This window comes from Salvia splendens, chromosome 2 (genome assembly GCF_004379255.2).
Source record: "Salvia splendens isolate huo1 chromosome 2, SspV2, whole genome shotgun sequence".
NCBI classification, from domain to species: Eukaryota; Viridiplantae; Streptophyta; class Magnoliopsida; order Lamiales; family Lamiaceae; genus Salvia; species Salvia splendens.
Window position 1 is genome coordinate 3,499,515 of NC_056033.1, and position 70,542 is coordinate 3,570,056.

General features: G+C 38.1%; 7 protein-coding genes across 14 annotated transcripts; 4 read left to right on the top strand and 3 right to left on the bottom strand.

The window, feature by feature from the left end:
• The first annotated feature begins 317 nt into the window (after positions 1–317).
• LOC121784091 (protein NETWORKED 1A-like) lies at positions 318–7,373 on the top strand. 7 transcript variants are annotated; one of them, XM_042182274.1, is made up of 5 exons: positions 318–575; positions 1,370–1,438; positions 1,519–1,688; positions 1,900–5,900; positions 6,032–7,373. In XM_042182274.1, the coding sequence occupies exons 3-5, from the start codon at positions 1,586–1,588 to the stop codon at positions 7,211–7,213; spliced, it is 5,286 nt and encodes a 1,761-aa protein (XP_042038208.1). In that variant the 5' UTR covers positions 318–575; positions 1,370–1,438; positions 1,519–1,585; the 3' UTR covers positions 7,214–7,373. The 7 variants fall into 7 exon arrangements, with proteins under 7 accessions (XP_042038208.1, XP_042038229.1, XP_042038204.1 ...); XM_042182295.1 differs by having other exon boundaries at positions 1,540–1,688; XM_042182270.1 differs by having other exon boundaries at positions 1,370–1,434.
• Positions 7,374–7,752: 379 nt separating this feature from the next.
• LOC121770413 (leucine-rich repeat extensin-like protein 6) lies at positions 7,753–9,136 on the bottom strand. Its single transcript, XM_042167146.1, has one exon. It carries the CDS (start codon positions 9,087–9,089, stop codon positions 7,929–7,931), a length of 1,161 nt encoding a protein of 386 aa, XP_042023080.1. The 5' UTR covers positions 9,090–9,136; the 3' UTR covers positions 7,753–7,928.
• A 6,440-nt stretch (positions 9,137–15,576) lies between these two features.
• On the top strand, positions 15,577–19,424 carry LOC121759525 (serine/threonine-protein phosphatase 5-like). The gene is made up of 8 exons (XM_042155142.1): positions 15,577–15,821; positions 16,651–16,744; positions 16,840–16,890; positions 16,968–17,141; positions 17,469–17,648; positions 17,744–17,863; positions 18,465–18,598; positions 19,014–19,424. The coding sequence occupies exons 1-8, from the start codon at positions 15,676–15,678 to the stop codon at positions 19,075–19,077; spliced, it is 963 nt and encodes a 320-aa protein (XP_042011076.1). The 5' UTR covers positions 15,577–15,675; the 3' UTR covers positions 19,078–19,424.
• A 709-nt stretch (positions 19,425–20,133) lies between these two features.
• Positions 20,134–23,346, bottom strand: LOC121759532 (sulfate transporter 3.1-like). The gene is made up of 12 exons (XM_042155153.1): positions 22,879–23,346; positions 22,594–22,801; positions 22,350–22,521; positions 22,204–22,269; positions 22,008–22,121; positions 21,799–21,921; positions 21,589–21,715; positions 21,211–21,497; positions 20,943–21,133; positions 20,774–20,859; positions 20,624–20,700; positions 20,134–20,542 (listed from the first exon to the last, which is right to left on the bottom strand). The coding sequence occupies exons 1-12, from the start codon at positions 23,201–23,203 to the stop codon at positions 20,354–20,356; spliced, it is 1,965 nt and encodes a 654-aa protein (XP_042011087.1). The 5' UTR covers positions 23,204–23,346; the 3' UTR covers positions 20,134–20,353.
• A 12,678-nt stretch (positions 23,347–36,024) lies between these two features.
• LOC121760633 (protein IQ-DOMAIN 19-like) lies at positions 36,025–38,464 on the top strand. Its single transcript, XM_042156275.1, has 4 exons — positions 36,025–36,516; positions 36,662–36,904; positions 37,555–38,118; positions 38,203–38,464. The coding sequence occupies exons 1-4, from the start codon at positions 36,223–36,225 to the stop codon at positions 38,221–38,223; spliced, it is 1,122 nt and encodes a 373-aa protein (XP_042012209.1). The 5' UTR covers positions 36,025–36,222; the 3' UTR covers positions 38,224–38,464.
• Positions 38,465–40,696: 2,232 nt separating this feature from the next.
• LOC121759545 (delta and Notch-like epidermal growth factor-related receptor) lies at positions 40,697–42,543 on the top strand. Of its 2 annotated transcripts, none has more exons than XM_042155177.1 (6): positions 40,697–40,865; positions 41,328–41,486; positions 41,760–41,837; positions 41,914–42,039; positions 42,112–42,222; positions 42,293–42,543. In XM_042155177.1, exons 1-6 carry the CDS (start codon positions 40,760–40,762, stop codon positions 42,370–42,372), a joined length of 660 nt encoding a protein of 219 aa, XP_042011111.1. In that variant the 5' UTR covers positions 40,697–40,759; the 3' UTR covers positions 42,373–42,543. The 2 variants fall into 2 exon arrangements, with proteins under 2 accessions (XP_042011111.1, XP_042011119.1); XM_042155185.1 differs by having other exon boundaries at positions 40,699–40,865; positions 42,296–42,543.
• A 69-nt stretch (positions 42,544–42,612) lies between these two features.
• Positions 42,613–43,812, bottom strand: LOC121759541 (protein SLOW GREEN 1, chloroplastic-like). The gene has a single exon (XM_042155164.1). It carries the CDS (start codon positions 43,753–43,755, stop codon positions 42,766–42,768), a length of 990 nt encoding a protein of 329 aa, XP_042011098.1. The 5' UTR covers positions 43,756–43,812; the 3' UTR covers positions 42,613–42,765.
• Between the last annotated feature and the right edge of the window lie 26,730 nt (positions 43,813–70,542).

Genomic DNA, 70,542 nt, shown 5'->3' on the forward strand with positions numbered 1-70,542 from the left:
CTAGCGCACCGCCTAGCGCCGGCGCTCGGCTAGGCGGTGCGCTAGGCGCTATTGTGGATGCTCTTACTAAATCATCGCATTGCTAATTGATCTGAAACCAGTTTAAATTGTTTTATCTTCCAAGAATGAAATATACTGCTTTAACCAATTGGAAAATTTTGAGGCCGACAATATATTCTAAGAAAAAGAAATAATGAATATATCCGTTATCAAAATCATATGTAGCGCTAACTTTTCGCATTTCTTTTTTAATGTATACATACACTGTATCTGTATGTAAAGCTTTATAGCAAGTGAGAGGCTTTAAAAAGTTTTATCACCACTGTCCTTTAACAGAATTCCTTCACACTTGACAAAAAACCAAAGACTGATAATGCTAATGACCCTTCAAAGATAAAGTGAGAGAAAGGAGACGCAGAGAGAGAGAGAGAGAGAGAGAGAGAGAGAGAGAGCAAAGTTGCAGAAGTTGGTGAGAGAGATAGAGAGAGAGAAGATAAGCAATGGGGTGAATGTGAAATCTTGCGGCTGGGGTGTGATTGTCGTGACAACAGCTGCTGTTCAAGTTTCTTAATTTTGTGAGTTTTCGTTGTAAAAATTTGATCTTTGTTTTATTTTGTATCAAGATTAGTTGAAAGATTCAATCTTGGAGTTTTCTGAGAGCCCCATTTTCATGAAGGGCCTGATACTGTACCCGTTTGATTGGCTGCTCTAATTTTTTATTTTTTTTAATTAAATGCTTTGTGTTAGTTTTGTTACCATAATAAATCATGTGTCTTAGTTTAGGAAGTTGTTGATCTGTATTGTCAGGGATGACTGGTGTCTATTTACAGTAACGATGAAGCTCATTGCCATGAAAAAGCCATTTGCTTTGTCAAAACATTTCCTCAAATTGAGTTTGAGTTCAACATATTTTGTTTCTAAAATTGCATATTTTCCTTCTGTGATTAACTGTTTCTTTCATTGCACTTTATCTTTGTAGCTTGGTTGCTTGTTCATGGATATCAGTTGTTTTGTGTGTTCCAAAAGCATATTTTTGTTGATGAAACATCCAAATTTGCAGCCCTTGGTTATACATAAGATTTCTTAGAAAGTTTTTGCTATTAAGACTTCACTTTTATTACGGAATTCTCAGTTGTTTTTTGACATTTGTTGCTGAGGAAATGGTTTGAAGTTATTGGTGTTATTAGGTATATATCCTTTCTACTAGAATTTATGATTAATTTTCTGATTCACTGGTTGTGGGAAGATCAACGAGTGGATTGTAAATTATTTTGCTTTATGGGATCTCTATATGAATGAAGTCTACACCTGTAGTTTGCTTTTATGCATGTGAGGTCTAAAATTTGTCGTATTTAATTCTTTGGCTCAGGATTTCTTCCACAAATTTTGCTTATAGGTAACTATAGTGAACTGCATCTACCAATTCCTGATCAAGTAGGTAATCCAGATCCCCTTGCATCTTGGATGTTATACGAAAATTGTCGTTTTTTTTACAGTCAGTCATTTTTGGGATTGCAGAGCCTAACACATAAGGAGCAGATTTTTTTAGGGTGAACTAGAGCATTACTTGCTCTCTGCTGCAGTTATGGCAGCCTTATCACATTCAGAATCGAGGCGGTTATATTCTTGGTGGTGGGATAGCCACAACAGCCCTAAGAACTCTAAATGGCTCCAAGACAATCTAACAGGTGCATTTTTTTTTGTTATGCATCTTTGTGAATAGATTTACTATTCTAGATTTCAGTGTTTGTGTATGTTTCATGTAAATTTCTATATCTGCATGTGCAATTGCGTCTTGTTTCTTCTATTGATATACTCAGTACCTCATTAAATTGATGGTTTTGGTAGCTGTTTTTCTTCTCTTGTATTTCTATTGATCTATGTTTTATGATGTATCAGATATTGATTCCAAAGTCAAATTTATGATCAAGCTACTCGAAGAGGATGCTGACTCGTTTGCAAGAAGGGCTGAGATGTACTACAAGAAACGGCCTGAGTTGATGAAGCTAGTTGAGGAATTCTATAGGGCTTATCGTGCACTAGCTGAAAGGTACAATCACGCAACAGGGGAGCTGCGCCATGCCCATCGGACCCTAGCAAAGGCATTTCCTGACCAAGTACCTGTTGATCTGATCGAGGATTCCCCTTCAAAACCTCCTGGCACACCTGAAACAAGAATAGCCCGTGCATTGTTTGGCACGGACGACATGCACGAGCTTAAAGAGGATCGACAAATGGGTGACGAAGAAGATTTGAAATATATTGAGCAAAGCACAACTTTCAATGATCAAGTGCTGAAACTTTCAAATGAGAATCAACATCTCAAAGATGTTGTTGCGAAGGAGACTGGAAGAGCTGGAGAAGCTGAGAGTGAAGTTGAGAACTTGAGACGGGCCCTTGCTGATATCCGAGCTGAAAAGGAGAGTGTTCTCATCCAGTATCAAAAGTGTCTAGCAGAGCTATCCAGTGCCGAGAGGGAGCTCAACAATGCCAAGGATGACTCTGTCGAGCTCAATGAGAAAGCTAGCAGAGCTGAGATAGAAGTCCAGACGCTGAAGGAAGCTCTTGTTCAGTTAGAGGTCGAGAAGAATGCTGGACTCATTAAACACCTGATGTACTTAGAAAAGATAACAAATTTGGAAGAGAATAGCAGGGAACTGGGAGACAAAATCTGTAGATTAGAGCGTGAAAATGAAGAAGATTATAATCAATGTCTGGAAAAGATATCAATTCTCGAGAATCTGATCACCATTCTTGAGAACGAGGCTCGACTGCTCAAGAAACAAGCTGAGACAGCTGAAAACCAAGTCTCTGAGCTTCAGCAGTCCCTTGCAGATCTCAACAAGGAGAAAGAAGATTCTGCACTGCGCTACAAAAGCTGCTTAGAGACGATTTCCAAGCTCGAGAGGGACTTGATGAGTGCGAAAGAGGAAGTCAAGCGCCTCAACAATGATGTTTTGATTGGAAATCTGAAGCTCAGGACTGCTGAAGACAAGTATATCCTGTTGGAGATGTCAAATCTTTCACTGCAAACTGAGGCAGAGAAACTGGAAAAGAAGATTGCTGCCAAGGATGAAGAGCTATCCCGTAAGCAGGAGGAGTTGGAGAATCTCCAAACATGTTTGCAAGATGAACACTCACGTCGTGCAAGTGTCGAGGCCACTCTTCAGGACCTGCATTCTCAATCTCGAGACGATCAGAGGGCTCTGAGGCAGGAGCTGGAGAATGTGCTTTGCACTCTCAAGGACTTGGAAGCAAGGAAACTGGGACTTGAAGAAGAGATTTGTCAGGTTCGGGAAGAAAATCAAAGCCTGAGTGAAGCAAAATCATATTCGATTGAGAATATGCAGAACGAAATCCTTACCTTGAGGGAGATCAAGGAGAGACTTGAGAAGGAAGTTTCACGCCACACCGACCTAAGTAATTCTTTCAAGCAGGAGATAATGAGCCTGGAAGAGGAAATTGAGGGGCTGAATAGGAGATACCAGGCTTTAATTGAACAAGTTGAAGCAGCAGGTCTGAGCCAGAAGTGTGTGGTGAGTTCGATAAAGAGCTTGCAGAATGAGAACTCAATGCTGAGAGAGATAAATGAAGAGGCAAACGATGAGAGACAACTCCTGTCAGATAAGCTGAAGAGCATGCAAGAACTTCTGGATAAAAAGGTGGTCCTAGAAAGCTCCCTCTCGCGCTTGCAGAGTGAGCTGGAGAGCTCAAAGGACACGGTTAAAGCATTGCAAGAATCTTCCCGGTTTCTCCTAGGAGAAAAGGCTGCATTTGTGTCTGAGAAAGCTTCTCTACTGTCTCAGCTGAAGTCTATGACGGATAATATGCACAACCTACTGGAGAGAAATGCGGTCCTTGAGAATACCCTCTGCAATGCAAGAGTAGAACTCGAAGGTTTGAGGGAGAAATCCAAGGGATTGGAAGAGTTGTGTGATTTGCTTAAGAATGAAAGATCACATCTTTTGGAGGAAAGGAGTAGCTTGGCGACTAGGTTGGCAAACGTCGAGAGTAGACTAGAAACCTTGGAGAAAAGATATACGGGGCTGGAAGACAAGTGTATGAGCCTGGAGAGAGAAAAGGAGGGTGTGCATTGTCAAGTCGAAGAACTCAAAATTTCATTGTTTATGGAGAAGCAAGAACGAAGTTCCTCCCAGCTCCAGAGCAATACCAGATTGGCTGGACTTGAAGACCAAATTCGTTTCCTGAAGCAAGAAAATGGCTGGAAGAAGAAGGAATACGAGGAGGAACTCGAGAAATCACTAAAAGCTCAGTTTGAGATATCTATCTTGCACAAATTCATGAAAGATATGGAAGAGAAGAATTGCTCCCTCATCATTGAGTGTCAGAAACATGTTGAGGCGTCCAAACTGGCTGAGAAATTGATCTCGGAGCTGGAGAATGAGAGCCTCGAACAACAAGCGGAAGCTGAAGTCTTGTTGGATGAAATCGAGAGGCTGAGATTGAACATATACCAGGTGTTCAGGGCGCTTGAAGCTGACTCGGACTGTCATCCCGAGGATAAGATTGAGGGTGCCGTCCAACATATTCTAGGAGCTATCGAAGATAAGAAATGTTCCATCTTGAGCCATGAGAATGAAAAGGAGCTGCTCTTGGTCGAGAACTCAGTTCTCCTGACTCTCCTCGAGCAGTTGGAGTGCAAGGGGATGGAATTCGAGTTGCAGAGGAAGACATTGCAACAGGAGTTCAAAACAATGGGCACTATGGCTAAAACTGAAAAGGACAAACTCCAAGAACTGAATGCGATTTTAAAATCCGATGTAAGTGAGAGCCGCCAGCATGCTGCCATACTTGAAGCTGAATTGGAGAGTCTTACTATTAAGCAAGCTGATTTGCATAAATCCTATGATGCTTTGGAGGAGGCATACTTGCAAGTGAATCGAGATAATACAAACTTACTTAACAAGTTTTCTGATCTAAAGGAGGAGAAATATAAGGTAGATCAGCATAACAATGCTGCTCTACTTGAGTGGCTAGCAACAGCTAATGAATCAGTTGTGTTTAGGAGCTTTGTTGAGGAGAAGGCTTCGCAAGTAAAGCTACTTCTCAGTGATCTGAATAGACAGCATGATATCAGTTGTGGCCTTGAAAGAAAGATGTCTGCATTGGTAGAGAAGCTAGAGCTGCAAAACGCAGAAAACGAACTCTTGAAAGACACTGTTCGTAAATTGGAAGGAGAGATGCAAGGGATGAGAGAACACAATGTTGAGATGAAGAAGGAGATTCTTAGTGGTAAACATAGTTTGCTTCAAACAGAGGGAAAGCTCTTGGATGCAGAAAAGAAGCTTCAAACTGTTGAAACTTTCAACCTACAATTGTGCAGAACGGTGGATGAGCTGATGACTGATGTCCAAGAGTCGGCGCAGATGAAGGAGACTCTCGAGAATGACATCACCCAGCTGTCTGAAGCTAATTCAGCCCTGAGGGAGGAAATGGAGAGCCTAATGGTGATGAAGATGAACTTTGAGAGCGAGCTTTCACAACTCCGTGAGCAGATGGAAGAGAACACCATTAGAGAACAGGCTTTGTGTTCAGATCTCAAGGAGAAGAGCCACGAGTTTGAACTCTGGGAAGCAGAAGCAACTGCATTTTATTTTGACTTTCAGATCTCTTCTATCCATGAAGTTCTGTTCAAGAACAAAGTGCAGGAGCTTAGTGGAGTATGCAGGAAACTTAAGAATGAGAATGCTTCAAAAACATCTGAGATGGAGCAAATGAAAGGGCAGATTAGCTCGATGGAGAATGAGATAAGCGGGTTGAAATCACAGCTGTATGCATACAATCCAGTTATAGCTGCTCTAAAAGAGGATATAATGCTTCTTGAGCACAATGCACTTCTTCAGATGAAGCTGAAAGCATCCCGTAGCCATGAGACAGAGGTATCGATCTCTTTCTCTCTTTTTCACGTTAGTAGATCAATTCATTTATGTTTTTTATACTACATTTCATGTAATTGTGGTGAAAAAATCTTGATTTCATGCTTGTTAAATAATACATTTGCATCTTTCAGATTCTCGAATTCGTTGCAGATGACTCTGAAACAGTTGTTGAAGATTCATCTCTTGTTAGCTTACAGAGGTTGCAGATGAGAGTGAATGCGGTTGGGAAGTTGATGGAAGAGATGAACAAGCCGGCAGGCCCCAGAAGATCAATTTCCAAAAGCAACCAAGATTCTACATCGGGCGAGCTGGAGCAGGTGAAGTCCCGTTGTTTCTTGGGCAGGGACAAGCACGAGCACAACCGGAGGAAAGGGCCTGGAAGCGAGACAAGCAACACTCCCAAGCTGCAGAAGATAAAAACCAAAGCCTCTGAAGCAAAGAATGGAATGCTGATAAAAGACATTCCGCTTGATCAAGTCACGAGCGCCTCACTAAAAGCGATCCGCAAGAAAGGCAGTGGGAGGGTAGACGAACAGATGCTTGAGCTGTGGGAAACTTCCGCAGGGAAAAGAGACCTAACAATTGGCGAATCGCTTAGGAGGTCGTTCAAGATGAGTGATAAAGACATAGTGTACGATGAGTTTGAGAACGCGAAACGCATGTCTGATCCCCCCTTCACGGATTCTGACGCGGAGAAAGAGCTGGGTGTGGACAAGTGCGAGGTTTCAAGAAGCAGCAGCAGCAGTGAGCTGAACAGAGAAGTGAGTAGTGGCAGGAGAGTCCTGGAGAGGCTCACCTCCGATGCCCAGAAACTCGAGAGCCTTCAGACGACTGTGCTGAACCTGAGAGGCAAGCTGGAGACCAACAGAAAAGGTTACAGGAAGGCCAAGAATGTTGATCTTGAAACAGTTCAAGAACAGCTGCTGGAAGCAGAGGAAACGGTAGTGAATCTAGTGGATTTGAACGGCCGGCTTGTGAGGAGCATCGAGGAATGCCCTTCCCCGGATGGGAAGGCGTCGCCGCAGAAGAAAGAGGCTGTCAAGACGCGGAGAAGGAAGGTAACAGAGCAGGCGCGAAAAGGGTCTGAGAGGATCGGAAGGCTGCAGCTCGAGCTTCAGAAAATCCAGTACATCTTGCTGAAGGTGGAGGATGAGAAGAACAAATCTAGGAACAAGTTTCTGAAAAGTAAAACCATCATCCTGAGAGACTTCATCTACAACGGAAGGCGTAACAGCGGGAGGCGCAAGAAGGGCCCTATGTGTGGGTGTTTCAGGCCTTCAAGTTCAAGTAGTAGGAATGGAAGCAGCCCTTAGTTTTTTATTGTTCTTTTTTTTTTACCCTTTGGGTTGAATAGAAGTTTGCTACATGTATTTTATCTTCTCTTTGATTAGCTGGAGAAGAACTGATCTCCTTATTGTAGATGCTGTCTAATATTTTGAATAAACTGCTTCTGCTATCACATACTTAAGTATCTATATGTGAGTTAAGTATCTATTGTGTTTCATTTTTGTGCTTTGTTTTGGAACAATAATTAAGCTATACTTAAGTTTAAAGTATATTTACAAAAGTACTTCACCCTAACTTAATATTTACGTGCTATCAAATGGATAATTTATGAAACTAGAGCTCCCTTGTCATTTTCTTGAAGTTGACCCAATTATATTTTCGCCTTCAAATAGTAAAAAGAAACAAAAACAATTCAAATTAGCTACTAGACTGATTCATTACAAGGAATTCATAATTGGCTGGTAGAGGGAAAATCTTTGAAAAGCTTGATTTCTTAAATTATTTTTAATCATGTAGATAGTCTGCACAACAACCACTAATAAAAAATGGAACAAAATAGAGCCAATAGTGTTGCAAACATCACTCACCAACACAAAATTGGTATTACAATTAAACCAAATCAATCATATCTTACATGTCACAATTGATTAACAATTAAACATTCCAATAATCACGTTATTGTTTGTTCTTTTCTTGTCAAATTATTTATAAAAAAACAGTAAAAAAAATGATAGCAACTGATCATGGATAGTAGTGGTGTGGCGGCGGCGGCGGGGGAGGAGGAGGTGGCGGCGGCGGTGGTGGTGGCGGTGGCGGAGGACTCCTCCGCGAACAGCCAAAGGAACCGCAATCGACGGGGTGTGAATAGAAATCATGACATTCTTGAGAAGAGCGTTGCTTAGGTCGATAAGGTATGCAATTTTTGGCATCATCTTTATCCTTGAGCTTCAAGCAAGAGTGATCCTCGCCGCAGAAGTAGTTATCGGAGTAAGTAAAGTTCTCGAGGCGCGGCAGCGAGCAGATGCTCGCCGGAATCTGGCCGGAGAGTCTGTTTCCGGCGACGTTGAGCTGCTCGAGGCTCTTCATGTTCCCCATCGACTCCGGCAGGCTCCCGACGAGGTCATTCTCGCTGACGTCGAACACCGTCAGCTTCGTCAGCTCCCCGATCTCCTCCGGCAAGCAGCCGCGGAGCCCGGCGTTCATCAGGATTATCTCGTTGAGCGTGGCCGCCATCTTCCCGATCCCTGCGGGCAGGCACCCCCGGATGTCGTTGTTCGCGATAACCAAGACGGATACCGTCGAGTTGCCGAGGTTTTTAGGCAGATTGAGCTTGAAGCGGTTGTTGTTTATGAAGAGCGCGTCGAGTTTTAGATCGAATAGGTCGTCGGGGACGTCGCCGGAGAATTTGTTATACCGGAGGTCGAGGAATTTGAGCTCCGGGAGGCAGAGGACTACCGCCGGAAACTCGCCGGAAAGTAGGTTGTTGCTGACGTCGAGCTCGTAGAGGAGGCCGAGGTGGCGGAAGGAGGCGGGGAGGGTGCCCTTGAACCGGTTGGAGTTGAGGTGGAAGACGGCGAGGTCGGTCAGTAGGCCGAGCTCCTCGGGGAGTGTGCCGGATATTCTGGCGTGGTTGAGGTCTATGCCGGCGACGGTGGTGGTGTGGGGGTCGTCGGGGGCGGGGGCGCAGTAGACGCCGGTGTAGGAGCAGACGTCGTGGCCGTGCCACGTGGCGGTGATGTTTTTGGGGTCGTCGGTGATGGTGTGCTTCCAAGCTTGGAGGGCTATCAAGGCATTGGAGAGTCTAGGGTTTGGGAAGTAGGGTTTTTGTTGGTGAGATGGATTAGTGATGGAGGAGATGATTAGTGTGAGGATTAGTAGTAGTAATGGTGATGGGATTTTCATTGTTGTTTTTTTTGGTTGTGATGATTTTGGAGAGTTGAGACTGTGAGGGGTTTATATAGTAGTGTGCTGTTCAAGGTTAGATGATTAAATTAGGTTCGCAAATGGATCAACATATCTTAGTTTCCTAGTATAAAATTTGTAGTGTATGTTTGTGATGGAAATTGTGGTTTAACTATTTTTTAAATCATCAGTTGTTGGTGATTTTTGTAATTAATAGTAGCTCATGTTTTAGCTAATTGAATGTTTTGTACTGCTAAATTAGAAAAAACTAATGGGAATATGTAGCCAGTGGATTAAAATATAGTATATGCTTGACTTCATCAGAAGGTGATGAGAAAGAAGGGATAGTTGTTTTGGAAGTTACGTTCTAACGTATACTCCCTCCGTCCCCCAAAATTCGTCATCATTCGACCCGGCACGGGTTTTAATAAATGTAATAGAAAGTGGGTTGAAAAAGTTGGTGGCATGTGGGTCCTACTTTTATATGTTAGTTTTATAATAAAATGTGAGTGTGAATGAGTTAGTGGAATGTAGGGTCCACTACCAAAAATGGTAAAAGTGAAATGTGACAAATTTTTAGGGATGGACGAAAAAGGAAATAAGTGATAAATTTTCGAGGGAGTATTATTTAATGAATAAAGGGTGTTAGCAATATTGAAAAGGCAAAAATCGGATGAAGATTGGGTTTTGATTTCACCAGAAACACGGTTTTTAGTTTCGGTGGCTATCATACTTAAATATTTATAAATTAATTAGTCTTTTTGGAGCTTTTTAATTACATTAAAATCGAAACGAAACAATTTTTGGAAGACTTGTTCTAACAATGGTCTCACAAAGAGGCCAAAAATGTATATGCAGGAATCTTATTAGTACTATGTTCCAACACCTACATTATGTCTCACGTGTTACACTATCAAATTTATTATTTTGAAATTGAATTAATATAAAACAAGCTAGTTGGGTAAAAAAAATCCTGATTGATAATTAAAAAACTTAAGCTAAATCACACAAAAATGAAATTAGAAGTGAGAAATGGCCGTGTAGGATTACAAAAAACGAGAGGATCTCAAATACAAAAATGTGGTTTGAAATTCACTATAGAGATCAACATGACATTTTTGGTTTAATATTTTACATGAATATATATGAATAAGATAAAACACCGTAGTAGTCGAACCACAGGCTTAAAATGTCTTTGGTTAAAAATACCCAAGTATCTAATTTGCTGCAATTTACAATTACATGTGTGATAATTGATAAGTACAGGCTTCCTGCCTGCACCTAGAATAATATGTTGGTTGAGAATTTTAATGTTGCAATAATCAAGCTATGGAGTTTGGTTTCTCTCTACTATTATGCACTGTATATCCTAATTTCTTGCATTCATCGACAAAGAAAAAACACTTGTCGTTGCATTGTGTGTTTTGATAAATTAGAAGCTTACTCATATAGTTATGTTTACCATGTACATGAGTAATTTTGAGTTTTTATTATTTTACGGTAAATATATACTACAATAAATAAAACCTGGATGGAGAAATTTTGAACAAAGTCTACAAAAGTAATGATATATTATTATGCTAGTGATCTGGCCAGAGCTTTATAATAAACGTTAAATTTTAAATAATGGAAAATCATTTTGTTGAAGTGTTGGGTTGATCAAGTCACTGCAGAAGTAATTTAATTGGCGCAACCAGTTTCACCAACTATCAGTATATATAATTTACTTTTGCAGTCAATAATATGAAATCCATATTTGATTAAGACATTAAGTTTCAAATTGTTCTAGAAAATTTAAATTTGTTGAGTTATATTTTCTTTAAATAGTTAGTCGTTGGATGTGAAATTGTGAATATAAATGTGATCATCCATTGATAGGGATTGCAGAAGAAGAAAATAGAAATGGTCGTGTGGAAATTTGAAGACAGCCTGGCAAGTGAATTTCATAGCTGGAAAGAGTCAATTTACCATGATCAAAACAGCATGCTCAAATTGGTTTTGCATGTATTTAATTGTGTTAACTTTAATTTTAATTTAATTGTGTTAACTTTAATTTTGCTCTTGTGACCCTGAAAATGTGTTTTATTTTTAATCACACTTGCATGTGGAAACTTGTCGAAGTCAATATTGTGGAGTTAGGTTGGAATATTTCAAGAAAAGCTACAAAAGAAAATGAAACGCATATAAAAATAAGGGTGGATATGTATGTGTAATTATATAAAGATTATGAGGGGATTAAGATTATTATGATCCATATAAGAAATGGAGTACAAGTTATAATCTGATTTCTTCACTCGTGTTGCACCATTTTCTACATGAACAACATATTTAGTTTTATATACTCTAAAATACGTATCTACAAGAAAAAATTTAGCATCTTATCTATACATAACTATTTTGTGCAAAGGATATACTCTAGGCGAGTTTTGGGAGGTTTTGAATAACTATTTTGTGCAAAGGATGTAAATGCAATAAACAAAAACTACTAATTTAAAAATAAAAATAAATTTTAATTAAATAAATTTAGCTGTGGAAAATTTTAATGTAGCAGTTACGATCATTATTCCCATTGATTACTTTTAATTCATTTCATTTGGTAGTAAAACAATATTCTTTTCGAATTGGCATTCTCAATTACTAATATGAGCCGGCAGTTACTTAATATTCAAAACAAATGTCACATTTAACAAATGCACCAAATCATATCTTGGACTTTTTTAAACTTCCAAATTAAGCTAATAATAATTATTTACTCACAATTTAGTGAATGGCTCTGTACTATAGTCCATATCTTGGACTTTTTTAAACTTCCAAATTAAGCTAATAATAATTATTTACTCACAATTTAGTGAATGGCTCTGTACTATAGTCCATATCTTGGACTTTTTTAAACTTCCAAATTAAGCTAATAATAATCAGTTAAAAGTATGAATTGAATATGATTATACCAATGATTTCTAACGTTTTTTATTTATATCATAAATTAATATTTGTTTAATTACTATTTATTAGCTAGATAAATGTTCATTCATTTTTGTGATGTATAGTTGCAATTGAAAGGTTTTAGAAATTGTTGGTGATCTTTGTCTATAAATACATGTTCTATCATTGTGGAGACACTAAATGAGGCGGAGTAGGTGTCATGTGAGGGAGTGAAAGACGAAGAGCCAAAGATGTGAGTCGGAGGTAGTGGAGAGAGAGTTGTGCAAAAGATGGTAAAAGGCAAATAGCACTTTTAAATCCTATTTTGAAGATCATTCTATTTTAGTGATATTAGTTCATATCCTAGTATTTTCTTCATGTTAATTTATTTTATTTTTCTGTGTAGGCTACAATATTTTGTTTTTTACAAATAAAGAAATCACATAAGTTGTTGACTATCTATAATATTTTGAAGCTACAGCTTTACAAATTCGTCGTCAACTTCTTCACTTCCATAATTTTCATGAAAGAAAAACCCATAAAGTCAACGAAATGGCGAAAAAGAAAGCAAAGAATACAAAACCGTAAAATATCACATTTGTATTTGCACATATGCATATAACATAAATCATCAATTTAGAGATTAAGGAGAAAAATAAGGCGGAAGAAGAGTCAGCAGTAGATGTGGTTTGTGTTTTACTATATCTCTTTTCTCTATTTTGCTATTTTTATTATTGTATGGTTATGATTGTTTCTTGACTTACTAACTTTTGTTTTATTGTTCTAATGTTTATACATGTGCGTTTTTTTATTTGTTTTGTTCATTATTTTATCTTTTTATGACGATATCATTGTCCTCATTATATTTTTTGGCTATATATTAAATATTTATATCAATTGAATAATTGGTAGTATTTTAATATTAAAGTGTGTGTGTTAATGATGGTAATTTTCTTTGTTGTAAAGACCAAGATAAGTATTGTAATTAATAAATATTTTCATGTTGATTTAATTTAAAACTTATTTAATTTTAGATTTATAATTATCTAACATATTGTGACTATTTTTTTTAATATTACGTAATCATGTTATTTTTTATTTTATTTAAATTAATCATGTTGTCTAATTACTAAAACAAATTTTATCTTGTGTCGCGCATAGTGCGTGGGCTAACACTAGTGAAACAATAAAAACCGACTTTAATTGTGTATAAAAATATTATACTACAGTACGATCTTAATTATGGATTAGTCAATTTCATTACAGAGAAGTTTCAATTTTAATTTTAGACAATTCAGTTTAATGCAGAGTGTACATGTTAAAGTCAGGAATTGCCAAGAACCAGAAGCACAAAATGTAAGTATGACCACTGTTTAATGAGTTAATTATATTAATTGGAAATTAATATGCAATGTATATATATTATCTCTCACAAAAATATTTAAAAATGCAGTCGTTGAATTAAAACTTGAAGTCAACTGCGACATTAGCGATATAAAAAACAATTATCTAATTAACATTCAAATGATTTCATCAGCAGATGCACTAATTATATAAAGTTGGACTAGTTAAATGTTTGGATAGTTTAGAATTTTGATTGCTAATGAGACGATTTTTTTGCTTATAACTACTTAATCCAAAGATCTCTTTAAATCATAATCAATGGAGTTGTTTTAAGTAATAAGTATTTGCAACATATACCACATTATTTATAATATAATACTCCACCGTCCATTTTATGTAACCCATTGAAAATGGTAAGATTAAGTAAATAAATCATTAATTAGCGGACTCAAGCCTCTTCCCAGCTAAGTAATTTTTTTTGCTATTCATATAATACCATCGAATTTTCAATATATTACGTAAATTGTTGTAAAAACTCATATCATCATTACAAATCATAAGAAAATGATTATATCAATATACTAAAAATTAAGAATATACTCCAATACTAAATCTAATTTATTAGTCGGCGCAAGCATATATGCTTGCAATGGAGTGAATTGGTTGTTGAACGAACCTAACCAAAATGTAATGTACTATCTATCTCACTTGAATTAGTAAACGATTTGTATGAAATTCTTAGTGACAACTTTTTTTTTATTTATAGATAAAAATGGAATGTTTAACTAAGTAGTAAGTAGATTGAGAAAATCTCTATACATGGTCACTTCTATTATTGGACAATAGCAAATATTCATAGTTGATAGTATAGTATTTTATTATATACAGGGGCGGACGCACATGGTGAGAGGGTAGGGCTTAAGCCCTTATCCAATTTTCATTTTTTGTAATTTTCTACTTCTAAATTTTTCAAAATTTTGGAAATTGATATTAAACCCTTACCAAATAATGCTACTGAAGAACAAATTCTCTTGGAACGAATGATTGTAAGGGGCTGAAAATTTAAAGAAGGAAAAAGTGAAAAATTGCAGAGAAAATGTATAACAATAGCGCTGCTGAATGTGAGGAAGAAGATGAGTGACTTAAAATTAAATTAACTAATATAAAAAAAGTTAAATTGACCCACATTAATAACTTTGACATGTATTTTACTTTTTGAAAAGAGACTTCAAACTTATAAAGTGCTATCAATTTCGTTCTTTTTTCAATTAAATTTGTCTTCTTAGTAAAATTTAAGTACTCTACTTGTATATTGCAATTTTAAAAAAAGCAAATGGTTTAGAGCAGCGGCATACAAAACGGGGAAAAGGAGGGTTTTAGCCTTTTGAGGCATTAGAGAATTAAATTTCAAATTCTACACTGGGGTAAAGAATTTATTAAACTTGTAAATTTTGTATTCCATCTCTTATTTGTAAAATTTTGAGAGAATAGTTGCAAGCTTGTAAAACAATTATAACAATGGTTATTTTGAAGTTGAGTTTTATTTTTTTTAGTTAATGATATAGTCTTTTTGTTATTTTTATTAGATATATTTTGGACTAGTTTGTAAATATATATGCATTTTTTTATACATTAGTTGTTAGGATTGCGATTGACAATTTTTTTCTCCTGCTCTTTTACTTTATTATTTATAGGTTCCACTATCTATGACACATTTTCAACTATTTTTTCTCTCTGTCTCTTACTTCTTACTTTATTAATCACGCGCTAAAACCCTTGTCAATCATAAATGACTTATTTATATGGGACGTAGGGAGTATATATATAGTGGAGCTCAGCCCCTACAACTAATTTTTTCTTCGTCCGGCCCTGATTGTATAGCTATTTTTCTAAAAAGCTCTTTTTGAAACAAATAAATTTCCCCCCTCTTTATAAGTATGTAATAATGTAAAAATTTATAGTATTTCGTTTTAGCATCACAGATGAATTTAAAATTTGGGATAGTTATAAGTTCATTAATTAAGGAAAATGGAAAAATTGATCCTTTTTTTCTTATCACTTTTGAGTATTTTGTCGAATACATAAGAGGATAATATATTGAGATTTGGTTTGCATTTAAGCGCCACTCTTTTTGCTATTATTTGACGATTTATATGTTAAGTTACGTTTTTGCCGTGCCAAAAATTTAAATTATAGTATAGCATAAAAATAAATCAAGAAATCATAATAAATCTCAGAAACCCTAACCAAAAATCATATACCATCAGTTCATAAAAAGAAACAGAATTCATCGGTATTGAATCGTGAAGGTAGACGAAAAATGGGAGAATCTGGAGGAAATACTGCAGCAGAGATTTCCCTGAAAGATCAAGGCAATGAGTTCTTCAAAGCAGGGAACTATCTCAAAGCGGCAGCCCTCTACACTCAGGCTATCAAGAAGGATCCATCTAATCCCACTCTTTACAGGTTTTTATTGCAAAAATCCATTCTTTTCGGTGTTTGTAGAGTGAGTGAGTGACTTAAGCGATTTGTTTTGCTTTCGAGGTTTATTACTCAAGTGTTAATTTGACAAGATATGCCGCAGCACTTCACGTTTTATTTTTGTTATCATTTTTCACGTGCTTTGTAAGTTTAGCTAGTTGGTGGTTCTTCAAACGTGCATTGTTAGTATTGAAAGTATAGTGCCTTTTAAGCTATTGAGATTTAGTTGTATTTTGAATTTCTTCATGATTATATATGTAGTGAGTTCCTTTTGTTTCTCTGCTGTTATTATCCACATGAAATGATGTGGTACATTCATTTATTCTGTTGGAGCTTCTGTTACCACAAAGCTTCTGACTTGAATGTAGCTCGGTTCTAGTGAGTTTGCTTCAAACAATGTAGCTGAGTTCAAATGGATTTAATTAATTCCGATAAGTTTTTGTACATGGATGATTGGCATCTTGTCTTTTCTTTAGGGGGGGGGGTGTGTGAAAATGTGAAAGCACATCGTAAATCCTACTGAAAGATGAACCAGACACCATCCCCAAAAAGTAAATAATGATACTTTTCCAATGAAGCATAAAGAAAAAGACGATTTCCACACTCTCTGAGACAATATAGGTAGCTCTTGGAAGATTAAGGATTTAGATTTGTTCTCTCGTAACCTGCCATCTTTATCCATTTTCCGTTGTTGTTCTTAGCTGTAGAATTTAGTTGATACCGATGCTTATTTGGTTCTTGCGGAGGATACTATGTTATGTATTTTCTTGTGATCTCAACTGTTTTCAACCACTTTCACTGTGTTTCTTACCAGCAATCGTGCTGCTGCGTTTCTGCATTTGGTAAAACTTAACAAAGCTCTAGTTGATGCAGAGATGACAATCACTTTAAAACCAGATTGGGAAAAGGTGCGTTTTCTATATACTCATGAGTCATGACTAGATACTTATAAATTCCATGCTCCAAGATTTTATGCTCTAAATATTTCTGGTTACATCTGCAGGGTTATTTCAGGAAGGGATGTGTTTTAGAGGCTTTGGAACGATACGACGATGTACGTGGCCTATTTTGCTTGCCCGTAATTTAGTAAGCCAGATTGGTAATATTGAATTACTATCTGTTAATGTGCAGGCTTTAGCTGCTTTCCAAGTTGCATTGAAGTACAACTCGCAAAGTTCTGAGGTGTCCAAAAAAATCAAGAGGCTTACGCAGTTGGCAAGCGATAAAAGACGAGCTGCAGAAGTGGAAGCTACAAGATCAAATGTTGATATGAAAAAACATTTGGATTCTCTGAAAACCGAGCTAGTAAGTTTGTATTTTCTGTATCTGTAATTCGAAATATCTTAGAGCAACACATATTTTGAAGCTCTCTCTGTTGCTGGGATATTCACATCTGTCATTATATTTGTTCTTGTGAATCATGAAATGCTATATTAGTATGTTATCATCAACCTTCCATTATTCTTCATTCCATCTGCTGGAATCACAATGAAGGTACCTATGTCGTCAGTGTAGGATTGAGAACTTAATTATGCCCCTCAAATGTTCAGATTCTTTTGGATGATGGTTTGATTACCATTAGGTGCACGACTGCCTTACAAGAGTGACTAAATATATTTGTATTTTTACCAGTCTGGAAAGTATGGAGATGAAGATTCCTGGAAAGAAATCTTCTCATTTGTTGTTGAAACATTGGAGACTGCAGTAAAATCATGGCATCAAAATTCGACCCTGGATCCAAGAACCTATTTCCTAATTGACAAGGATAAAACAGACACTGAAAAATATGCTCCAATGGTTAATATTGATAAGGTATTTTACCCTCTTCCATAATATAACTGCAACAATACTCATTTTTCAATACTCGATGGTTATGAGTAATATGTACACTTCCTCTTCTGTGCCAGGCATTTGAATCTCCACACACGCACAACAATTGTTTCTCATTCCTTAGGCAGTATGCAGAAGATTCTCTCTCAAAAGCTGCTTGCTTGGTAGTGCCCAAAAATATAATATCTTATCCTCAGGTAATGGCAAACTTTCCTAGTCCATCTGCTTGTTGCACCTTAATTATCAAAACGACAGATATCTTTCTGTGTTTTTGTGATAACCTATCTGCTTGATTTGAACAAGTGCCAGTCTTTGAATATTCAGCATCTAGTAGGAACATTTTACCTCTGTAGACTTGAGCCTGGCAAGTTTAAAAAACCAAATTCAGTCACTTTCCAGTGGAAGCTTTTGAAGATTCTCATTTTCTTAACTAGTATTGCATGAGGTGTTTGTTTCCAGGGATCCTTAGTATTTCACTGGTTCATATTTGCTTGAATCCTGTTTTTTTCTTATGTTAACCAGGAATAAAAAAACGCACTCAAACAAAGATGCATTGGAGATTATAGACTTGCAATTTAATTATGTATCTGATCAGTTCCACTTTGACTTACCAGTTAAATGGAATCAATTGTTCAATAGTGGTGTCAATCTGGTACTTCAGTTGTTGGGGTGGTTGGCCTCAGACTTCCTTCTAGTATTGAGTTGGGAAATATGGTTTATGATCTGATTTTTGTTATCTTGCAATGTACACCACTCAGAAATATAAAATCTCTGTTACTCCCTGTATTGGACATGTAGGTATGGAAAGGCCAAGGATCAAGAAAATGGAAGCATGGGCAGAGTGATGGTTTCTTTTTCCAATTTGAATCACCACTAGTTCAGAAAATATGGTTTATCCCCTGTTCTAGTGAGAAGGGTCAAACCTTGTGCAGGTACTCTCCACTTAATCATATCCATGATCTCATATATGTACCCTGAATCTCAATCATTATCAGACGCACATGCTAACACTTCAAAATGCTTAATATGTGACTATCCGTATTTTCATGTATTTAAGCTTTACACATACACCTAGTAGTTGCAGCCAAAAAACGATCCTTTTTTCGTTAATGATATTTTTCTTGGTTAATTAGTGGTCCACTACACACAATCAACATCTATCCCAAAAAAAATTCACTTTTGATGTTGTGAAACCTGAATTTGTACAATCGAGATGAATTTGAACTATTAGAAAATCAGACTATCATATCCTTATATGTTGCATTATCCGGCTGTTCACCCATATACTTGCGAAACTTGACCTATTTTGTATATGAAACCATTGTGATTGATCCTATATTTCTCCAGGGACCCTGTGACGTTAGACATTGGTTTGCATGAAATTTTCCCTCGTTTATTCAAGCAAGCATAGACTTATTCTGCCATGTGGATGAAGAATCATCTGAGGAAACACATGCCGAAATCATAGAGCCTCTTGTTGGATGGAATTGTATCATGAGATGTGCTGGTGCATGTTGTCAGTTTCTTGGGTTTACCAAAATTAATTATATCTAAGAAGCATCCAAATTGAGGTGTTTTTTTTATTGGGTGAGGTGAGATCTCTGTATCACTGGGCCTGGTTGCACCAGTTGAGGTCTTGGTTGTAGAAGAAACAGGTTACATACTGTTGGTATTGTCGCTTGTATGATTCTCTTGTTTTGTTTGATAATGTTGGCTGACATTGATTTTTCTCTTATTGGATTAGTTTTCTTGTTCCTACTTCTGAGTTGTTTATATAATAATCTCTCCACAGTAGATAGAATAGTACAATACCTGATATGGTTCATCATTTTTGACATTACCTACTCGTATGTAATATCAGCAGTTGTTAATGATTGTTGGACCGTCATGTTCGAGATCAATTCCATGGCATGATTTTGGCTATTTGTTATCTGAAGATGGGCCGTATAGAATGTGCCTGAAAACTATTGAGTCTCCTAAGTTATGCATGAAAACTATTGGGTTTTCTCCTCTGAAGTCTGAACTTCAAATATTTTGATTTTTAGCTTATAAATGATAAATGTAGATGATGGGCTATCTTAATTCAGTAGAAATTATGATGTTACCACCCCCCTATGTTTCTCATTGGCTCATGATATTCCCTAGTTCAAATAATTAACCCATGCAATGCATATGCTTCTGCAAAGAATGATAATTGTCCAACCGCTATATGATAATTGTTGGACTTGGGTCCACACTCGTGCTACTGTATCTTTTGGTTAATCCTTGTTGCTCACAGCTTAATATAGTACAGATTCTCAGTACTGTGTCTATTGACTTTTTTCCATGTAAGCGAAGAGTTCAAAGCTTCAACTGCGAGTTTTGCTAATATGTAGATAAGGCATTGCTGTGTGTATTCACGATATACTGCACTGTGAGGATGCTTTGCTTAGCATCAGCTTAGATTGTGATCGAAGAGCTAAGCATATAGCATTTGGAATGAAGAAATATTTCTCCTGAATGCTTCTTGGAAATTATAAACTACAACAATCATCTAATGACTACTTGCTCTATCACATCCCAACTTGGCAATCATGCTATAATACAATCATTTAGCTGTTGAAGCTTCCAAATTTATTGAAAACATTCGGAGCTTCTTCTGCAGAAACTGTCCCTCTTGTTGTAGAAGGAAACAAGTTTCTGTGACATCAAACTTGATCATCTGCTGCCTCACATTCAACTGCCTTAGTTTTCGGCTTGCATGCTTGAAGCATGATGTTGCAGTCGCTTACAGCTTCTCCGACTGTCAGGTAGATCCATTCTTGCCCAATTGTATCAATTATCTTTGATTTGTGTAACTTCTTCATCACTTCTCCTCCGGGATTAGCTAACACAAGCTGGATACGAGCACAATTAGCTGATCATTCTTGCATGTGAGCATAGCTATATAACTGCAAGTTTCTATAAGAATCGCTTACCTTAATGCTTCTAGTGTTAGCAATTTTCTTGACTTCTTCGAGCATGCTGATTCCACTTGTGTCCATACTTCCTACAGCTGTTACATGCCATGTTCATTAGTCATCTTTGTAACTTAAGTTCAGGATGCCTGTTTTGGGATGAGTACTCACCACCCATATCTAGTATTACGTATTGCAGGTCGTGCTTCTGTGCACACTTTAGCTTTTCCTCCTCTTCATCCATCCATCTTGAGATCCTGAACAATACAGTCAAGTCAGATGAGAACAGATGGTTTGAGACTTGAGGTGATGTCGATGGACACAATCTTTCTAAAGGTACCTTTCTCTTAAGTAATTTGCATTGGCAAAGTAGATTGGGGCGCTGATATTGAGTACGAGAATCCCTGGAATGTAAATTGCTTTTGGGTATTGTTCAATGCTTCTGTACGCCATGGAATTAGGAATATTACCCATAACAGAGGTCCTTGGCCTTGCTACGAACAATAGTACACGAAGTAGGGATATTGCCACCTATCACAAATGCATGCATCCCTTAGGTATCAACTATTAGAATTGATAAAGGGTAGCGGAATTTAGCTCACACATACCGCGATAACTAGTCCAGTTTCCACGCTGCCAAAGACAACTCCTACATATGCGCTTATGCAGATGATAAAATCGAACTTGTCGATTCCCCACAAGTGGATGGCAGCTTGATAGTCTATAAGGGTGATCATTGCCGACATAATGATGGCAGATAGCACAACGATAGGCGTGTAGTAGAACAAAGGTGTTAGAAATAGTAAGGTTATCAACACTGCAGTCGCCATGACAATGTTGGAGACCGCAGTCTTGCATCCTGCATTAAAATTCACTGCTGTCCTCGAGAACGGACCTAGCGTGAAGGAATGGAACAAGTTAGATTCTTGCTAATGTCGGAGAATCCATCCCTTAGATTTTTTTAGTTTGTGGAGAAGGTTAGGTACCAGTTGTTAAGTAGCAAGATGTGCAGGAACCTGCGATGTTCATCATTCCAATCGCGATCATCTCTTTGTTTCCGTCTATGTGGTAGCTTTTGAATGCTGCAAAACTTCTTCCTACTGCTATTCCTTCCTATACGAATGATTACAATCAATGTATGTGGAAGTAGTAGCAAGCATTAGTAGTAGACGGAGACATGTATAGTCGCTACTTACAGCAAGGGCGATGACACCAACTACAATTCCTGTCTTAATCGCGATCATGAGATGTGTGGAGCCGAAAGTGGACATCAGCTCGGACACTGATTGCGGGTTCAGCCCCTGCTTCAGATGTCCGATCTGCCACCACCATCAAACTAGCTAGTTAGGCTTATTATGTGATGAGCTTGTAGTTGTGTGTGAAAAGATAAATTGCTTTTACTTACTATTTCCACACCATGTTTCTCAGCGTGTGTGAAATAAACCAAAACACTTCCCAATATAACAGAGGTGAGAGGAGCCAAAGCATTTATCCAGAAAAATGCAGCTTTTTTCTTGCTCTGTTAATGTCCACAAAATTGTCCAGAATCAGTAAAGAAGAAACATAGTACTATATTCAAAGTTATCAGTGGGAATACTTACAAAGAATCTAGTGATGAATAGGAAGAAAAGGAAACAGCATCCTAGCACTCCACTCTCCCATCTCCACTGCACCAACATATTCTCTTTAGTTAATATTAATAGGAAGAAGAATAAGATTAATAGTAGCATCTGATTCTAATCCTCACCATATGTATCTGAGAAAACACAGATTTCATGACTGAGACAAGATCAGCTTCATGAGTGAAGTGTACTAATCCAAGAATGCCCTTCAATTGCTGCAAACACACAACTGTGGCTGCACCACCCATGAATCCCACAATGGTGGCATGTGATAGAAAATCCACAATAAGTCCCAGCCTACAGGAATTCACAAAGTCAGTCACTCTCACTAAATTCAGTGGTCACCTAAAAATAATAAAAACCACTGACCTTAACAAGCCTAATGAGGCTTGGAAAACTCCAGCAAAGAAAGTTGCAGCAAAAACCAGCTGCACATAAAGCTTAGGGTTTTCATGAGGATTAACCTCCTTCCCCACCATTGATGTGATCAGCAGCGATGGCACTGCCACAGTCCCGACAGCCAAATCCCTCGAGCTCCCCAGCATTGCATATATCAACGGTGGAACAAAGCTCGAATCTGCATACCATAAAGACAGACTCACATAAGCATTTTAAGGGGACGATGGGGTTGGATTTTAACAGAGACGAACTTACATAAGCCTATAACCGGGGGCAAGCTGGCCAAACCGGCATAGCTGATGCCCTGAGGGACTGCAAGGCTAGCAATGGTGATCCCAGCGATGAAGTCGGCTTTGAAGAATTGGAAGGTGTAGGTGGGGGCCCACTCGAGGATGGGGACGAAGTACTGGAATCCGAGCATGAGCTTCCTGGAGAGAGGCTGGTTGTTGAAGTGCTTGAAGGGGTCATCGGGGAAGAGTGTTTCTTTGAGAGATGATTTGAGGGTTTGGAGAAAGGGCTTGGTTGGAGGTATCTGTACCTCCACACGCTGCAGCTCAACTTCGCAGTCTGCGTTTCCCATTGTTTGTTTTGGATGAGTAAAGTGTGTAAGAATTTGCAGAGAGAGATGGTGGTTTTATAGGAGTTGAGAGAAGGCTTTGTCGCACTGCATGTGAGCATGCACAGTAGTTGGGAGAGAGAGTAGACAGATTGGAAGTATGTTTGAGTGTGTGGATACTGGGGGAGGTGGATGTGCATATATATACACATATAACATATAGTATATTGGATGGCATGGAACGACAAAAGTTTGGTTTACTTTTTCTTCATATTTGTTCTTTTTTTTTTCATTTCCTTTAATATTTGTGTCGTTCTTTTTGTGCCTTATTAAATTTAAATAATATGTGGGATTGATACTTTTAGATAAGTTAACACTAAAACTAACAACTTGAACAAACTTAAACGAGTAATAAATGCTTGTTGTGTATCTCGTCTAATTTTACCTGGCATCCATTGTCATTTTGTCCATGTCAATTTAACTTTACAAGGTTTACCTATATACTATTCACTTTGTTTCATAATAGATGTCATACTCTCCTTTTTTTTAGTTTGTTTGACAAAAGATGTAATATTTTCTTTTTTGGAAAAAATTCTCTTTCACATTAATATAAATACACTATTTTCTCTCTCCACTTAACACACAAAACAATATGTGTACCATCTATTAGGGAGGGAGTATTATTAAGAGTGCGTTTGCTAGTGTTGATAAGTCCAAGATAGCAAATTATTAGGCTTTAAGAGTGTCCAAAGTGGTGGCCCTTGGGGCAACCAAAGTTGGCCCGGTCACCAAATGTGGCTCTCCTGGGCTCTCCACAATGGTAAATAACAAGGGCCCGCTCCAAAATAAAAATTAATTTTTTTTCTTTTTTTAATGATATTTTGTAATTTAACTACAATAAATTTTATTAGACTATAATATATGATATTTATAATTTTAATTAAAATAAAATAATTTGGATTGTAAATAAAAAAAAATTCACAACCTAACCAAAAAAAAGTTTAACAAGAACTTCGTTGTATTATATTAAAATGGGAAAATTATACAACGAATTTTTTCTAGTTTAAAAACAACAACCCGAAAACCCATATCACTGGAAAATAATGTACAGTGTCGTGCATATTAAAGTTGGAACTCCAGATCTACCGCTTCTTGGTACCGTTCATCGTCGGAATCCATATTTCAGAAGTTGAATTAAAATAGATTGGAAAGAGTGGTGTTTGAATTGGGGTAGAAAAATGGAGGAAAAATGGTGTGTATTTATAAAAAAAAGAAGCAAAAAAAAATCGGTGGTTGGGCCACGAAATGCGGCCCGCTGCAGTGGTGGGCCGCAGAACACACGGCTGAGCCGCGTGAAGGCCGCGGCCGCGGCTCCCTCTCAGCTCTCGGCTCCCAGCCACCGATCGTGGCTCTCTGCAGTGGGGGCCGCGCACCCGAGCCACGGGTCGCGACTCTCCCACTGTGGACACTCTAATGGAGTAGTTTGGTAGCCAAATTTAGTTTTATGCGTGGTCCCAAAACCCTGAACTCTAAAAAGGATTCCTTTTTCGTGATATGGAATCGTGTTAGATTGGTGTGATAGCCATCATTATGAATATCGGATTTGGTTAAGGTTTCTCTTGGAATCTGGTTCACCTGTGGATCTAATGTCAATTTTTGAAGACTTCGTCTGTATTCGGTTTTTGTTATGCTGTGATGATTTAATTTTTTAATCTAAGCCTAATTTCGACTTTTTTTTTTCTCTTTAATAATCTTAATTCACGGAAGGTCCAAATCAATAACAAGACAACTAAAATGCATAGTAATATGTTTTTATCCTTTATTGAATGATACAAGTTTTAAGAAATATAAAAAAATAAGTAAAATAAAGTTAATGAAAAGAGTTAATAACCGTAGATCATATTTTTATAACACAATTTGAGTATAATAAGTTTGTAAAATGTTAGGTAAACTTATCAAAAATAGTAAAATTGAAATGAAATATTTAATAGAAATCCAAAATAAAATTGAAATATGAAATGGCAAACAGAGAGAAGATATATCACAATTAGGCAAAGTAAAGTGCTCTATAGTATCACGAAAAGTTCTTTTACACATTATTTTGAATTTTATTTGATACATACCAACCATCAAATTTGATTTTCCGCTTTCATATCTTAATCCACCAATACATTACCTGGGCCTAACAAAGTGAGAAATTAAAATACTGAAATAAATAATCCGAACAAATGTATCTTTGGTGTGTAATTTACATGAGTGGATTATTTAAGCAAGATGACATCACCTTAAATAATTAAAATACTATAAAAATTAAGCATGATAAATTTGGAGATTTCCCAAGAGTTGATCGACTGAGCCATCGTTAAGATCTGGGTTGCCATCTGAAACGTGTTTTGAAATCGAATTAATATCACTAATAACGGTTGTAGTTATATTAAGATTAAAAAAAACAAGATAGTTAAGATCGTATTTGACCACTCTGATATCATCACACATATGTAAAATACAAGAAGTCAACCAGGAATAAAGAACATCACAGGTAGATTTGGTGCTATTATTTTCGTAAATACCAAAAAAATAAGAACGTGAAAGGTGACATGACAGCAACTACTATATATCAACCAAGTGTGCAAGTAACATATAATAATGCATTAATCGACTTTATATCATGTTCACATTGAATCATTCTGCCTAATACTAATATCAAGACTTTCATGAGCATTTAGTGTTATCTAGTTTTTAAATGATGATTTCGAATTTCCAATAATATTAAATAAATTAGTAAATATATGTAGATTAAAGTTAAGTTGCATCTATAGATCATTAAAGTGTAACTAATGTCTTTTTTCCAAAATTGCAAATTTACTTTTTTGAATGGGTTATTATTGCAAATTTTTTTCATTTTAACAATGGATTGGGATATTGGGAAACCGCAATATTAAATATTTTCTTCTAATGTACTCCTAATATAGTAATTATATATATTTTTAAAATCCCATAATTCATTTATATTTTTTTGAATGTCAATAATAACAATACTTTGATAATTTCTCTTTTGACTCGCCAATTGATTTCAAAGGATTAAATTTAGCTGAACTGAATGGACTATTTCAAATTGATAACTGATAACTATGTCAATTACGTATATTATGGATGTCAACACGAAGACATTTGTATGTCAATTACATTTAGTTGACATACACATATGATTAATTGATATCTATAACGTAGATTGTTGACATAGTTGTCGATTAAATTTAAGATAATCGTCATTTTTTTCATATAAAAAAATTTACAACTTGCATTTGCCAGACACTTGTCATATGACACGTGTAAATGATTAAATAATAGTAAAAATAATATTATTATTAATATACTTATGGTTATAAAAGGTGGCAGAGCAAGAGCAAGGCACGTGGCTGGTGAGTAGGGCAAAGTGGGGAATTTGGGGAAAAGGCATGGTTTAATATTGCATTATTGATTTTTTAGAGAAGGAACCATTACTATTTGAGGCTAAACACATATTTAAAATGAATAATTAAACGTAACTTTAAACAAGATATGGTGACATTATCTTTTTACCCATAAAAAGAGCACCAGACTTTTTGGCCACGCACTTTTGTATTTTTCCGGAATTTGCTTTGATTCCATCTAACATTGTGAGAGCCTACCAATATATTCTCACAAATGTATAATTGATATGCATGAATCTTGTTGCTTATAATTAATTCATACACAATAATGACGCAGCTTAATTTATTTTATAAGACATTTTTCGTCCAATTAAAATAGTGGAAATTAGAATCATTTAATGCACATAAATGTGTATAAATTAAGTAGGCGCGCAGTTTCTTGCAAATTATACCACTTGCAATCTTCTAGAGACTACCTTGGCAACTGACAATGGTGTTGGTTAAAGGGTTTGATATTTGTAGGAAAATAAAAATTAAAAAATGGAACTTTATACATATGTTTAAATGTGTCATACCAATTGTTGGTAAAGTTAGTTACTATGACCTGGAATATCTTTTATGCAACTAAACAAGATGTTATTGATTTAGTTAACTTTAATAAGATAAATCACGAAGAGGCAACATATTGCATATATATAGGGAATTAGATCGGACCAGACTACAAATCTAAAAGCATAATTATTCTCTTTACTGTGAATAAAATAAAAATATGAAAATATGATCATAAAAAATATCATAATCAAGTCTTCCTACACGATTACAACTAAAAAAAAGGAAAATACGAAGCGCACGATATTAATTACTCCAAATTGATCCAAAATTCTTATATTGAAGCAAAAAAGGCGATTCCGTCGACTTGACGGTCCCCACACTCCGGCCCAGCATCACGTGAGGAGGTTAAATCATGCTACGCAGTTCGAACTCAGGCTCATTGCAGCAAGATCTGCCCATCCATTGCCAACTGCGCTGCCCCTGGGGCATCCACAATTCTTATATTAATTCGATATAAGTAGTGTAGTTTAATCATTTGACCCCCAATGAAAAAATTATTGATTTAGCCTACTTAGTCAAAAATTGCATATCTAACATTTAGTATATAGATTAGTAATTGAAATTTCGTCATTTCACGTTCTATTTATAACAATTTTAAAGACTATATATTAACCAAACAACAACATAAAAACCTTGTAGTTATATTATCTCAGGTGAGCTATCTTGCTATATCCATTCCAAAAGTCAATTTTTAAACTAAAATTGAAATTTTGTTATAGTTGAGAATATATTTAAGTACTCCACTATATAGTCATTCTTTTGTATGTGTACAAACCTATAGTGTATATATATATGGTGCTTATCGTATCTTTTGTATATGTACAAATCTATAGTGTATATATATATATATATATATATATATATATATATATATATATATATATATATATATGATACGAGGACATGAATTAAAAAACTACTACTTTAAAATGAGATGAAGCATTAAATTATTCCAATGTTCAAAGCCTAGCTAGACGAGAATAATTTCTCTAGCTAGTGACTTCTGATTTATTGGAAAATTGTATATCACAACTTCGTATAAAGTTTTTTGTCTTCCACTAAATGCAATAAAAAATCTTAATTACAAACGGTGCAGGTAAATTATTAGAGCACTTCCTATGTTAATCAGCTAGATTTATTTATTTATTCTCACCCCCTTTTTCCACAGATCAATACCGCCTAAGGCCAAAGAAATTTTGATAAAAACCTGATATAACATCATATATTGGCAGATTACAAAATTTGCTATTGTGACAGAAATTTAACCCAATTTTACAAAATTGAAACTATGATAACTATCTTAAATTTTATCATGTCTAGTCGAAACATGACATAGCTACCAAATGTAGCCTTAAAATAAATTATTGAGATAGAATTTTAATTTTAGATTTTACATGCATGAATGGAACCCAATTAAGTAGATAAAGTGTCTAATTTTACTTTATTACAGCAATTACTATGCCCATCACTGTGGTAAGTAATACTCATAATTTCATGGAAAAATATAGTAAGTACTCCTTATAATAGCTAGGCAGACCATGTGATTGGTGCTATGCTATCCATTTATATGTGGGAGAACTATTTAAATTTGAAATTAATTGAATGTGGAAGTGAAAGTTAGGGCCCCTACTTTACTGTTCTAGTTTGGACTTTTGAGATTCCATATAGGAATAATGATGCTGAAGAATCTTACCCTAATATTCATAATGACAAAAGTCTAAGACAAGTATATTCACACTATTATTTGATGTGTTGCTACATACACATGCATAGCGCAACTTTATGGATTTTAATTATTTGGAGTTTGACTTTAAATTATTTGGGGTAACGTCTCTTTTGCTACCCAAAAAATCATTTATATAATATAACAAATTTATTAAGTAAATATGGATGATACCACTTCAAGTTGTTAGCTATGGTTAAAAAATTCATTTATGTAATGTACTTAATACTATATTAAGTAAATATGATACCATTTGCAAATTCAGTAGATGAGCAAAAAGATAGTAGTATAAGAAATTATGAATTAAAACGACGATAATTTACAACCTCTGTAGCAAAGTTTCGGCCAAATATATATATTTATTAAAAAAGTTTAGTGAAATGAAAGAGTTTTTTGTTTTGTGCTTTGAAGATCGTGTCATTTATAATTATAACTTTGGGCCAAAGATTACATAATAAAATATGTACGTACTTTGAAGGTTCCATATAGATTGAACAAGTGTCGCGTCAATTTAATTAAATCATAGGAAATAATCAAAAGATTAAAAGCATAGCATATTTTAAGTAAGATGCTCGAATGGTTTTGGATATAGTCGAACAATTTGTTTAACTAAAATATAATTTTAAAAACTCCATAAAATTTTGCAGCGAATATTATTATAAATTAATCGAATACTGAAGTATAATTATGTTACGATCCAAAAGTAATTGTTACATAGAAAATTTATTCAGTGAAAGAAATTAAAATATTATTGCTGGTGGCCGACAACGAAGCTCGACCCTCACCCATTTTCTTAAGTAAAAACTACATTTAATCCATATTTTAATCTAAACAATTTCAAATTCTACCCTTTTTCTTTAATTATTTGAGAACCCCTAGTTCTTTTTAGCCTACGGTTATAAATACATTTTAATTTTAGATATTTTCACCAAAAGGATTTATTTATATTTCTTTTAGTCGAGGTTTCAGTTAGTACCTCATACCATATTCCTCTCCTCATAATGAACAATATCATTAAACTATGAGAAATGTGATGTTCAAGAATTTATTCCTTATAATGATGAATAGTATCATTAAACTCTAAGAAATTATCATATAAACATTGTTTTCTCCTATGTTGAGGGAAAATAAATGTGGAAGTAATTAATGAATATGTACTAATAGCTAGTATCCTTAAGACCATAAATCATACTACTACTAATATCTATATGTATGGTATTTTTGTTTTTATATAAATCCTATCTGCATTTTGTTAAATGTTGTTTTCTTGCACTTTATGACCTAAACTTAGGCAAAATTACAAATTTGATTTCGTTAGGTTTATGTCGTAAAGTCACTAGGAAACCAATATCATCAAAGTTTGGGTCACAAATTAAGTAGGAGTATATGATTTTCCCAAAATATAATTTCCACCTATTTTCGTTAAGTTTGCTTTTTTTTCATTCATTGTTTTTCTTTTATAGTGATTTTATATTTGCTTAGACTTTCCGAAGCTCAAAAATTCATTATTTATGGTCGACAAAATGTTAGCTACAGATATTGACAAATATTTTTTTTTCACAAACGAGTTTGTTTGAGTTATGTAAATCAAATATATTGAAATTTTGGTTAAATTATCGATTCATGTAATTTTCCATCATGTAGCATTATTCTCTACCATTTATCATTAGAAATTTTGAACAACGTAAATGATTAACATACAATTTCAAAATCAAAGAAAATTATAAATGGTATTTTGGAGGTTTGATGGAAAGATATCATCCTTTATTATATGTGGCATAAATCAACTTTAACATTGTTTTTATTTACCATTTCTATATGTACTGCCATGCTTCGGAGTACTATTTTTTGGGCTAGTTTGCGTCATAAATTGAGGGATTTGAATGTTTGTGCGTTTAACTTTAATTTTTTTCCCCATTGCTTTTTCTCTCCTATTATTGATAGGTATAAAATACATATATTATTCAAATTATGAATGAGATGGGATTAACTTTTTTACTTTTGAATTGATCCCCACTTTCATTTAGTCCACACACAATTTGTTCTACTCAATTTTGTATTTTGGTTTATACTATTCAATTAGGTTCTTGCAATTTTAAATGTAAATATTGAGTCCCCACTTTCTAAAATAAGATTCTTTCTCCACAATTATCTTTGTACTAAGTTGTTCGTTGCCAATTTGTTATTTCACACATATATATAGACATAGAGAATACAAGTAACAAGATAAGAGAGTCGATAAAAAAAATGTAGAGAAAAGTGGATGAACCTAATTGAAATATATAAAATGGAATGAAATACATAGTATAAAAGTAAACAAGTAAATAAACACATTATATCTAAATGGATATCGTTGTACCAACTTCTGTAGCTCATAATGGGCCCAAATCGGTTGTGCTTAGAGATCTAATTTGAAAAAATAATTCAATCCAAGCCCGGCCCGTTATACAAGACGGACCTATACTATGTTATGTATGAAAAGGAATCACCTTTCGACATATACTATTATTACTCATTATTTTAAAAAAAAATTGTGAAATGTGAATTACATATATGTTTTGTTGTGTAGTTAAATAAATATATTTTGGGGCTATGCGTCAGAAAAGGCCATACTCATAGCAACACTCAAATACAGACCCCTAATACTAATTGCATCAATACAGACAAACAGACATAATTAAGATTGTAAATTGTAATCAAATGAGAACAAACAAACCATGTGCACATGCAGCAGCAGATTGTAGTCACAAACAAAATGCCTTAAAAATCATCATAAACTAAATAATTGAGACTCGAATAATGCATGTAAATTTCAACCAGCAATATCCACAACGCCACATGCAAAATCAGTTTCAATGTATAAGCGAGTGGGTATCAGGTCAGGCCAATACACCGAATAAATATGAAGAAATTAAATGCTAACAATTTACAAATTAAATGTTTGAGATGACATATATCAGGTGAAGTGTTCATCATCAAAATTATCTTCATTAATTAATGGTTGTAAAGACATATTATGTTATATTAATTGATATTATGATGTATGCATTCTTTTTCACTAGTAAAAATCAAGTCACTTACAATAATAGTACAATAATAACCGTAACTACTGGAAATAAACATAATCATGTATCGAATCAACGTGAAAAGACTGAAATATCATTTAAATTTAAAATTTGTAATAAAAGATTGCCATGTAGCTAGTACTATGTTTTAATTAGAATCACTATAGATTTCACACATGTTTAATTAGAAATAACTTCATGCCTGAGAATTTATCGTATACTAATTCATACTCCTAGTTAACGTTTTTCACCAAAAAGATAGATTTATACGCTCCAAACATAGTTATAAAATATATCCACATTTATCTAGTCATTTAAAGTAAACAGGCCCTATTTACAGTTTTATAATATTAAAATGGATTCTCATTTAATCATAGTGTTGTATACATAAATTACTATGTTCACTGCACGATAGCGGAGAATGTTTCTTCTAAGTATATGAAAATTGAAATATGGAGTAATAATTATTGAATAAGTGAGCAAACTATTTCTACAAAAATAGACATTATATATCTCGTGATATTTGGGATTGGATCGAGAACTGGTCTTTTTCAAATTTGAGATTGTATTTTCTCTCATAAATCAATTGCTATCATACGATCTCATTTCATCAATAGAAGAACAATACGTCCAAACATCTTATTCTCATTGTGATGAAGACAAATTATGCAATAATGTACTTCCTCCGTCCCTCCGTCCCTCTGTAGTAGAAGCGTTTCATTTTGAGCACTCGTTTTGGAAAAATGATAATAAATAGTTAATATAGAGAATGAGTAAAGTAAGAGAGTAAATAATATAGATAAGAGTCTTCTCTATATTATTATTTCCCTTAGTTTACTTTTTCTCTACTTTAACTATTTATTATCATTTTTTCAAAACGAGTGCTGAAAATGAAATGCCTCTACTGCAGAGAGAAGGGGGGAGTACTACATACCGATATCCGAAACTTGATTTTTATACCACGGTAAATGAGCTCTAACTAAATTCATTAATGAGGAAAGAAACTGATTAAGCTCTATGGTAGAGACGTAGAACCGGGGAAAAGAAATTATCAAGTAAAATTTGATATAGAAGTATATTTTCTTATGATCGTTATTCGTTAATAAATCAAGTTACAGAGATGAAAATTTCTATCTTCTTATTTAATAGCTATGGACAACTAGTAAAAACATAGAGAGTATAGACAAACTTAAACTTGCATCAAGTGTTTTGAAATTTTAGGCTAACTTAAACAAAGAAAATTTGTACTGTATTAATAGTTTTCTAGATGAGACGATGGACCTCTCACGACTCACGAGTATATTCAATTTTCATCAAATTACACATTTAATTTATTTCATTAATTAACCACTCGATCAATTTAAATAAATAAAGTTGAATATAAATTGAAAAATCATCTTATACTAAAGGTTGAATTATATACTTGTAATCCGAAATTCCAACTGCCAAGAAGTAATTTATTGAATTTAGCGGCTTCCTAACGACAAATCAATCAAGTCAAAGGGGAAACAATCAAACAATCAATCCATGTGATTCACAACTAATAATAGCTATTTAATCATTAATTCCAAATACCTATTATTAATAACAGATGACAATTCGAGTCTAAATTGAGAGCATATAGACAAATTATTGGTCATTAGTTACGACTCATCAAAATAACAAAAAAATTCTACATATAAATATGGAGTTAATCAATGTCGTGAGAGAATCAATGTACCCAAGTTTGCGATATTTGGATATTGATAATATTAGTTAGACTGTTGTGACTTACAGAGATTAATTAAATATGAAAGTGAATCAAAATACTCAATATTTGAATTTGATTATATTGTTGTGCCTTAATAGTAAGATTAAGTAATTAATAAGTAAGTGCTATGTTATAGTAGATCATATATAAACAGAAGGCTGCAAGACAAAAGAATCATTTATTATGCGAGAGAGAATCTATTTGATCTACAAATCTTTCACTATTGTCATTTATTATGCGAGAGAGAATCTATTTGATCTACAAATCTTTCACTATTGTAATTTATAATCAACGTGGGACGTTAAAGTCTATAATATTGATTTCCCACATCAAGGTTAATGTCTTTGTTTGTCACAATTAATTCTTTATCACAAGTTACTACTTTGTAGGCCATTCATGACTAATGTCCTTGTTGGTCGTGACTAATTCTTTGCTAAATCGCAATTCTGGGTTCTTGCTGGTCACGACAATGTTGATCACGATTGATTATTTGACAAGCCATGACTCCGAGATATGGCTCCCAAACACGACACATTGGTCACTAATGATTCTCCGCCAGATGCCACTCTGAATTCTTATTGTCACGAGAGTTGACTTCTTGTTGATCATGGTCACGTTGGCACGACCATATTCCGCAAACCACCACTCCTAATTATTTGGGCTATCAATGATGTATAAATACTGCAGCAGACCAAATATGATAATACATTCCAAAAAATACTAGTAGTAATTTTTTTTATGAAAAATAGTCTATTTGGCCTATAAATATCAGATCAGTTAATAACATATCAATAGAAACTGAAAATTAGTAGATTATTTATGCTAATATTTTATGTGGCAACTAAGTAAAACTGAAAATTAGTTGAGATATAATAATGTCTGAATTTAATTCTCGACATAATAGAATTGAATAATTTGCAGCTTTATGGTTGGGCGTGATTAATAATTTGCCACCAAATATTACACATATATCTTGGTTTCGTGTAAATTATGTGCATAAAATAAATGCTTGTAAATGCATGTATCAGTGTCAAAGTACATTAATAATAGTATGAAATAGATAGGGTAATTAATAGGGCAATGTGCCTAAAACGAGTGATTATAGATCACCCCAGCTGGGCATTGGAGACGTGACCATGTGCTAGATCCCATAAAACCCACTCTCCCCAATTATCTAATTTTAATCAAATTTTTAGTCCTACTAAATTTAAACCCTTGAAACCCCCTCTAATTTTGTTATTTTGTTGGTCACCATATATACTTTAAAAATATATACTGTATAAATTAATTATATTTATTTATTTCTGTAATTTGTACTCAAGCGTTTTTAAACCAATTAATTTTTACATTAGGGATCAATAATGACTGTACATTTTGGTTGGTAGCAAAAGTAGAACATGACCCAAATTTTCTGACAATATTAAAGAAGGCTTTGGCATAAAATTTTCATTTAAGACAGGAAATTATCGGAAAACAAACGGTTAGATCTTAAAAGAAATGTTGGAAGTTTTAGAGGGCATGATAATTTCGCTAGTAATCAAAATGTGTTGATATTATTGAAGCATTTTAGCATTTTTTAAAACGTGCTAAAATTAAATTCAAAACTGATGGCTTTTTTAGCAATTAACCATACATTTGCTTATCTTTCACATCTTTAATTTAGGGAATAATCTTTTCTAGTAAGTAACAGAGAAGTGCCGGCTTTAGAAAAAAATTGAATGAAAATTAGTTAGCGTTAGAATCTATCTCATCAAGGTGCAAAAAAACCTTAAAAGCGAAGTTATAAAAGCAAAAACGCAGCTACAAGAAATGAATAATTTTTTTTAGAATAATAAAATGAAATTTCTCTATTATGAAGTCATGCCTCGTCTCATTTTCTTCTAATTCATGTTGGTTAGTTATTGAATTTTATAAAACATGTGACAATGATCACATAATTAGAAGAAATTGGGAGATTGTTTGCATTTCCGAGTTATTTAAATTAGTACGGTTTACTATTTGGCCAGTGCCAACAAATCAAGATTCAATACATCATTCATTATCTACGGTGGCGTTCGGTTGCCATGACTAATATCATGAGACTATCCATCTAGGATTAAGTTGTGAGATTATTTTAGTTGGAGGGGGGAGATTATGACTAATTATCATGAGACTATCCATCTAGGATTAAGTTGAAGGGTTCAATCTTATGAACCAAACATGATATATATTTAATCATGAGATTTAATCTTGCCAACCGAACACCCCCTACGTGTATAAATTTATAATGAGATATATGAGTTAGAACATAGAAGCATGGGGCTGTTTCCTCTCTGTTTCTTCTCCCACCGATCTCATTACTACATTATTCATATATTATAGTAAGCTTACAATTATCGTATATGTGCAGATTAGAGAGAGAGAGAGAGGTGTAGAGCAAAGCTAGTTTTGTCTGAATTCAACTCCATAGATTCAGACAGCGAAAGGAGAGACGGAGAGAGATGGGGAAAACAGGAAGATGGCTAAGAAACATCTTGACTACCAAGAAAGAAAAGGTAAAAGAGAGAGAAATCGACCAAATCTCAGGCACCGACCACCGCCCCTCATCTCCCATCTCCACCGCCACCCCTAAAGAGAAGCGCCGTTGGAGCTTCCGCCGCTCCTCCGCCTCCGCTCCGCCCAAGCACCACGATCCCACCCCCATCGAAAACGAACCCGCATTGCCCACCGATCACAAGGCCGAGGAAGAGGCCGCTGCCGCGACCAAGATCCAAGCTGTTTTTCGCAGCTATTTGGTGTGTATCGTATTATTACGGACTTCAATGTCTCATAATAGTGCTATTAGTTATAAAAGGATACTGATATTTGTTTATAGACCAAATGAGCTCTCTTTTTCTCGATAACATTTTGGTATAATATTTTTTAAATTTTTGGGTGAAGGCGAGAAAAGCTTTGAATGCGTTGAGAGGATTGGTGAAGCTGCAGGCGTTGGTGAGGGGGCATTTGGTGAGGAAGCAAGCGACTGCGACGCTGCGGTGTATGCAGGCGCTGGTGGCCGTGCAGACCAGAGCCAGAGCCCAGAGGTTGAAGATGGCTGCTCAAGATTCCCAATTTCTTGATCAAACCAACTATACTCGCAGAAAATCTACCCATGAAAATATGTTTAGGAATTCCAATTATCAAGTAAGTTTTTCTTTCTTTTCTTTCAACAAATTAATTACTCCAACACACATCATCACAAACTTATAAGCTTACCATACTATCAAGATTCAAGAATGTGGTTGCAAATGAATACTCTGTTTTAGCATGATTTAATATGCCAAAGTCAAAATATTATGTAAATTTAATATATGTGTTTTGAGCTTATATAATTCTTTTTCTTGATAAAATATAGTATGTATGTGCTACATTTGTTTGATTCTTATCTATTAAAATATGGGATTGAAGAAACTTGGGAAGTTGATCCTTTATCTCATTAGTCATGAGGAACAGGGATGTGGTCGGTTCAACAATTGGCGGTTTTGTTTCTGAAAACTTTGGAACCGTAATCAGACCGACAAAGGAAATGGTGGTCTACTGGTCTCAATTCTGGTTCAAACCGCCGGTTTTTTATCCTTTGCCAATGTTTTTTCCCCCTATTTTCACAATTTATTCTAAATTTTCTTGGTTTTGGATAAAAGCCGAGGGTTAACCGTAAGTTACTATTCCAAAAAATTTGAATTGAACCGGGCCCGTAGAACCAATATACTGATTCCGGTTCTAAACCGGAACCGCCTGTGTGAACCATGGCATCCCATATTTGTATCACCACCTCATTTGTTAACATCGAACAGGATTTCGGGCTGGAAGAGAATGTGAAGATCGTGGAGATGGATCAAGGCGACTACAAGCCCGCGACAAGAGCCCGAAACAGCTACTCAAACCACACGCAAACGGCGTGGAGCAAGCAAGATCATCACGAGTCAGACATAACAAGCTCGCTGGGGACGGCAGAGAGCAGCCCCCTGCACTGCTACTCGGCCGTCCTAGCCAAGGCCGAGGAGGCCCGCCTCCCGTTCTTATACCCGAGGTCAGAGTACGCAGAGTCCCTCTACAACGACTGCCCCAACTACATGGCCAACACGAAGTCGTCCAGGGCTAAAGTCCGGTCCCACAGCGCCCCCAGGCAGAGGCCCCCTGAGGGGGCCCCTGTGCTGGAGAGCAGGCGGCGCCCCTCCATAGAGGGACGCAACGTGCCTAGGGCGGTCAGGATGCAGAGGTCGTCGTCGCACGTGGCTCACTATCCTTGGTCTGTGAAGCTTGATAGATCATCAGTTTCACTCAAGGATAGTGAGTGTGGATCATCCAGCACTGTGCTTACTAATACCAACTATTGTAGATCCTTGGTTGGATTTGAGGTCGCTTTAATTACCCTTTTTTTGTTCTTTTTTTTTGTGTGTGCAAGTTTATGATGAGTATTGGTTTAATTGTTTTGGATTCAGGTGCATGGAGGTAGGTATTGAACTGAGAGAAAATCTGAGGAGGAGAAAGCATGGGAGTTGGAATTGATCTTGTAATGATTTTGGTTCATTTGTTCTTGGATTTAAGATCAGAAAGGTGGGATCATTTCAATTCTAGTGTAACAGTTTGCTTAATTTATTTATATTTGTTAATGTGAACAAGTTGTTGGTATCTTTCTACTTATTATTGTTTTTTATGGGTACATTTGCTACCCAGAATCAATATAGAGTTGTATTTGATAAAGTTTTCATAAGCGTGACAAATATTTTACTACTAAATGTGGGTATACTGCCAGAGTTCAATGGGGAAATACATTAAAACATTCTATATACAGATTCTTGAGTGGTCTAATTTTCTAACCGTTTCATTTTACAAAAATAAAGTTCGATGATACTAATTACTAACTAAGTAGTCGAGATCTAATCATGAATTATTTATTTGTTTCTAGAAATGGACTTTGTATTTATATCATATGATAGGCAATATATAGCCTTATTTTATCTTGGACTCAGAAAATTTTAGTGTGAGGATTTTGGGTTGAATCTTGAACGTAGGATATTTATTTGAAGTGAATGCTATTCGTTAATAAACAATTTTGGATTAAATGTCGCAATATTTTAACTGATAATGATATGATATAGAGTGAACTCCATAAATATATTAAACTAGTGAGTTTGCATATTGTTTTTAGAAAAAAAAATATTATGGAGTACTAGTTTTTCATAAACTTAGCGTATAATCCTGTACGATATTCTTTATCATATTTTTTACCTTTTTAGAACTAAAATACTCCTAAGCCCGTTATAAATATTTTAGACTTTATGTAATAACTTAGGTATCTGGTTCATGAATATTTTAGACTTTATGTAACAACTTAGGTATCTGGTTCATGAATATTTTAGACTTTATGTAATAACTTAGGTATCTGGTTCGTGTTTAATAGGAGTATTATTCTACTAGGTACTTTATGTAAGAAATAAGTTTTTTTAGCATATTTAGATTTATATTTACTTCATTTCTTTTATTTCTTTTTCTCAAAGTGCGTTAAACGATAGAAGCATAATTCATCGCTACTAAATTTAAATCTTTTAATTTAATACGTTGAATTTAATAAAGTTAGATTTTTTTGCTTCATTTTACGTATAATTAAATAATACTGGAGTATTAAAATAGGTAAAGTATAAATCTTGTCACATTTTTCAAAAGTAACAACAAAGTAAATTACTTAAATTTTTACAGAATTCTCGATACAAGAGATTCTACAGAGAAAATGTAGTACTTATTTTGTTTCATGAATTTTATTTTTAGAATTTAATTATTTAGTTCTCTTTCTGCTTAATATTTTTGATAATGTATTCTACTGCTAATTTACATTATGACCTAATCTTAGACTTAATTTTTGTAATCTAGTATATGGAGTGTCTACTTTAATGTGCCTTTTTTATATGGTCTTAATATTTGTGAGCGTCGCCAGCCATAAATATGTTAATTAAGTCTCTAATCTACTCCCATTAAAAAGTATGTATGTGTCAGTGAGAGAGATTATATGATTGGTCTTCTTATAAGAATTCAATTTATATGGCAGGCAGATCAATGCCAAGTATAGATGTCATTTTATTAATTGTCACTATATCACATTAAAACTTAAACATTTTATCTTTTGGATTGTCATATTAAAAAGGAAACATTTTCTCAAAAAAACATTTCTACGTTTTCCTTTTTTTTACTTTATTCTCTCTTCATTAACTCACAAAACAACAATAAATAAATTTATGCGTCGAAAAGTAAATGTATCATATTTATTGGGATTGAAGGAATATTTTATTAATTATAATAAAATTCTAATCAATCTAAATCTTCTTTAATAGATCTAATTTTTTGAATTTTTTAAATAATTTAGATTTGCTATATATGAGAAAAAAAAATAAAAGAAAAGAAAAGAAGTGAATTAAAATATCTCAAAAAAACTTAAACACTAACCGCCATCTATAAAAAATAGACAAAGTTATAAGTAACATGAATTTTAATATGTAAATGGTAAAATAAAAGAGAAGGAGGAAGGCGGTGGAAGTGATATTAGTAGCACGTGAGCTGCACATTTAAAATATTAATTATAACTTTCTATATTTGGAATTAGTCTAATTTTGGTGAATGACCCGAAAGCTTGGTCTATTTTTAATTTTTCAGAAAATATTATCAAAAATAAGAATGCAATTGCAGAGATTAGCATAATAGTTTGCGATCACATTAACAGTATTAATAACAAACGTGGCAGACTATTATTGGGCAAGAGCCGCACACATTGCAACGAAAGCCGACTATCCATCGCCTAACTGCCGCCGAATCACATTTACACCTTTGACTTTTGATGGTCTGAGCCACGTCGACAATTTCTACCTCCAAAAAAAATCAAAATCCCATATTTTTCCAAAAATCTAGATTGATAATTAATTACCTTACCTATATCACTCGCTTTTTTTTTCTTTATCCAATTTCACCACATATCTTTCTTGTTCTATTTTCTATCGAATTTCGAATATGGCTACTGTTGAGTCCGCTGTTTTTCTTGCTATTACACTGGCTCTGGGATCTGCCTGCGCCTCCGCCTCCGCCAACTTCACCTTCCCATTTATCTCCTCATTCGGTTTGTCTTAATCCGATGCAAACTCTTTTCTTAAACTCCTCGAAGCTTCTGTCTTTTTTCATTTTCAGGAATCTAGTGCTTTGCCTTTTGAATTTAGTTTTCTTCTATTCTGTTTTGGGGAGCTGTGGTTGATTGATCATGTGTATAGACTGATGGGATCTTATTTGGCTGACTGTTTTCTCAAAATGGTACCTAATTTTTTTCGTATTTGGGTGTGTTTCTTGAATCGAAATTCTGTCATTGTTTAACTGAAACTGTTTGTATGTAATGGGAGTATATGAAGTGTTATTTCTTTCATTTCTAAGTGATTATTGAAAATTATGAGAGTGTTGTGTCTGATGATGGCATGCTTTTTTCTTCATATTTATGTGATTCTTGAAGCAAAATACTTGTGTGTGACTATGGAATGCTTATTTGATACCATATTTATGTGATTCTTGAGATGGGACTGTTGATGATTAGGTGATGAAGCTTGCAAAACAAATATTTGTGGAAAGGGAAGCTGCGTGCCTTCGAATAATAGTGCTTTCGGATTCGAGTGTCAATGCCAAAAAGGCTGGAAGCAGTCTCGCCCTGAGAATGATCAGTTCTTCAAGTTCCTGCCTTGCATCGTTCCCGACTGTCAGTTCTTTGTTCTCCATTTTTCTCTTGATTAAATCCTTGTGAACTCATTTAATCAAGTTAGATCAAATTTGACTTGTGGAAATGATCTCCAATCATAATCCAACAAGGTTTTGCTGGAAAGGGACATATTCTAAACCAAACAAACGTGTATAGATTACCATTATCATTAAAAATATAGAGATAATGTTTGAATTGAGGTTGATAGTAAATTTGCAAGATTGTAGTTTGAGACAAGTGTGATACTGTCTAAGGTTGAATTTCTCTCTGCAGGTAATATCAGTTTCAACTGTGATAAACCTCCTGCTCCTGCACCCAATCTCAAGAATGCAAACCAATCAGTCTTTGATCGTATGAAACCAACTCTTCAGTTACTAATATTCTTTTTTTCATCTCTCTCAATCCATCTATTTTTTCGTGTTTGCAGCCTGCTCGTGGACTGATTGCGGAGCGGGCTCGTGCAACAACACCTCCATGTTCACACACTCGTGTACGTGCGAGGGGGGCTACTACAACTTGTTCAATTCCTCTTCCTTCCCGTGCTACAAAGAATGTAAGTGCAGACAAACTCTAGCACATAAAGTTGCAAAATCGAAATCCTGAAGCATGAGTATTTTGTTATTAGGCGCAATGGGAGGGGACTGCCCGAATCTGGGAATCAACCTGGGGAACTCATCAAACCCGACCCCCACGGGGCAGGGAAGCTCCAGTGTCGTTGGTGACAGTTCAAGCCACGGTGAGAAATTTTCTAGCAATCTAGTTATGCTCTGTTTCTTCATATATTGACTGTTTTCGGTTTGTTGCAGCAGCATCAAGCTTGATCACCTTCAGTTGGCTGATTACCATAGTTGCAACATTGGCTCCATTTCTGTGGAACTACACTTGAAAGAGGCACTCATCTTTTCCAAGATTAGCAGTTTGTTTCATAATTTATCATCATAGTCTATCTATCGTATATTTACAGTATGATTTGGTTATTGTAAGATTACAGTTTGTACTAAAGATCAAATTTTCACCCCAAATCTTGAATATTTCATCGATTTAGATCTTCAAGGAATATTAGAAATACTAGTATTTCAGTATAGTATATAGTACTAGTACAATAATCAACTAAAACAAGCAGCAGTGAAATTAAATCCTTTGATTAAAGAATAAGTGCAACAATTACATTGCCTCTGATCTCATTTTAAGTATTGAATTTATTTGTGAATAATGTTAGAGACATCAGAATTCGTATGTAAATAACCGCAAAATCTCAATTTTCTGATATCAAAATCGATTAATTCGCCTCATCCGTACCAAAAAGCTTCATTCTCGACAATGGCGACCGGAGATAGCCTTCCACTTCAAATTTTTTGGGGGAAAGCTCTTTATACTTAGCGAATTGCTGCTTTGCCTCGTCGTTCTTATCCAACAAGCTGTAAATCATACCTTTGCAGAAATAGGGGCGGAAATCGGAGGGATCCTCCATCGCCAGCTCATCGTAGCTCCGCAGCGCCTCCTCCACATCCTTGTGAAGGAACTGCATCTGCGCCATGATCAGCCTCACGTCTCTCGCCTCCTTCGCCTTCATCTCGCTCTCCGCCACCCCTAGCGCCTTCTGCAGCCGCCGCATCACCTCCTCCCTCTCCCCTGATCGATCCATCAGCAATGCGTTTTCAAACAGCGCCTCGAAACTGAGCGGATTTAGCGATAGAATCTCCTCGAACGCCTCGCGCGCCTCTTCGATTCTACCGATCTCGCTCAGGAGCCTCGCGATCATGAACCTCCACTCCTGATTTTCCGGCTGCGCGGCGGAGAGCTTCCGTAGGATAGAGAGGCTCTCGCCGTCCTCGCCGCCATCGAGCTTCTCCTGCAGCAGCTTCTTCAGCGCGTTGATCGCTTCCGAGCTGGATTCTAGGAGCTGCGTCAGGGGCGAATTCGCGGCGATGTCGTCTTCTTCCCGTTGGATGTCTTCGCGGCCTACGGTTGCAGTTAGGGTTTCGGATGGCTTCGGAAGCTCCGCCCTGGCTGGGGAGTGGAAATTCGAGAATGTCGCGGCGGCGATTACGACAGCGCAGGCGGCGGCCTTTAGATGGGGAATGAAGGAGATTGGCTGATTGGGCGGAGAGGGGTTGGTTGAGGAGGAGAAGGAGGCTTTGATAGAGAAATTCTTCTTGTGTGAGGATAAGACGGAGGCGGGGAGGAGAATGGGGGTGGTCGCGGCGGGGCTCTGGGCGGAGAGAGGCGACGGAGAAAGAGGAGCGGAGGCTGAGAGAGTGGAGTTCATTTTTGGAGATGAGATTTTTAGGGTTTTGGGAATTGGGTAAAATGTTGAAAGTGGAAGAAGAAGGATTTATTATTTGCAGTTAAATATGAATTAATGTTTATTCCTTCAAACCGACCCTTTATTATTGGGGGTAATTATTTCATAAAAAATATTTTACCTTTGTTTCAATTTAGTACAAAAAGTATTAAGTTTACATATTTCATACAAAAAGTTTACTTAGTGTTTCAAAATAATATATTCCGTTAAATATTTTAAACATCGTTAGTTAGTTTATAATTTGTCCAACTTATCATCATAATAAAAGAATAATTAGAGATTTAATACAACTAATCACTCCAAAAAAATAACAGTCAATATCAATTCTTCCGACAATTGATCGTGATTTTAAAAAATTCTATTTTTTTATCGTATGCTTTATAGAACCCGTTATAAAATAAGTCGATATTTCATCTTTACAAAATGGCTAATTTGAGTTTCAAACAGCCAATAAGTCAATATTTAATTTTTACAAAAAAAGATTCAATATGTTTTTAGTTGTATTCTCCATTGTTACATGAGAAAGCTTCGACAATAAAATGCAATTAGCTAATTTGATGATGAAGCGTGGTGATTTTTTTTCTCTGTGTTTTTCATTTTTGTGAGTAATAAAAATAATTGTATTTGAAATAATTAATGGAAAGTTTTAATTTAAAACTTTTTGTACAAATTTGAATCATTGATGAAACTTTTTGTATGTATGATGTAATTGGAAGTAACGGTGTTAGTGGATACTTAACGGAATGTATTATTTTGGAACACTAAGTAAACTTTTTGTACGAAATATGTAAACTTAGTACTTTTTGTACAAAATTGAAATAAAGGTAAAACATTTTGTATGAAATATGTAATCACCCCGTTATTATTTTGTGGGTCGGGGATAGACTATTATCTTTTATTCTATAAATTTATTTTTAATATTTAGCTAATTTCTTTTTTTGTTATAGTGGTAATTACTCTCTAACCCACTTCCCTATCAATGTAAATAAGAAATATTATAGCAGAATTATATGTGGAGAAATAAGAGATTGTAACAAAGAACGGGAATTATATATGAAAAAAGATGTGATTTTTATGTAAAATGGAATAGCAAATTTGATCCCTATATATAAGCAATGAAAAATTATGAATTATGTTAAAATATACTCGGTAAGTAATTACCGATCGCCTAATCATTTTCATAATACATTTTCTACTCCACACTCACAAGCATGGGTAATGGCGGTAAGGATCTCTTAATCCATAATTCCTACTCCACTCTTATTCCACCTACTCACAACAAAATAAAATAATATTATAATCATGAGTAATTTTAATAAGTGATGGTGTATTATTTTATTTTGTTGTGAGTTTGGAGTAGGAATTGTGGAATATGAGATCCTTGCTGGGTTAATAGACCCAGCCATCATATATTATACTCGTGAGTGGTAAAGTAGGAAATGTATTAGGAAAATGATTAAGTGATCCTTATAGGTCTTAAATATAATAATACCTATATATATTAGGTATTGGTGTATACAGTTATTCATCATTCACCAATGAAAATATATAAAGGAAAGGTTCATATAATAATTCCCATATAGGATTAAAATATAGTCTTCATTTGCTTTTTGGGTAATTCGATTCACAACCTTTATTTCACTCACCATAGACTTCATTCAAACAATAATAATAGTAGTAATAGATACTATAGCCTATTAACCCCAAATAATAAACACACTAATGTACTTTTATAGCCTCTAGTATGAAATTTTATTAAATGGCCAAAATTAAGTGTAAAGTTTAATTTCCCCACAACGCAGACTAGTAGCGCCTAGCGGCGCCCTCCCTCGTTCTTAAATACTCCATATTTCTTAGATAGTGTTAACTCTAAGATAAAATAAATAATTTAATTATTTATCGTTATTTATTCAAGCAGAGGTTATAGTGAGTAAAATGCAGCCCCTGAATAGCATTGCATTTATTTTTTATTTTTTAATACCATAGAGCTTAGACTTCAAAATCTTAAAAATAAAAGGAACACTTCGTTAAATAGAAGAGGAATGAAAACAAAATTCCCATTATTAAAGTACTCCTATTAAAATTGGACTGGACTGCTATTTTTCTATGCCCCTATTTTTGGGCTTGGCCCATCTAAATAAACTGGCTGATAATTTAAATTTGTTGTCTTTGTCTATTTCCAATAAAAACTTTGCTATCTTTGTAAAGCAACATTTAAAAGAAATCATCATAAGTAAAGTCCACTATACAATTTGTCAATTTTTGCTATTTGACACCCCAAAAAAAAAGAAGAGTTTCTTAAAATAATTTCCGACGAGTTAAAGTTCATCAATAAGCAATTAGTAAGAAGTAGAGTCGTTACTCGTATTTGAAATTTAAGAAGAATTTGAGTGAAGGCAGTGAGACAAGACAGGCCATCAGAGAGCGGCCGAGGAGCTCCATTAACGGCGGCGTAGCAGTGACACATGTGACAGCCTAGGTTGCCATATAGACCAAATTGTCAAAACACGATATTACAGTATGAACTTGGGAATTCGTGTCTTTTTTATGTTTTGATTATTTATGCTTTACCAAAGTGATTTTGATTTTTTTAATCTTTGGAAAAAGGCCTAGAGAGAGTGTGATCGGGATATCAGTACTTGTTTTTCTTATTCTCTTTTAGCTATGCAATTGACCCTAATATTTATTGGTAATTGAAGCTAGTGTATAGATAAGGTGTCTGTGGTATAATTATGTGTTGAAAATTACAGTTACGTCTACTTAGTTTGACAGGCGGATGACGGAGTATAGTGCAAAAAATAAAGTCACATTAACTCACTTCCCTCATAATTTATAATAAAACTAATATTAATTTCATCTTGTTATAAGTGATTGAATTTCTTTTGAGCACAAAATTTAAAAAAATAATATATATTGAGTTAAAATGGGAAAAATAAAGTATGAGAGATGAAAAAAAGCAAGATAAAGAAAGAATGAAGTAAAAGAGAGAAAAAATAAAAGATAATTAAAGTTTTGTTTTTTTATTAAAAAGGGAAATTAATCATTTGTGATGGACAAACCCAAAATAGAAGTATAAAAAAATGGATTTCATATTTAAGTAACTTGTCCAACCTACTATTCTTACATTTTTTAAAACTTGTACCCATACTAAATATAACTTTTATTATGAAACGCAGGGGTACTAGTACATGTTTATAGTTGTATAGGTATATTGAAAAAATAAATTGCAAATAAATTATGTAAGAGAATGTAGGGATTTCAACTTTTATTATTTTATTATGGGAAGTGAGCTTATAATTTTTCTATATAAATATTAGCTTATTTTATAAACTATTGTTTAGTTGTTATGATTTAAGTTATTTTTACAGTGGTTAGTTAGAATTTGATTTATTTTCTTAATTTATAGGAGATTTTTTACCGTACATATCGTAAATACTACTCCATGTAATAAAGTTTTTTATTAGTATTATTAAGAAGTATGGATTAAATATAATATTTATCATTCTCTTACAAGAGAAATCAATTTCTCTCTCCTCTCTCTCAATAAATGCTCAATTCTCCAATTGTTCTTCTATATCCGTGTGCTTTATCAACCGGAAGGGAAGATTAGGGGTGAGAAATTATACCGAAACACCGTAATATCGGACTTACCGTACCGAAAATACCGATTTTTCAGTATACCGCAGTTTCCGGTACCGCAGTGTTTCGGTACGGTAACGGTATCATTTTTTCTATACCGCGGTATTCCGGTATACCACGGTATACCGAAACTTCGGTATATACCGAATCCACGGTATACCGTGGTATACCGAAGATTCGGTATACCGTGGTATACCGGTATACCGATATATATATATATTAAATATGTTGTAATATATATATTATATTAAAAAAAATTAATACATCAATTAATACAATAAAATTAAACATTCAAATGATAATTTATTCAAATAAATTCGAAATTAACCTGAATTATTTTTTTATCAACTCATCCTATTAAGTATAATAAACACAATAGCACATAACATCGAATACACATTTGAAAGAATGTGTATTAACTCACACCATTTAGTATATGATTCTTTGTATAATGTTATATTACAAATACACAAAGTAATTAAAAAAATTTGTTTTATTCTTCGTCCCACTTCATAAAATGTCAATTTAAAATATATGCAGCTGAAAATGAATCAAATCGTTTTATTAGTGTTTAATTCATTGTATGTTATCTTATTTTATATACTACTTAAATTGAAGGATGAATAAATAGGATACTGATCAGTCATTCTTAATTCTTAAAGAGAAATAAATGTCCAATTTAAATTACTAACTAGTGTCACGCCCGTGCGATGGACGGGTCATTTTAATTTCTTCATATTTATTTCATTATGCGAAATAAAAGTTGTGAAATGATAAACAAAAGAATATTCGACATCCTCTTACTTTGGATTATACTTTTTCAACCACATTAACCCCACATAGCCACAAGAGTGCGTTTAAATGCTACCTTTTCTTAAAAATGTCAATACGATCACATTAAAATTTCAACACATATTTGTGTTGACATTTTAATAAACTGTCTTGACATTTAAATATCAGACTTAAAATTAAAAAGCATTTTAAATCTGTGAAAATATGAATTAACCGTTGAGTTATAACTACAGGAGCAAGTTTACGTTGCAATAATTTAATATTGCACTGGTGAGACACTTTCTAGTCGAGATTCATTTCATTGCAATATAGCGACCCAAAAATAATCAATAAGTACCTTCATTTTATCATTAACCACGATTATGGGATAAAATTCTGAATATATGTAATCAAAATAATCCATAAATATATATTAAAAGATACCTAAAGATCAACATCATCGGGAACAACAAATATAATATGATACTTGATAACATGCCAACCAAAATATAAAATTAAATAGAGTGATGGACGAATTACCGATAGCAAAAATAATGAACAATCGAGAAACTAATTAGTAAATGAACAAATCAAAAAACAAATTATTATTACTATTGTTGAATCTTTATTTCAATATACTTGTAAATCTATTTGGAGATTTTGTTTATAGACCAATTATTACTTCATAAATTGTTTTAGATATGAATGTTGAAGTTTTATTAATTTGAATGCTATGAACAAGATTTGATTGTGATGAAGTTTTATTGTTTTGGGCTTTTTTAAATAGTTGAACACTTGAATTGTTATTTTAAATATTTTGGACACAATAGGTTTTTTTTCGGTATACCATTACCGTTACCATACCGTTATTACGGTATACCGTACAGTACCGTTTTTCGGTATACCGTTAAAAATAACCGGAATAATATTACAGATTACAAAATAATTAAAAATTACATAATTAAAATCCTAAAAATTAAAATTTTCATAATTAAAGTCTTAAAAATTAAAAATTACATAATTTAAATCCTAAAAATTTAAAATTACATAATTAAATTCATAAAATTAAAAAAACCCAGTACTCGTGGCCGAATTTCGCCCAAATGTGTTTAATTAGGTCTTCTTGTAGCTCAACGTGGGTTCAGGTATCTTGCATTGTGTGCCTTGTTTCGATCCTCTCACCCACCGTCGTATGCACACCTCGGCGTGGGGGAGACCTCCCGGTTGAGCTTTCGGCATCATCCTCGTCGTAAAAGCTAGCCGCCTTCGGTCCTTCGTCTGTTATAATTATGTTGTGCAAGATAATTCATGTGTACATGATGTCGGCGATATTTTTCACATACCACAGCCGAGACGGGGCCTTCACAATGTTGAATCGGGCTTGAAGGACCTCAAAAGCTCTTTCGACGTCTTTACGAGCGAACTCTTGACGAAGCGCAAAAAGAACCCGTCTCGGGTCTTGCGGGTTGCTGAGCGTCTTCGCAAAAGTCGACCACCTTGGGTAGATACCATCGGCGAGATAGTAACCCATGTGGTATGTATTTTCGTTGACGGTGTAGTCGATTGTCGGTGCTACACCATTCAACACATCATTGAAGAGTGGTGAAGAATACAACACGTTCAAGTCGTTGTTGGATCCGGCAACACCGAAATATGCATGTCAAATCCATAGGCGGTAGTCGGCGACCGCTTCAAGGATAAGTGTTGGGCCGCCGCCTTTGTGGCCGCTTAAGTGTTGCCCCCTCCAAGCAGTCGGGAAATTCTTCCACCTCCAATGCATGCAGTCAATGCTGCCAAGCATACCGGGAAAACCATAGACTGTTTCGTGAAGACAAAGCAACCGTTGGCAATCATCGGTGGTGGGTGCCCGAAGAAATTAATCCCCGAAAGCTGAACAAATGCCCTCTCAAAAAATTTCAAGGCAACGGAATCCAGTGGACTCACCGACATGCAAATACTCGTCGAAGAGGTCAGTCGTTTGCCCAGTAGCAAGTTGTCGGATGGCACACGTATACTTCTGCAACGCCGAGAGACTTTGCCAACCGGCTGCGTCTGTACTTGTTTGAAAGTATTCAACACAGGCGGACAATGTGTTGACAATACCCATAAACAAGCGTTTTGACATGCGAAAACGGTGCTGAAAGTAATGTTCCGGAAACCGCGGCTGGTCGGAAAAATAGTCTTGGCTCCCTCCCGGTCACGATGGATGTATCGGCGAGTTGATCTAGTTGGTTGAGGATGAGGGGTGGGGGTATTCGCTGCGACATAGGCTTCATGGGCGGCACGATGTTGTTCATAGTATTCTTGTTCTTTGCGCTCCGCTTCCGCAATGAGATGGGTGAAATCCATTTGAGGGTTTGAGTGAGAGAGGAAGATGTAGATATAAGTTGTATGAAAAAATATGAATGAGAGATGATTTAATGTGAAAAATGGATGATGAATGTATGTATTTATAGATGATTTTGGGGATAATAAAAATCAAAAAAATCCAGAAAACGGTAAAAAATGGCCAGATTTTTGGGATTCTGAAAATATTTTTTTTATCTTTAATATTATTTTTTATTTAAAAAAAAATTGAATTTCCAACGGAAATGCCGTTGGCCAATCAGAACGCGCAGCGCCAGCGGCAAGAGCGCAGCGGCGGACAGTGATGCCGTGCCGCTGGGACGGACGGACGGACAACGTCCTACTCACCGCTGCGGATGCTCTTATTACATATATATTGTGTCAACATGAATAAGGTTCTGCTACTAACGCGCTCATATTGTGTGTGGATCTATTAATTATTAAATGTAGGAGTCAAGTTCATATTTGGGTTGAAGATTTTTTAAGCAGTCATACTTGAATTTTGTCCTAGGTTGAGTCATTAATAATATTGGCCGGATAAACTCAATCTGCATAGTTTACTAGCCATAGTAGCACTATACAACGGATACTTTTAAGAGGAAATAACAAAAATGAGGAATTTGATATATGGGGGAAATGAAATTATAGAGGAATAGTTAAATTAAATGATTGCATTTCTTTTCAATATTGCTATCCATCTGTAGCACTAGGTAATTTGAGTCGTGGATGCTTCATTAATGGGGGAATTGCCATCGACAGCCACCACATTTAATTAGGCATAATGTCAATTTACGAATTATTATCCACTTATCCAGATACCAATTCAATAATTCACGAATTAATATTGCTGTCTTTTTAATAATTCAATATTTTATGTCTCATTTCGCATGTGAATTGTCATCTCATTTAGATTGTCACTCTTTTAGAATATTCATTATTCATTACTAATGGGGGTTTATTCATTGTAGATGTAAACAGTTGTGATAGATATTTAACAGTAGTTACATTAGACCCAAACAATACTAAGAAAATACTAGGAATATTGCTATGAGATAGTCGTTCTCCGATAAAATCATCATACGTTATAAAATTTTGTAACTTATTTTTGACGATAACTAATGGAGTATGATTTTTAAAACTAATAAATACCATGTACTAGTTCGATTTATCATGCTTATGTTTTTTTAGAATTATCTACAAATAAGCTAACTTACAGCATCATCATGAAATTGAACTATGCATTATATATCGTACAAGATGATGGTAGTATATTTAGTTTCAGGGGTTTCAGGGCACCCGCAACGCGTGCCGCCGGCGTTCCGCGTGCCGTTCCGCCGGAACGGTTTCGCCGCGGAACGCGTTGCGGCGCACCGTTCCGCTCCCATTCCGTTCCGCGTGCCGACGGCACGGAACGCGGCACGGCTTGTGCCGCCACGCGCTCGGGCGACGTGGCGCTCCCCGCTTCGTGCGTATTTCCCACTCGCCGGCCCGCTAGTGGGACACGTCAGCGATGACGCAATAATTAATTTTTTTAAAAAAAATATATTTTTATAATTTTTTTTTTAAACGGTCATATTACCGTTTTTTAAACTTTTTTTAAATTTTTTTTATTTTTATTTTTATTTTCTTATTCTATAAATACACCTAATTTATTACATTTCACACACAACTACACATCTACTCTTCCTAAACCAACATCAATTCCTCTCCAATTTTCTATTTCAATCTCCTTCACAAAATGTCCGGCGACGGGAATTACGGCGGTGGCGGCTCCGGTGGGTGGGATCTCAACGCGTTTGGCGATTGGAAGACCATGTACAACACACTAGGTGGTTCCGGGTCGTCGACGTCGGGCACCCAGGGGTCGGCGACGCCGGGTGGGTACCAACCACCCACTTTCGATGTGGATGCCTACGCTCGACCACCCGGCTCGCGGCTTTCTCAGGGTTTGTCCCAGATTCGGGAGGATATCCCCGTAGAACCCACCCAGGGAGGAAGCCGAGGCGGTGGAAGCTCTAGGGTTGCGTCTGAGGCACCCGAGATGGAGGAGGAGGAGGAACTGGAGGATCTGGGCCGGCATCCGTACAACAACGAAGAAACTAAGGCGGTGTACACCGCCTGGCTCACCGTCTCGTACGATCCCATCGTCGGGAACCAACAAGCCACCAAGTGCTTCTGGGAAAAGGTCCGTGATGTCTACCACCAGACTAAGCCGAAAGGGGCCCGGAAGCGCAAATATACAATGCTCCGTGCTCACTTTGGCCGAGTCGACGCACAAGTCAAAAAATTTTGCGGCATCTACGCGGCCGAAGCGGCGAACTACCAAAGCGGAGCTTCGGGCGCCGACATTCTGAGGGCGGCGGTGTCCGCTCGAGCTCGGGCTCAACCTCAAAGCGAGGAAAGGTGGGCCGGCGGTGTCCGCTCGAGCTCGGGCTCAACCTCAAAGCGCACGAAGCACACGGCGAGTGGCCGCTATTCGTCTGGTGACACCGGTGAGGCCAGCGAGGGTACACCGCAGGTGTTTGGGGGTACGGGGGATCCAATGCCCGACGAATACCGGGGATCCAGCCGTGGGCGCCGTCGGCCGCAAGGAACGAAGGCGACGAAGACGGCTAGAGCGAGGAAGGGTCGAAGCGAATCAAGCCAGTCGGCCTCGGGATCGGGCTAGCGGGGAGGCTCAGACACACTTATGGTGGCGTACATGACCGCCACAATGGCGGACACTTCCCGCTTCTCGTACGCCCAATTCACGGCCTGGTGGAACGGAATTGTGTATATGGCATCACAACTTGGCCTTCCGACTCCCCCTCAACCTCGACCGCCTCCGGAGGATGATTCGCCGGCGGAGTAGTTTTTTTATTTTCCCACGTTTAATTGTTTGTTTTTTATTTTGTGTTTTTTATGTTTTTAGGATTTTAATTGTGTGCTTTTTTTTAAGTTTAAGTTGATTTTTTTTAATGTTGTGTGTTTTTTAATAAAGTGTGTTTGTTTTTTATTAAAGTGTGTTTATTTAAATTGAATTGGGTTGGAAATAAAAAAAAATGAAATTGAATGAATAGTAATTTAAGGAACGGTTAAGGAACGGTTAAGAAACGAAGGGTTGCAGGTTCCGTTCCTTAGTTAAGGAATGGAGTAAAAAAGTACAGTGGGGCCCTCAAATAGTGGTTTAAGGAACGGTATAGGAACAGCGTTGTGGATGGCCTCAGTAGCAATACTCTTGATTGTCGCATCATTTTCTATTGACCACATTTTACACAGAATTATTATTGATATGTAAAAAAAGAGAAAAAAGAATCCAATTAAAAAGTGTTGTTTTTACTTTATTTGGTAGGTTTGAGATTCTTGCTCTCGTCTTTCGACCTTACAAAGGTGAGGAATATCAGTGAGCTATTGTGTCGTGGTGACATGAAAATATTGTCTTAATCATAACATTTACGATATATTATTGTGACATGTATGTTCAAAACAAATGTTCCCAATAAAATTGCAGAAATATTGTAATTGTAGTGTAATTAAATGTGTTTGACTCATTATAGTTATCCATAAATAAAGAACCATTATTGAACTTTAATAAGAAATTAAAGAAAAATCTAACTAAAAAGTGTTGTTTTAATTTAATCTGATAGGTTCGAGATTCGTACTCTCGTCTCTCGACCTTATAAAGACGAGGAATACCACTGAGCTATTGTGTCGTGGTGATCTAAAAATATTGTTATAATCATGACATATAATAAATCATTCTAAAAATGCAAATCAAACGCGGTGTTATTTTTGAAAATTTAACCACTACTAAATTTAAAACATTCAAAATTGCATATAAAATGTTGAATTTGATATACCGAGCTGGAGGTATGGCTTTTATCAAATCTTCATATGAGTTATGTCTTCCTTTAATCAAATCTTCAGTTGATGAGTTATGTCTTCCACCAAAAAAGAATTTTACTAAATATCGTAAATGAAACACTTATGCTAAGTGATGGGGTACGTACTAAACAAGCCCAATAGCAGTGACGGCCCATCAGCCCAAAGCCCAAGGAAGAGTATCAGTTCGGCATTACCAAAGAGTTCGGCCCCAGCCTACAGCTCGGTAAAAGCCGACCAATCAAGCTCTACTCTCAGATTGGCAAAAGCTGCTCGGCAATAGTTCAGCAGTTCGGTCTCATTATTCGACCGAACTGGGAGATAGTGGTGTCAACTCATGCAGGATCTCATGCAGGATAGCGGACCAAACAAAGAGATAGTGGACCCATGCAGGATCTCATGACCTCCACGACATCCACGACCTAATTAGTGGTGATGTAAGCCACGACCTAATTAGTGGTGATGTAAGCCACGACCTAATTAGTGATGATGTAAGCCACGACCTAGTTAGTGGTGATGCAAGCCACGATCTTAGTTCAATGTATAAATAGAACTTAGATCAGATAGACTAGGGGGGGAGAGCGCTCTAGACATCAAATATCATATAGCAAGTCTGTATTTGTAAGCTGAAAACCAGATCAAGCAATACAATCTTGCCCTCCTTTCTTCCCGTGGACGTAGATTTACCTCAGTAAATCGAACCACGTAATTCCCTGTGTCGTGATCTATATTTTTTACCCGCATTCACTACCATCAAAAATTCGTCCACCCATCACTGGCGCCGTCTGTGGGAAACAGAGAACCAAATTTGTGATAAAGCGAATTTTTGACCCTTTTTCCACCCCAAAAAAAAAAATGCATACCAGATCACATAACACCCATAATACCGTTCGTGATAACCCTGAGGAAGCTAGTCCAGCCCGCAGGTCTGGAAAACAGCCTCGGGAGAAATCTACTTCCAGTTCTCACGGAGAAGGAACAAGCCGCTCAAAGACTCATCGCACCGAGTCTTCCCAGCAGCCCGATTTGAACGAGGCTGTCAAGTTGTTTTTGGCCGAGAAGCAGGAAGAGTTCTTAATTTTCCTGCAAAAGGGCCAAAAGCCGGAGACGAAAACGGTGGATTCTCCCTCCTCATCCAGACATGAAAGTCACTACTGCAGTAGTGCCGTGTCTTCCAGGAAGAAGAATCCTCAACCCCGACATGTTCCTGTTCCTCCTCGGTACCGGAATCACAGGAGAACTCCATCTCCTCCATACCGAAGAGATGTCGGGTTCGCCATGTACGGAGCATTGAAGACTCCGTTCTCGGACGATATCACCCGAACCCCCTTGCCACAGAACTACCGAACTCCGTCGATGACTTATGACGGGTTAGTGAATCCTCATGACTTCCTGGGACGCTATCAGTATAACATGGCGAACCAAGGTCTCAATGAGGTCCATATGTGCAAGCTGTTTCCCGAGCTGCTTATCGGGAACGCAAGAAGGTGGTTCGATAGCCTCCCCCAAGGCAGCATTAGATCTTACTGAGATCTAATGGATGCTTTCCACAGGAGGTTCTTTCAGAAAGCGGAAGCCCGAATCACTTCGGCTCAGCTGCTTTCTATACGTCAAAGTCGCGACGAAAAGATCAGCGACTTTATGACGAGATTCCACAAGGAATGCCTACAAGTAGATGATCTCAATGATCTACTTGTCATTTCGGCATTCCAAAATGGAATCCTGCCCGGAGCTCTCTACAGAAAGCTCGTGGAATGCAGTCCGCAAACAGCTCAAGAGATGTGGGACATTGCGGACCAGTTCTCCCGTGCCGATGAGGCAGACCGTCGCAAACGATCTTTAGACAGCTCATCCCGAGGAGACAGGAGGAAGCCCGATCATAGCGATCAGGGACATCCTCGCCGAACTCCTTTTGGCGATCAGGGACATCCTCACCGAACTCCTTTTGAAAGGATTCAAAGGACTCCGGTGCAAGACCGATTGGGGCCACGTCTCAATCCTGAGAAGCCGCCCGCTCAGTTCGTACCATTGAACAAGTCGAGAGCGGAAATTTTCGAACTGCATTCCGATATGTTCGAAAAACCAAAGCGGATGACGAAATCGGCCGCGCGTCGACCTCAGGATCAATATTGCTCCTTCCATCAAGACCACGGTCACGATACCGAGGAGTGCCGACATTTGGCTGCAGGTATTGATGCTCTTGTGAAAGCAGGGACGTTAAAAAAATACCAAAGCAAGCAGCCGAAAAAGAACAAAAAGCAGAGAGGTGCAAACTGCGCTCCTCAGGATCTGAAAAAGCAACAGGACCCCGAAGACGATGACGAGCTGCAATATGATGGAGTAATCCTGACTATTGATGCTCTCCCTGCCGGGAAGACTAAATCGTCCCTGAAGTCAGAGCGCAGAGGCTTCAATCGAGAGGAGCCAACGCATAAAAGGCTGAAGCAGGACGAAGTGATTACATTTTCAGATGCAGATCCCGTCCCGGCCATCTCTCCTCATCAAGACGCTATTGTCATCCAAGCCGGAGTGGCAAACAAACTGATCCACAGAGTGTTTGTGGATACCGGAGCGTCAGTCAGCATTCTTTTTAAAGAATGTTTCGATAAACTAGAAGTGGATCCAGCTCGGCTCAGTCCGGCTCCACTTCCTCTGAAAAGTTTCGCCCAGGAGGACACCCGCCCTGAAGGTATTATCAGCCTTCCGATCACGGTGGGAAAAGCGCCTACAAGCTCCAGTACGATGATCGAGTTCTTTGTGGTAAAAGCTCGGTCCCCGTACAACATCATCTTGGGAAGAGACTGGCTCAACGCAGTTCGGGCCGTTTGCTCTACTTATCACCTCACCATCAAGATTCCCACTAAAGGTGGGATAGCGGTCATCCGAGGTGATCAAAAGAGAGCAAAAGAGTGTCTGCAGATTGCGCTTAAAAGTGCCGAGCAATCAGATCGGCATCATCAAGCATAGCAATCACAGCAGCCGGAGTCAGAGGCAAGCGAAATGACCGAAGTCACACCAGAGTCGAACTCAATGACCGTTCAGTTATACGAAGATGATCCATCCAGAACGGTCAAGATCGGTTTCGCGGGAACGCCTCTACTCCGGGAAAAGACCATCCAGCTCCTCAAGGAGTACAAAGATGTCTTTGCATGGTCTCCGTTGGACATGACCGGAGTGCCCCCTGAGGTAATCACTCATCGGTTAAATATTGATCCTTCAGTCCGCCCTATAAAACAGAAGCAAAGACTCTTTGCGGCAGAAAGAAATCAAGTCATCCATGACGAAGTCCGCCAATTATTGAAAGCGGATGTATTATTCGAGGTGAAATATCCTTCTTGGGTGGCCAATCCTGTGATGATCAAGAAAAAAGGAGGATGGCGGATGTGCATAGATTTTACCGATCTAAACAAGCACTGTCCTAAAGATTGCTATCCCCTTCCGAACATAGATAAAAAAGTAGAAGCTTTGATCGGCTTCGAAATTTTCTGTTTTCTTGATTTATACAAAGGCTACCACCAAGTTTTAATGGATGAGAATGATGCTTCAAAAACGGCTTTCATTACTGACTTCGGCATCTTTGCTTATAAAAAGATGCCATTCGGTTTAAAGAATGCCGGAGCCACATATCAAAGGATGGTAGATAAGCTTTTTCGGCATTTGATAGGAAAAGAGGTTGAAGTGTATGTTGACGACATAGTCGTCAAAAGCAGAAGCACTTCGGAGTACGAAGACAACCTCAAATCCACCCTCGACGTGCTCAAAAAAGCCAACCTCAAACTCAATCCCCAAAAATGTACCTTTTTGGTAGATTCGGGAAAGTTTCTGGGTTGTTGGGTTTCAAAGGACGGACTCAAGGCAAATCCCTCAAAAGTTCAAGTTGTTCAGAACATGGCGATGCCGAAGTCCATACATGATGTGCAAAGGCTAACTGGATGTCTAGCCGCACTGAATAGATTCCTTTCCCAAGCAGCCGAAAAGCAACTGCCGTTCTTCAAAGTGTTGAAAAAGGCACCAAAGTTTGAGTGGGGAGCCGAGCAGAAAAAGGCTTTTGACGAGCTCAAAAGTTATTTAGCCAAGCTTCCAATTCTCTCTGCTCCAACCGATGCCGAAGTGATATTCTTATACTTAGCGGCATCAGATCAAACCATTAGCGCGGTGCTTGTACGAGAAGAAGGCCTAAAGCAGCTTCCCATCTACTTTACAAGCCGAGCATTAAGAGGTCCAGAAACAAGGTATCAACCTCTGGAAAAAATTGCTCTGGCGTTAGTAAATGCAGCAAGGAGACTGCGGCCATACTTCTATGCTCACAAGGTATGCGTCTTAACCGATCTGCCACTTCGGCAAGTTTTGACCAAGCCAGAAGCATCAGGCAGAATCGCCAAATGGGCCATAGAGTTGGGAGAACACTCAATCGAATACCTACCTCGGAAAGCCATCAAGGGACAAGCCTTGGCAGATTTTCTTACAGAGGCAAAGTTCGATCAAGTAATCCCTGTCATTGCCGAACAGAAAAATTCTGCCATTACCGAACTAGCACAGCCCCTGGAATCCGAAGTAGAGCCGCCGGATTGCTGGAGCGGATTCGTAGATGGAGCTTCGAATAAAACGGGAAGTGGAGCTGGTATTCTACTTATCGCTCCCGACGGACACGAGGTAACTTATTCACTTCGGTTCTTATTCCCAACTACTAATAACGAAGCCGAATACGAAGCCCTCCTTGCCGGACTTCACTTAGCGCAAAGTCTATTTGTCAAATCTCTCAAAATCCATTGTGATTCACAAGTCATAGTGAATCATATGCTGGGTACAAGTGAAGCCCGAGATGAGAGGATGAAAAAATACTTGGACAAAGCGCAAAGCATTAGCCGAAGTTTCTCTTATTTTCGGATAATCCGCATTCCCAGAGCGGAAAACAACCGAGCAGATACTTTAAGTAAGTTGGCCTCATATCCGAGCTCAAAGGTGGAGGAATTACTACACCGAAGCATTGATGAAGCTGAGGTACATTCAGTAACCAGCTCGCCGAACTGGATGACGCCGATCTTACAGTATCTAGATCAAGGACAACTGCCCGAGGATAAGAGAGAAGCTCGGAAAATCACATGCCGAGCACTTCGGTATGAACTTCATGAAGGAGTCCTATACAGAAAGTCCTACCTTCAACCGTTATTGCGATGTGTAGGACCAGAAGAGACGGACTACATCCTTAGAGAAGTTCATGAAGGATCTTGCGGTAGCCACATCGGAGCTAGAGCTTTAGCTAAAAAAGTTCTGAGATGGGGATATTATTGGCCAACTTTGGTACAAGAAGCAGTGCAGCTCGTCAAGACATGTACGAAGTGCCAAATCCATGCAAATATCCCAAGGATGCCGCAGACCGATCTATGTGCTATGCAAAGCCCTTGGCCTTTTATGCAATGGGGCATAGACATAGTAGGACCACTACCACAAGCTCCTCGGCAAATGAAATTCCTTATCGTTGCCGTGGATTACTTCACGAAGTGGGTGGAGGCTGAACCATTAGCTACGATAACGAGCTCGAAGGCATTGGATTTCGTCTGGAAGAACATAGTGTGCCGATTTGGCATACCCCACATCCTCATTTCGGATAATGGGACTCAGTTCACCGACAAGACATTCAAGAATTGGTGCCAAGAGCTGAATATTCAACAGCGGTTCACTTCGGTCTCCCACCCACAAGCAAACGGACAAACGGAGGTAATAAACCGTATCTTGGTGAAAGGGTTAAAAGCTCGGTTAGAACAAGCCAAAGGACAATGGGTAGAAAATCTCCCTCAAGTCCTATGGTCCTACCGAACTACACCCAAAACCTCCAACGGTGAAACTCCGTACAGTCTGGTGTACGGCACTGAAGCCGTGATTCCGGTTGAGATCGGCGTACCCAGTCCCCGAACTCTAAATTTCTCCTCAGAAATGAATGATGACGGACTGAGAGCCGAACTAGATCTGGCCGAAGAAAGAAGAGAATTGGCCTGCATAAAAGCAGCCAAGTACAAAGAGCAAGTAGCCCGGTATTAAAACCAAAGGGTGAAAAAGCTGCAATTTCAAGTGGGAGATCTCGTCTTGAGAAACAACGAAGTAAGCCGAGCAGAAAAGCTGGGCAAACTCGAACCCACATGGGAAGGTCCATATCGGGTGTCAGAAGTCCTCGGCAAAGGGTCTTACAAATTGACTCACGTGTCAGGAGAACTAGTACCCCGAACATGGCACGTTTCCAACCTTAAGAAGTTCCATTTGTAAGAGACAGTCCGGTCAGTCAGTCTTGTGTCTAGTTCGGTCCTAGAGGTATGTGCTTTCTTTGTTTTTTTTACTTGTTCTTTGTGCTTGTTTTATAAAAGTTTAAAATCTTGTTCGTCCTTTTTATTTGTCTATGTGCGTTTTGTCTGTCTATGTGCGTGTCGTCTCTTACAAATGTTACTGAGGTATCTTGTTCTTCGAAGGCTGATCCCCTTTTTAGAACATGTATAAGCCAACGATTGTGAGTCCAAGCTTCTAAGGAGGATACAAGACCACAATTCAGCTTAAGAAACAAGCAGTTCGTCTGAAACGAACTGCAACAAAGGGAAAGTCCGATCCACGCGATAAAACTCGCCGATTTAGGACAAGGGAAAGTCCGATCCACGCGATAAAACTCGCCGAATTAGGACAAGGGAAAGTCCGATCCACGCGATAAAACTCGCCGAATTAGGACAAGGGAAAGTCCGATCCCCAAATTAGGACAAGGGAAAGTCCGATCCGAGCGATAAAACTCGCCAAATTAGGACACAAGCTTAGTCCGGTCAAAGAAATTTACTTCATAAGACCAAAGACGAGTCCGGTCAAAGAAGTTTACTTCATAAGACCAAAGACGAGTCCGGTCAAAGAAGTTTATTTCATAAGACCGAGGACCAAGTCCGGTCAAAGAAGTTTACTTCATAAGACCAAAGACGAGTCCGGTCAAAGAAGTTTACTTCATAAGACCGAGGACGAGCACGATGAAATTTTTTCGCTGAGCTGTAAATACGCAGTGATAGAAGCGAAATGAAGATTTCATTTATTAAAACTTGTTCGGCATACAACTCCGCTGCCCTACGAGAAGGCGTTACGCTATTACAAAGGACTATTCTACTGTCCACGGTTGCTAAAGTTGAGCCACCTATTCAAAAAATCCTCGTGAAGCCGAGTTCGGGTGTTCCGGGCAGCTGAAGAATAAGCAGGTCGACGAGATGCTCTGATCGACCTACCGCCTCTTCCTTGAGTCCGGGAAGTTCTGGCACCTCGGCGGCGAAGAGTCTCTTCACGAAGCATTTGTTGATCTTGCTCACTCATAATCACAGCTCCTCTACGAACTTCAGTCCGTCCTTGTCTTGACGTTTCCGGTTGCTCCTGAGTCCGTTCTCGTCTTGACGTTTCCGGTTGCTCCTGAGTCCGTTCTCGTCTTGACGTTTCCGGTTGCTCCTGAGTTCGTTGCTGATTTGGAGTAGAATTTTGAGCAAGTGGATCAGAGGTTTGAGCTGGAGTGTGAGCATCTGTTGGCGGGAAATGCCTAAGGAATCTCTCGATTGAAGGACGCCGGGAAAGAACGATGTCGTACCGAGAAGCCCAGCGCCGCAATGATTTCACAACTTGTTGGTAAGCCGAGCTCTCCAGCGCATTGTTCCTCCGGAGTACATGAAGCTCCTCCCACAGTTCATCAACTTGATTCTGAACTTCAGATATGCTCATTCCCCCGCGTCCGCAGATGAAATCCTCATACGCAGTCCTCTCAGCGACGACAGTATTCAGCTCGGCCTCCAGATCTTTCTTTTCGGACTCTAAGTCCTTATTGTCGGCCTCCAGCTTCACTAAACAAGCCAAGAGTTCGTCATTCTTCATCTGGTCAGCTATGGCTTTTTTCTCAGCTTCGTCTAAAGCGGAAGAGTACAGCCGCTTCCAGTGAAGTACCTCCAGCTCCTTAAGAGTTAAGAATACAAAGCAGCTATGTCAGTTCGGCATTTCAGTTTACTGAGCAGGTAGTAAACCACAACAGGAGTAAAAGAGAGTACGAAAAGCTATACGAAGACACAAGTGTAGAAAGAAGGATTTTTTCATTCATAAGAAAAAAAATTTTACACAAGGAGGGCTTCAAGGCCATTTTACAACAAGGAAGAAACTAAACTAAGAGAAGGGAGACGAAATCATACTCCGCCAGCTTCGTCTCCGGCTCCTCGGTGAGGTTCAGCTTCCTTCTCCTTGTCTGCCTCAGCTTCAGCCTCGGCCTCCCTGCTCCCCCCAGCCTGCTCGGTGCCCCCATCACCGATCAGCAGCACCTCTTGCTCGGTCTGCTGATCAAGCTGCTCGGTCTCACCCTCTCCGTGGAAAATTGGAGCGGGTGAAACTGGCCCTAAGGAGGCAAATATAGCCTCCATATTCTCGTCCCGGTCAGCTCGGCAACTACGAACTCGGTCAGCAGAAAGCAGGACCGAGGACGAAGCAAGCTCCTCAAGGAGCGGCAGACTCTGGAGACGAGCTGCTATCTCTCGGCCGTACAACGGCAGGACGACTTCGGGCCCCTGCTCGGCATTATCGGTCATCAGTTTCAGCAGATCACCGACAAAGGCCGAAAATTGATTGCTCAGAAAGAGTTTCTCCGTGAAAGCACGGAGAACCTCCCCTTGGGCAACCACGGCGGCAGCATCCCTCCGTTTCGTCTGCTCTCGCTGGATGACGAGCTGGTTTTTGGCAAACTGGGCTTCATCCTGGGCCGAGATCCTAGCAGCTCTGGCCTTCTCAAAGTCTGCCTTAGCCTGTTCGGCCTGGTGACGAGCAGCCGCCAACTTCCTCTGCATCTCAGCATAGTCGCTGGACGCTTTAGAGAGTTCGACCGCGACGAGCTTGCTGAGCATGCTATTCCTCTGAAAATGGAAAAAGGAAAGAGTCAACAGAGGGGCCACCAAAAAAACATAGGAAAGAAGCAAAGCCAAAGAATCAAGAAGAGAAGTTACCTCGGCAAAGTCCGTTGCCCATGCAAAAGGCTCACAGACATGCTCCGAAGGGGGCGCCAAGACGATGTCTCTCTCCGGCGCTCTTGGGGGCTTCTGGGTCTTCCCCTTCCCCTTTTCCGAAGTCGACTCCGGCTTTTTTGGATCCGAAGAAGAGGTCTTTTGCCTCTTCGGATTCTTCTCGGCATCAGGCGCCGAGCTGGTAGCCTTCTGTTTCTCCGGCTCCTTAAGCTCGGAGGATTTGCGGCTAATCTTATTTAGCATGTTCACTGCCAAAAAGCAAGAAAGCAAGGTTAGTTTTCGCCACAAAAGCAGTAAGGCACAAAAAAGAGTTCCTCACCCTCGGTCTCTTCGTCCGAAGACGAGGAGTCGAACACGAAGTCGCCCTTGACGAGCTCAGACTCCAGGTACTGCTTCCTAATCATAGGAATCTTATTGAGCTCGCCCTCGAGCTCGTCCAACGGTTCTAACCGAGGATGAGGAATCACGGACTTCGGCCCTCTCCAGGGAAAGCCCGGAGCCGCTGTCCTATTATAAAAAAAGAAGCGATGTTGCCACTTTGGCCACTTGGTTTTGCAGAAGGCCCTAAAAGGCTGTAAAGGGATCAAGTAAAACCAAGATCCTTTTCTCTTAAACTGGAAGAAATTAAGGATTGCCCTCAGAGACAGATCCTTATCTAGCCTACGCAGTTCGGCAGCAAAGGCCGATAAGTGCCTCCAAGAGTTCGGAGTCACCTGACCTAAAGGGAGTTGAAAAAAATCAAGCAGCTCTACAAAGGCAGGGGGAAGAGGGAAACGAAGCCCGCATTCCAAGCCGGCTTCATAAACGGTGGCGTAACCCTCCGGCGGCGAGTCAGCCCTATGAAGGTCGTCGGGAATCGCAACCTTCCCCCCAGGAAAAAAATATTTTTCGTGTAGGGATATCACAGTATCCTTACTCAAGATGCTGTGAAAATACTCTACGGTCTTCTCCCCGGATTCTTTCCGGCTAGAAGACCCCTTATCCCCTTTCCTACCGCTACCTGACTCAGAAGAAGAAGAAGAAGACATAGTTCTTACTCTTTGAAAGTCTGAAGAAATTCTGAAGAAATTCTTGAAAGCGGAAGGAAATTTTTACGCAAAAGAGAGAGAATGCAGAAGAAGCAATAGCAAAAGTGTTCAAATGATGAAGAAAGGACGTATTTATCAGATTCGGAGAAGATTTCAAAATCATCGCACCGTTTCGAATCCCACCTTTTCAGGATTCAACGGCCGGATTTTACTGTCGCATTTAATGCAGTCACGCGCAAGGCACGTCCCCTGACGTCAGCCTTCCCCGTACCTTTATCCAGAATGCCGAAGTGACTCGCTTCGCCGAAGTGATTCACTTCGCTTTTCGGGGGGGGTAGTGATGGGGTACGTACTAAACAAGCCCAATAGCAGTGACGGCCCATCAGCCCAAAGCCCAAGGAAGAGTATCAGTTCGGCATTACCAAAGAGTTCGGCCCCAGCCTACAGCTCGGTAAAAGCCGACCAATCAAGCTCTACTCTCAGATTGGCAAAAGCTGCTCGGCAATAGTTCAGCAGTTCGGTCTCATTATTCGACCGAACTGGGAGATAGTGGTGTCAACTCATGCAGGATCTCATGCAGGATAGCGGACCAAACAAAGAGATAGTGGACCCATGCAGGATCTCATGACCTCCACGACATCCACGACCTAATTAGTGGTGATGTAAGCCACGACCTAATTAGTGGTGATGTAAGCCACGACCTAATTAGTGATGATGTAAGCCACGACCTAGTTAGTGGTGATGCAAGCCACGATCTTAGTTCAATGTATAAATAGAACTTAGATCAGATAGACTAGGGGGGGAGAGCGCTCTAGACATCAAATATCATATAGCAAGTCTGTATTTGTAAGCTGAAAACCAGATCAAGCAATACAATCTTGCCCTCCTTTCTTCCCGTGGACGTAGATTTACCTCAGTAAATCGAACCACGTAATTCCCTGTGTCGTGATCTATATTTTTTACCCGCATTCACTACCATCAAAAATTCGTCCACCCATCACTAAGGCCACCCTCAATGCGTCACGCGGGTGGCCCGTATTCCGTCACGAAGGGACGAGACGGCGGCGTGACGCGTTGCAGCGCCCCGTCACTTCCCCAGCCCGTTCTGCATTACGTCCCGCCGTGACGAATGGCGAGACGTCTCGCCACGCGCCGAGGCGACGTGGAGCGCTCCGGCGCCATGCATGACGCTCACTCGCTGGCCCGCGAGTGGGCATCGTGACGCTGACGCAATAATTCATTTTTTAAAAAAAATCAAATTAAATTAAAAAAAATAAAAAAATGAAAAACGGTAATATCAACATTATATTACCGTTTTTTTCGTTTTTTTTATTTTTTTACTCTATAAATACTCATAATTCATCCTCATTTCACACACAAATACACATATATTCTTCCCAAATCTTCTCCATTTCCTCTCCAATTTTCATCTAACCTCTCATCACAAAATATCCGGCGACGGAAACTCTGGCGGTGGCGGCTCCGGAGGGTTCGACATCAACGCGTTCGGCGACTGGGGGGCATGTACAATGTCCTCGGTGGTGGTTCCGGTTCTTCGACGCCGGGGGGTACCAACCACCCCATTTTGATGTGGATGCATACGCTCGTCCCTCCGCCCCGAGGTATTCGCAAGGATTATCCCAGATTCGGGAGGATTATTCCCTTGATCCTACTCCGGAAGAAGGCTGAGGCGGTGGAAGCTCCAGGGCGGAGGCGGACGAGGAGCAGGAGGATCTAGGCCAGCATCCGTACGGCCCCAAAGGCTGGCGGTGTACAACGCCTGGATCAACGTCTCGTACGATACCATCGTCGGGAATCAACAACCCCGGAAGTGCTTCTGGGGAAAAGGTCACCGAGGCCTACCACGAGATTAAGCCGAAGGGGTCCCGCCGCCGCACATATAACATGCTCACCGAGTCGACGAGAGGTCAAAAGATTATGCGCCATCAACAAGAATGAAGTGACTCATTACCAAAGCGAAGCCACGAGAGCCGACATTCATAGGCCGGCTTTGCGAGTCTACTTCAACGACACCGACAAATAATTCAAATATGTCGATGTTTGGGAGGTCGTTAAAGACGAGGAAATGTGGGCCGGCGGTGTCCGGTCCAGCTCGGGCTCGACCTCGACCTCGAAGCGCACGAAGCATACGGCGGGAGCCCAATACTCGTCTAGTGAGGGTGGTTCGGGCAGCGCCCCAAAAGAGTTTGCCTCGCAGGAGGTTGAGGCCCCGACAGACGATGCCGGGGAGTCCTCCCGTGGGCGCCGTCGGCCGCAAGGGAGAAATGCGGCGAAGGCAGCTAGAGGGAAGAGGGGCCAAGCCGAATCAAGCCAGGCGGGCTCGGGCTCGGGGTACCCTCGAACTCCCTTATGTCCATGTACATGACCGCCACAATGGCTGACACTTCCCGCATGACGCCTCCCCAATACCAAGCCTATCTTAACGGAATTGCGTTTATGGCAGCACAACTTGACATTCCGCCTCCTCACGGCTTCAGTGCACCTCCACCGCCTTCGGGGGATGATTCGCCTGCGGAATAGTTTTTTTTATTTTCTTTAAAATTATATTTTAAATTATGTCATTTTTATTTTTTAGGATTTTAATTAAGTATTTTTTTATTTTTTTGAATTTTAAGTTACATTTTTATTTTATGTTGTAATTTTATTTTATTTTTAATTAAGTGTGTTTTTTTTAATTGAATTTGGTTGGAAATAAAAATAAAAAATGAAATTGAATGAATAGTAATTAAAGGGACGGTTAAGGGACGGAGGGTTGCAGGTTCCGTCCCTTAGTTAAGAGATGGAGTAAAAATGTACAGTGTGGCCCATGAATAGTAATTTAAGGGACGGATAAGTGACAGCATTGCGGATGGCCCTAAGACCATGTGAATCGGTGACCTTGGTCCCTCTCTCTCCTCCATATCATTTACAAAAAAAAAACGGTCTCTCTCTCTCCTTGACCCCGTGGTCGACCAAATGAAAAAGATACCTATGGGTCGCTCCCTCTCTTCCATGCATTCACAAATGAGATTTTGTCATTTGGCATAATTTCATTGGTACTTAATTATTTTTCTTAATAAATCATTTATCTTTAATATATTATATTAAATAAAATTAATAGTTATACCAAAATTCATAGTTTTTCGTTCTCTATAAATAGAGATCAAATTTGCTATATTTTTTTAATAATTTTTATCTTTCATTATAATTCATTTTTATTTACTACAATTTCTTTTTTTAGTACTATCAATTATTTACCCTTAATTTTGTTAGTACACAATGCAATTTTGTTTTTGGTTTGTTTGTCTATATTTTTAATTTGTTATTTTTGTGTTTTAATAATTTCACAATAAAAAAAAATTTAAAACAAATAGAATCTATTATTTACAAATAATATAAAAAATAATATAAAAGTAAATATATAATAGTGTGGTTAGGTGGTCATTGATAAACTATGCAAATATGTGTGATTGAGTTGGATGAATATTAATGATATGGAAGATATTGCGGAAAAGATAGAAATGAATTAAATATTGAAAAATTGGATGATCGGATGGGTCGAAAGATTATTGATAAACATGGTCTAATCAAGTTCAATGGTGGTTGGCGGTGGGATTTAATATCATCATTTAATATTGAACAATTGAATTAGAGTTCTGTCCACATCTCATTTTCCAATCAATCAATTTCCAACTCCCACGCTTCTCATTATTATTAATATTATTATTATTAGTAGTAGTACTAAAAATGGAGGTCCATTCTCAGTAAAATCGATTGGTGATTTGATGTGATATTGATTCAATCGACATGGAGTTATAGGTACTAAAAAAACACACGTAGCATCCGAATCTAATTATATAAAATGGATCGTTAAATCCTCTAAATTCTGTCTCACATCGACTTGATGAAGATCCCATCTAATCTATGTAAGTGTGGATAACCCTCCCCCTTATGAGGCCTTTTAAGGGGTGAGTGGCCCATTTCTAATATGGTATCAGAGCGGGCCCAAGTCGATGATGGTTTTCTCTTTATCTCTTATCTACCTCACGAGTGGAAGACCGATGTCCTTTCCGGCCCACATCGATGATGGTTTCTCTTGCATTGCCTACCCACGTGATGGAAGACCGATGTCCTTTCCGGCCCACACGTGAGGGGGCGTGTTAAATCCTCTAAATTCTGTCCCACATCGACTTGGTGAAGATCCCATCTAATCTATATAAGTGTGGATAACCCTCCCCCTTATGAGGCCTTTTAAGGGGTGAGTGGCCCATTTCTAATATGGATTTCTTTCTTTTACTCGGACTAACTACTTATGCATCTAGAATTTATAAATCCAGTTGTAGAAAGTAGAATGCAACCATATATGCTCCTCTAAAGAAAATTCTCATGTCCACAAAATCGGATTTTTGCAAATGACTATATAGGTTTGTCATAGTAATACAATAGATGCGCTGAGCGATCATCCTTCGATCGGTGGTTCGATCGCTGCCTATTGCAGGTGGACCACCGAAGGACGGCGAATGGCGGAAGTCGGAGGAGCGGGCGCGGCCGATCAACATGGGCGCAAGATGGGTGAAAATAATCACCATGGAAATTTCTCACAATTATTAAAATTTGTGATTTATCTAACCAACATTAAAGACAGTAACGTACCAAAATTTGACAATATTTTATGATTTTTGTGACCAATTATTCTTTAGGCCATCCACGATAGAGCGCCCTAAAGCCCGTCCTATGCACCGTCACGTCAGTATTTTATCCTCCTACACTTCCACCTGCAGTGGGGCGCCCTAAGGCGCGCTCTAAGGGACGCCCTAAGTATTTTACTATTATTTTGTTATTTAATTTAAATGTATTCAAATATATAAATGCAAACTTATTAAAAAACATAACGATTAACTAAAAGAACGGCAAAAAATTAATTGATTTTAAAAAAAGTTACACGAGTTAGAAATAAAAAAAAATGACTATCCTACAAAAGCCCCAACTTCCGGCTCAACTCATCGCTCAACCTCTGGAGGCGCTCGGCTTGGGCCGGATCCGTACATTTCATAAGGGCGTTGTGCGTATCCAACAACGTCCGCGCCATCGAGGCCGTTGCCAAATCCGCGTAGGCAAGTGTCGCCTAGATCGGGGTCGGGGTCGGGATCGGCGACGGGGGAGCGGCGGCCGAGGAGGATGTCGCCTTTGTCTTCCCCTTGTTCTAAGCAGCTTTGACGCCTATGGGATGCCGCCGGGAGGACATCGGTGTGCCGGAACTCTCTTCCTCCGTGCACGTCTGGTTGAGGTCCACCGGACGAGTTCCGCTTTCGCTGGTCGTGTAACCACCAGTGCCAGTGGTCTTCGTCCTCTTCGCCGCACCGGTGTGCAGAATCCCGCATTGGAACTTCTGCTTGTCACTCAAGAGCGCCCAGATATTGAAATGCTTGAAGTCGCCGTACATGGACTGGTACGACAACAACGCTCTATCGCGCACGTCGCTCAAGCTCTCGCTGCTTCCCTGATCCCTCGAGCACTTCTCGTACTCCGCCACGAACAGGTTGACTTGCTTCTTCACCTGATCCCAATGCTTGCGGAGCTGCTCACGTTGGCGCTTGTACGCGCTCGGCGGCTTCGCCTCATTGTAGCGCTCGGCGATGCGCTCCTAGTACACGAGCTGCTTCTGGTTGTTCGCGAATATCGGGTCCTCCGATATATCCACCCAACACCTCGCCAAGAAGAGGGTTTCATCCGACTGGTAGTTCGTACGGCCGGGAGCGTACTCTTCACAAGTTGTCGAAGGTGGCAACTTGTGAGCCCGGTGCTTGGTCCGCTTCTTTCTGGCGGAGGGGGCGGCGTCGGCGGCGGCGGAGGCGCGACGGGAAGCGGCGGCAGTGCGAGACGGCTCCATGTCGGAGAAACCGTACGAATCCGTACTGAAGTCTGGATCGTACTGCGTGTTGGCGTCGAACGACCGATATTCGCCAGGTTGTGTACCCGGCCACCATGCACCATCTCCAAACATCGGGCTACTAGGACTTGAGTATCCATCAGAATCTATTTTATAGCGTAATTTGAGAGTTTAAAAGTTAATCAAAAAATAACAAATGAAAAGTGAATTTGGG

Bases quoted from the DNA above. Each gene is read 5' to 3' on its own strand.
- LOC121760633 (XM_042156275.1), top strand. From the start codon at position 36,223: ATGGGGAAAACAGGAAGATGGCTAAGAAACATCTTGACTACCAAGAAA. The intron at 36,517-36,661 runs GTGTGTATCGTA...TTTTGGGTGAAG, and splicing joins CTGTTTTTCGCAGCTATTTG to GCGAGAAAAGCTTTGAATGC. The intron at 38,119-38,202 runs GTCGCTTTAATT...TTTTGGATTCAG, and splicing joins GATCCTTGGTTGGATTTGAG to GTGCATGGAGGTAGGTATTG.
- LOC121770413 (XM_042167146.1), bottom strand. From the start codon at position 9,089: ATGAAAATCCCATCACCATTACTACTACTAATCCTCACACTAATCATC.
- LOC121759532 (XM_042155153.1), bottom strand. From the start codon at position 23,203: ATGGGAAACGCAGACTGCGAAGTTGAGCTGCAGCGTGTGGAGGTACAG. The intron at 22,802-22,878 runs GTAAGTTCGTCT...TATGGTATGCAG, and splicing joins GCCCCCGGTTATAGGCTTAT to ATTCGAGCTTTGTTCCACCG. The intron at 22,270-22,349 runs GTGAGGATTAGA...ATGTTGGTGCAG, and splicing joins TGTTTTCTCAGATACATATG to TGGAGATGGGAGAGTGGAGT.
- LOC121784091 (XM_042182274.1), top strand. From the start codon at position 1,586: ATGGCAGCCTTATCACATTCAGAATCGAGGCGGTTATATTCTTGGTGG. The intron at 1,689-1,899 runs GTGCATTTTTTT...ATGATGTATCAG, and splicing joins GCTCCAAGACAATCTAACAG to ATATTGATTCCAAAGTCAAA. The intron at 5,901-6,031 runs GTATCGATCTCT...TGCATCTTTCAG, and splicing joins CCCGTAGCCATGAGACAGAG to ATTCTCGAATTCGTTGCAGA.
- LOC121759545 (XM_042155177.1), top strand. From the start codon at position 40,760: ATGGCTACTGTTGAGTCCGCTGTTTTTCTTGCTATTACACTGGCTCTG. The intron at 41,838-41,913 runs GTATGAAACCAA...TCGTGTTTGCAG, and splicing joins AAACCAATCAGTCTTTGATC to CCTGCTCGTGGACTGATTGC. The intron at 42,223-42,292 runs GTGAGAAATTTT...GGTTTGTTGCAG, and splicing joins TGGTGACAGTTCAAGCCACG to CAGCATCAAGCTTGATCACC.
- LOC121759525 (XM_042155142.1), top strand. From the start codon at position 15,676: ATGGGAGAATCTGGAGGAAATACTGCAGCAGAGATTTCCCTGAAAGAT. The intron at 15,822-16,650 runs GTTTTTATTGCA...GTTTCTTACCAG, and splicing joins TCTAATCCCACTCTTTACAG to CAATCGTGCTGCTGCGTTTC. The intron at 16,891-16,967 runs GTACGTGGCCTA...GTTAATGTGCAG, and splicing joins CTTTGGAACGATACGACGAT to GCTTTAGCTGCTTTCCAAGT.
- LOC121759541 (XM_042155164.1), bottom strand. From the start codon at position 43,755: ATGAACTCCACTCTCTCAGCCTCCGCTCCTCTTTCTCCGTCGCCTCTC.